The sequence below is a fragment of the Hyperoodon ampullatus genome (assembly GCF_949752795.1).
Source record: "Hyperoodon ampullatus genome assembly, chromosome: 14".
Taxonomy (NCBI): Eukaryota; Metazoa; Chordata; class Mammalia; order Artiodactyla; family Ziphiidae; genus Hyperoodon; species Hyperoodon ampullatus.
The window spans coordinates 49,363,045-49,435,133 of record NC_136927.1 but is presented as its reverse complement, the minus strand read 5'-3'; positions in this window follow the sequence as shown (position 1 = coordinate 49,435,133).

Here is a 72,089-nt window from a genome sequence, read left to right as displayed (position 1 = left end):
AAAAACACCACCATACACTCAGTTGTCCAAGACTGAAACCTTGAAGTCATCCTTAGTTCTCCCATCTCTTTCACCTTCCTCCACAAATCAGTAACTGTCTTGAATGAATAAATGAGTGAATGAATGAATGAGCTATACACTTCAGTTTAGATCTTGTTGAGGCCTTATCCACCCCTGGGGTGGATAAAATATTACTGTCTTGCTTCTTTCCATTCCCACTTCCAAATGAGAGACTAATTTAATAATTATACAGAGCTAAATAAATGTTTCAGGATGAGCTTGTATATTTACTTCATAAAATGCTTATAAACTTAAAAGTACTTTAATTACACTTGATAATGTATTGCAAGTTATTTAAAGATCAGGAATTCATGGGCAGCACATAATTCATTCTATGAGTACATTTGGGGGTGATTATACATCTGTTGGTGCTTCCTACTCAAAACACTACATACACATCTTAAATTTTAATTATTATAAAAATATACCAAAACATTGTTGATATAAATATGCATGATTAACCTGTACACGGTTAAGCAAATAACCTTCAGCAAACTAAATTGATAATCGTAGACTAATCATGAAATTGTAATTTGTCTGTTTATATTTTCTAATTCTTCCTGGTTCAGTCTTGGAAAATTGTACCTTTCCAAGAATTTGTCCATTTCTTCATGGTTGTCCATTATATTGACAAATAGTTGTTTGTAGTAGTCTCTTATAATCCTTTGTATTTCTGCAGTGTCAGTTGTGATTTCTCCTTTTTCATTTCTAATTTCATTGATTTGCATCCTCTCCCTTTTTTTCTTGATTAGTCTGGCTAAGGGTTTATCAATTTTGTTTATCTCCTCAAAGAACCAGCTTATAGTTTTATTGATCTTTGCTATCATTTTCTTTGTTTCTATTTCATTTATTTCTGCTCTGATTTTTATGATTTCTTTCCTTCTACTGATTTTGGGTTTTCTTTGTTCTTCTTTCTCTAGTTGTTTTAAGTGTAGGGTTCAATTGTTTATTTGAGATTTTTCTTGTTTCTTGAGGTGAGATTGAATTGCTATAAACTTCCCTCTTACAACTGCTTTTGCTGCATCCCATAGGTTTTGGGTCATTGTGTTTTTATTGTCATTTGTTTCTATGTATTTTTTTTATTTCTTCTTTGATTTCTTCAGTGATCTCTTGGTTATTTAGTAGCGCACTGTTTAGCCTCCATGTATTTGTGTTTTTTACAGTTTTTTTCATGTAATTGATTTCCAATCTCATAGTGTTCTGGTCAGAAAAGATGCTTTGATACGATTTCAATTTTCTTAAATTTTCCGAGACTTGATTTGTGACCCAAGATGTGATCTATCCTGGAGAATGTTCCATGTGCACTTGAGAAGAAAGTGTACTCTGCCACTTTTGGGTGGGATGTTCTATAAATATCAACTAGATCTATCTGGTCTATTGTGTCATTTAAAGCTTGTGTTTCCTTATTTATTTTCTGTTTGGATGATCTGTCCATTGGTGTAAGTGGGGTGTTAAAGTCCCCTACTATTATTGTGTTACTATCGATTTCTCCTTTCATGGTTGTTAGCATTTGCCTTATGTATTGGGGTGCTCCTATGTTGCGTGCATAAATATTTACAATTGTTATATCTTCTTGGATTGATCCTTTGATCATTATGTAGTGTCCCTCCTTATCTCTTGTAACAGTCTTTATTTTAAACTCTATTTTACCTGATATGAGTATTGCTACTCCAGCTTTCTTTTGATTTCCATTTGCATGGAATATCTTTTTCCATCCCTTCACTTTCAGTCTGTATGTGTCCCTAGGTCTGAAGTGGGTCTCTTGTAGACAGCATATATATGGGTCTTGTTTTTGTATCCATTCAGCCAGTCTGTGTCTTTTGGTTGGGGCGTTTAATCCATTTACATTCAAGGTTATTATCGATATGTATGTTCCTATTACCATTTTCTTAATTGTTTTGGGGTTTTTTTGTAGGTCTTTTTCTTCTCTTGTGTTTCCTGCTTAGAGAAGTTTCTTTAGCATTTGTTGTAAAGCTGGTTTGGTGGTGCTGAATTCTCTTAGCTTTTGTTTGTCTGAAAAGCTTTTGACTTATCCATTGAATCTGAATGAGATCCTTGCTGGGTAGAGTAATCTTGGTTGTAGGTTTTTCTCTTTTATCACTTTAAGTATATCCTGCCACTCCCTTCTGGCCTGTAGAGTTTCCACTGAAAAATTAGCTGATAACCTTATGGGGATTCCTTTGTATGTTATTTTTAGTTTTTCACTTGCTGCTTTTAATATTTTTTCTTTGACTTTAATTTTTGTTAGTTTGATTATATGTGTCTTCGTGTGTTTTTCCTAGGGTTTATCCCATATGGGACTCTCTGTGCTTCCTGGACTTGGGTGACTATTTCCTTTCCCATGTTAGGGAAGTTTTCCACTATAATCTCTTCAAATATTTTCTCAGACTCTTTCTTTTTCTCTTCTTCTTCTGGGACCCCTATAATTCGATTGTTGGTATGTTTAGTGTTGTCCCAGAGGTCTCTGAGATTGTCTTCAATTCTTTTCATTGTTTTTTCTTTATTCTGCCCCTTGGCAGTTATTTCCACTATTTTGTCTTCCAGCCCACGTATTCGTTCTTCTGCCTCTGTTATTCTGTTATTGATTCCTTCTAGTGTATTTTTCATTTCAGTTATTGTGCTGTTCATCTCTGTTTGTTTGTTCTTTAGTTCTTCTAGATCTTTGTTAAACATTTCTTGTATTTTCTCAATCCATGCTTCCATTCTATTTCTGAGATTCTGGATCACCTTTACTATCATTACTCTGAATTCTTTTTCAGGTAGGTTGCCTATTTCCTCTTCATTTATTTGGTCTTGTAGGTTTTTATGTTGCTCCTTCATCTGTGACATATTTTTTTGCCGTCTCATTTTTTTTTTTTTTTTTAATGAGTGGGATTGTGTTCTTGTTTTACTGGTTGTTTGGCCTGAGGCTTCCAACACTGGAGTTTGTAGGCTATTGGGTAGAGCTGGGTCTTGGTGCTGAGATGAGGAACTCTGTGAGACCTCAGTCCAATGAATATTCCCTGGGGTCTGAGGTTCTCTGTTAGTCCAGTGGTTTGGACTCAGAGCTCCCACTGAAGGAGCCTCCCCCTGACCCTGGGATCACAAATCAAGATCCCGCAAGCTGCGTGGGGTGGCAAAAAAAAAAAAAAAAAGAGAGAGAGAGAGAGAAAAATAACAAAGTAAAAAATAAAATTGGACTAGGAAACTAACATATGTTAGAAAGACTGTAAAAATAAAAATATAGATAAATCAACAACTAGAAGGTACATCAGTACCACAACAGTAAAAAAGAGGAGGAGGGAAAGAAAAAAAAAAGTGTGGGGGGGAAAGGCCTTGGCTGTGGAGAGTGGGGCCTAAGCACGGGCAAGGTTTTGGCAGTGGGCAGGGCCAATGCTCAGGACCCACAGGGCTGGATAAGGCTGTGGGGGCTGTGGGGGTGGGGCTTGGGCTCAAGGAACAGAACGGGCCCAGGCGTGCCCCCCACCCCAGTCTCAGAGGGCAGGGGACCTCACCTTGGAGCCTAGCTGGCTTTTTGGGCTCGAGTGGGCGGGGCAGATGCCCTCCTCTCCTCTCCTGCTCCTCAGGTCTGGGGTCTGGGAGGGCCCCTCCTGCCTGCCTCTCCTGATCTCCCCAGCCTCCCTCCTATGCCCACAAGGACCCATGTAGCCTGGAGGGGGCTTGGAGAGCAGGGGATCGGCCTGGGAGCTCAGCAGTCTCCTTGGGCCCGAGTGGGCGGGGCAATCGCCCTCAGTTCCTCTCCTGCTCCTCCCAGAGGGTGCCTCCTGCCTGCCTCTCCTGATCTCCCTGGCCTCAGAGACACTGATCTTGTCTGGCCTCCACTTCTCCTCCCCCCTCAGTCCCCCTACATCCTACCAGTTCACTGTGGGGTTCCTTCCATCTCCTTGGGGGTCAGAGTTCCCCACCAGCGGCCGGCAGGCACCTAGTTGTGGGGAGACGCTAACTTTGCATCTTCCCACACCACCGTCTTGACTCCTCCCCCTATTCTTTTTCCCCTTTAGTCTTAAAAATAGTTCATTTGGATGTAGAATTCTAGGCCAACAGTTATTTTCCCTCAAAATTAATAAAATACAATAAAATTATTATATATTAGTATATAATTATATACACATATTATACAATAATTTTATATAAAATAATTATAAATAAATATTCTAAAAATAATTATATACAAAATAGTTATAGATAAGTATTATAAAATATTATAAAATTATTATATTTTCCATCTCTATTTTGTAGGTGCCTTCTGGTGATTTCCCCAAATCTATCTTCCAGTTGACCAGTTAACCCTACTTTCTTTTTCTGATCCTATGTTTAACCAACCACATGAGTTTTAAGTGTTTATGATTTTTTATTTTCATTTCTAGAAGGTCTGTTATCTCCTTTCCAAATCTTCCTCTTCCTGTTCACACTGATCTATTCTTCATTATACTTTCTTCTTAAACTGTTAACTCTCTAGTCATTTTAAATATACCTGTTTCACATCCTCTTTCTTCTTCCATTATATGCAGTTCTTGGGAGCCAAATCTCTCTAAATACAGACCTGCTCACTCTTCCTCAGTGTAGTTCATTTTCTCATATTTTGGCAATTCTGTATTGTGGATTTATATCAATTTGGGATGATTTTATTTCTGTGGGAAGTCTTCATGCTCTTGGTTATAAATTTATCTCTTTGACGCAGTTATATATTTCTTTCTGTTGGTACCATTTAGGGGGTCCACTGACCTGCAAAGGTTTTTATGTTAAATATTTGGTTTGTAGTTCCTCTATATTTCAAATAATATAATTTAACTTTACGCCTTTAAGAGGAACTTGTCTGAAGTTTGGATATTTTATTTTATTTTATTTTATTTATTTATTTTTTGCGGTACGCGGGCCTCCCACTGCTGTGGCCTCTCCCGTTGCGGAGCACAGGCTCTGGACGTACAGGCCCAACGGCCATGGCTCACGGGCCCAGGTGCTCCGTGGCATATGGGATCCTCCCGGACCGGGGCACAAACCCGTGTCCCCTGCATCGGCAGGCGGACTCTCAACCACTGCGCCACCAGGGAAGCCCTGGATATTTTATAGGTAACTTTCTTGCCAAATGATTTGATAGACAGTAAACTTCCTTTAGCCTCCCTAGGAAGGTAGATGGAATTCATCTATATCCTCTTTAAGGATGAGGCAGTTTTTTGAATCTCTGGACTTCATACACATAGTACAGTTTTGACTCCCCACTTCTCTCAGCCCTGAACACCTATTCTCAGTCCCCTTGTAGGAATTAGAACCCAAGCCACTGGGACCTATACTCTGGGGAAGAAACCAGTGGTTCCCTATAGAGTCCTTGGTTTTCTATTCTATTTTTAATTTTTCTCAATGTTTTTGGCAGTTGAGTATTTCAATTTCTTAGTTTTGAACCCACCTCTGCATTATGTATTTTGTCATGATATTGCATGCAAAATTTCTGTTTGTTTTGGCAAGGGTGGGGCTGGCTTGTATCAGCTTAGCACGCATATTACCAAAAGCCATCCCTGCCATGTTTATATTTTCATTTTCATATTGGCAGTGCCACATTAATCACCAGCCAATTGGAAAGAAAGCCTGAAGCTTTCACAAAACTTAGAACCAACCAACCAAGAAAAAATGTTGAAGTCAGTTTGTTGGTTAAAATAATGGAGTTGATAGATTTTATCATCCTGGGTGATATACGATGCCACTGTTTTTGCATCAGACGTTTTTCCTGAATCCAAACCTTGGATTCAGCATAATCCTGGGAGTATCACTTCTCTGAAACTCACCTTCATAATCTATGGGATGAAGATAATACCTACTTCCTGTGTTTTCAGTGAGAGTTAAAAGAGTTTGTATGTGTAAAAGTTCCCAAAGAGTACTTTTATATTTATATTAAGTTTATATTTACTTAGCAAATGTTCCATTCATCTAATTTTTTTAACTAGGGTACCTTCCTTCTCTATCTCTACCTCTGTCTCTACCAAGTCTCCATCTCTTTCCCAGTGCACAGGGTGGTGGGTCCTCTTCTGTAACCAGTGCCTAGTAGCACGGGTTCTCCTGGTTGCAATAGTAAACATTGAAAAGGCACATGGAAGACCCACTCCTTGCCAGTGCCCACTGCATAGGATGCATCTTGTGTTCAACTTCACATCCTCTCAGCCTGCAGTTTGGCTTGACTGTTGCTGTGGTAACCAGCTGCCACGGGTGTAACTTGGCAGCACCTCTCCTCCTCTGTACCAGGTGTCTCTTGCCTGCTTCCCTGACACTTCCCTCACTTGGGATGCCTGCAGGAGCCATGCAGGCATCCTGACACATGCACCTGGGCAATCCTGGAAGCGTGAGATCAATGGAAATGACCATTGTGGGTTAAGAGCTGGCCCGTAAATACTACCCTTTTCCATCCTAGGAAAAACAATTCTGAGGTGCGTTCTACCTGGCTGTACTCTGGAGGTCAGAGCTCCAGTTTCTTGCAGTTCAATGGTTAACCAGCTTAATCTCACAGCCATGGATTAGCTTTGCTCCCCCCAGGTTCACTCTCTCCATATTATACTCCTGTTCTTCGGGATTACTTTTCAAAATAAAATACCTGGACATAAGCCCTTGCCTCTGGCTCTGCCTTTTAGGAGAGCACAGGCTAACTCACCTGGATAAGTTCACTGAGAGACTAGATTTTCCACATGAGGAGGTGAGAACTCAACTCAATTAAAGATTTAAATACTAAGATTTAAGTGTGAGGACGCTTGTATCAATGAGCTTGTGAAACCAAGGCCTTTTAGGTTGCAGAAATCTTTATAATTTACACCATATCCTTCCCCAAAGAGGGTATGAGATGCCTTTATAGATAGAGGACAGTTAAAAATCATTTAAATTTCAGAAGCTTACAACCAATGCCACATATAAAGCCTGGCATTTGCTATGCTGAGGGCATTGGGTGAGACAGCTACCGAATGATTGGAACTATGTAACCAGGGAACACTTGAGAAGAAAAGTTTTAAACAGACAATTGTGAGATGTCTCAGAAAATCATAAAAATTAAGGATGTATTTTCCCCTAAATCTCTCCTATTCTTGGGATGATAGACATGATTTCAACTCCATGGAATGACTCTAATTCCCGTCATTAGAAGGTCAATCTAAAATCCAGCCAGAGCTGACTTTTCATTCATCTCTTGCTTGCAAATAATTGGAGGAGAGATTGTGTATCACTTAGTTGGATGGCCAATGAGTAAGTGCTTAGGGCCTTCCCGATCACGAACCCCATAAAGAAGCTGGTTGTAATTGCCAGCATCAGAAATGGGGCATCTGGGTGATATTTCTCCAGCAGAGAACCAGCTTCTGACTTTTTTCCTGGCTGTGCTTTTGGAGATCAGATGCCAGATGTACAATGAATATGCAAGAGAGCTAGGACCCAGGCTGTTCCTGGAGTCTCTGCCAGTCGGCCCAGCTATGGCTGATTCATGCCTTACTCTTGAAACAGTCTGTACTTGGGGCCAAAAGTAATACCTCACCTCTTGTTTCAGTGGCAGGTGGGTGGAATTTACCTTTGGCAAAAAATATACGGAGGAAAAGTCAATCTACAAGAGCTGGAGGGGAGGAAATAAGTCAAATACTGACCGATTTGAATAAACCTCCCATTTAGAGGCCCCTGAATGGATGTAATCTTGAGCAGATGGTTTAGAAAAGGGCAAAGTGACCAGAAATAAGAACTTGGAGAGGTGAGGACAGCTCTAGGGAACAGACAACAGAGCCTCAGCATTTTGAAAACCCATGTCACTGAAAGAGAGATCAGAGCACAAGGAATAGGGGTGGCATTCAAAGAAATAACAGGATGAAACAGCTCTGAGAAAAACCTACATCTGCAGATCAAAAGTACCCACCAGGCCTCAGGTGAAAAGAATAAAAACAGATCAACACCTAGAAAATAGCCTGGTGAAATTCTTGAACTCCAAGGACAAAGAAACGATCACCCACGCAGACTCCAAGAGAGGAAGCTAATGACAAAGAGTCAAAGTCAGACTTACCTTCTGCAGCATTAAATAGGAGACAACATGGACAAATGAAGCCAGAGTTCTAAAGGAGAAACGAGTCATGGTACATGTTGTTGCTCCTGTGTGAAGTCCCAAAAGAGGCATCTTCAGATAGGCAGCAACTCAGGGACACTGACGCCCACCTCCCTGTGCTCAGAAAGCTAACACAGATGCTACCAGCCACCTAAAGCACGTGTCATGATAAAGGATCCACAGAGCACTGAGTTGGGCACAGAGAAAATGACAGCCAGCCTTGAAGTCATTCAAATACAGAATTAAGTTTGAATCACTGCTATAAATATGTTTTGAAAGCTGAATGCAAATGTCATTGTGCGTTCTGGAAAGAGATGATGTTAAAAATAAGCTGGGTCAAAAGTTTCAGATTGTGCCTATAAAAAACATGAGGTAGGGACATAGCGCTTATTTCCCCAGATGAAGGAGAGTTCCCCATGGCTCCGGCTGATGGGGATATCTCCACTGCTTCCACTGGGTTCTCCTTGGTTAGTGGCCAAGGGTCTTTCTCTTTGCCCCCATCCCCACATAGCGATCCCAAGTGCCTTCCCTTCTGTTGAGGGGCATTGCTGGGTCTTCCTACAAGAGTCTTGGATTGTTGCAGGCAGGGTGTCTTCTGTGGGTGCTTGAGCTTGTTTGTGTGAGTCATGTGTGTAGGGAGGGCCACTCTTCAAGGGCAGTCTGGACCCCTCTATTCTGCATCTTGGACTTCTGCTAAGAAAGGTCCCACACTCCATCTCCTTCTGCCATCTTCCTCCTATTCTCAGATACTTCTTCCCCTACCCTACTCAAGGTCCTCTTTTGTCTAGTCTCTGGAAGGGGAGAAACTGAGCTTATAAGCCATCTTCTTCCTCTGGCCCTTCAAATCTATGTTCTCCCTTTATGACTGGCTTTGGAGGATGCCCTCCTGGGTAAAAGCAAGAGAAGGGAGGGAGCATATTTATAGAGAACAAACATATTTACAATTTGGAGCATGACCCAGTCACACTGGTTGCTATAACCTTTTTTTAAATTTTTTTTTATTTTTATTTTTTTATTAGTTTCTGCTTTATAACAAAGTGAATCAGTCATATATATACATCTGTTCCCACATCCCTTCCCTCATGCATCTCCCTCCCTCCCACCCTCCCCAGCCCACCCCTCCAGGCGGTCACAAAGCACCGAGCTGATCTCCCTGTGCTCTGCGGCTGCTTCCCACTATCTATCTACCTTAAGTTTGGTACTGTATATATGTCCATGCCTCTCTTTCGCTTTGTCACAGCTTACCCTTCGCCCTCCCCATATCCTCAAGTCCATTCTCAAGTAGGTCTGTGTCTTTATTCCCGTTTTACCCCTAGGTTCTCCATGACATTTTTTTTTTTAATTCCATATATATGTGTTAGCATACGGTATTTGTCTTTCTCTTTCTGACTTACTTCACTCTGTATGACAGACTCTAGGTCTATCCACCTCATTACAAATAGCTCAGTTTCATTTCTTTTTATGGCTGAGTAATATTCCATTGTATATATGTGCCACATCTTCTTTATCCATTCATCCGATGATGGACACTTAGGTTGTTTCCAGCTCCGGGCTATTGTGAATAGAGCTGCAATGAACATTTTGGTACATGTCTCTTTTTGAATTATGGTTTTCTCAGGGTATATGCCTAGTAGTGGGATTGCTGGGTCATATGGTAGTTCTATTTTTAGTTTTTTAAGGAACCTCCATACTGTTCTCCATAGTGGCTGTACCAATTCACATTCCCACCAGCAGTGCAAGAGTGTTCCCTTTTCTCCACACCCTCTCCAGCATTTATTGTTTCTAGATTTCTTGATGATGGCCATTCTGACTGGTGTGAGATGATATCTCATTGTAGTTTTGACTTGCATTTCTCTAATGATTAATGATGTTGAGCATTCTTTCATGTGTTTGTTGGCAGTCTATATATCTTCTGTGGAGAAATGTCTATTTAGGTCTTCTGCCCATTTTTGGATTGGGTTGTTTGTTTTTTTGCTATTGAGCTGCATGAGCTGTTTATAAATTTTGGAGATTAATCCTTTGTCAGTTGCTTCATTTGCAAATATTTTCTCCCATTCTGAGGGTTGTCTTTTGGTCTTGTTTATGGTTTCCTTTGCTGTGCAAAAGCTTTGAAGTTTCATTAGGTTCCATTTGTTTATCTTTGTTTTTAGGTCCATTTCTCTAGGAGGTGGGTCCAAAAGGATCTTGCTGTGATTTATGTCATAGAGTGTTCTACCTATGTTTTCCTCTAAGAGTTTGATAGTTTCTGGCCTTACATTTAGGTCTTTAATCCATTTTGAGCTTATTTTTGTGTATGGTGTTAGGGAATGATCTAATCTCAAACTTTTACATATCCCTGTCCAGTTTTCCCAGCACCACTTATTGAAGAGGCTGTCCTTTCTCCACTGTACATTCCTGCCTCCTTTATCAAAGATAAGTTGGCCATATGTGCGTGGGTTTATCTCTGGGCTTTCTATCCTGATCCACTGATCTATCTTTCTGTTTTTATGCCACTACCACACTGTCTTAATTACTGTAGCTTTGTAGTATAGTCTGAAGTCAGGCAGCCTGATTCCTCCAGCTCCGTTTTTCATTCTCAAGATTGCTTTGGCTATTCGGGGTCTTTTGTTTTTCCAAACAAATTTTGACATTTTTTGTTCTAGTTCTGTGAAAAATGCCAGTGGTAGTTTGATAGGGATTGCATTGAATCTGTAGATTGCTTTGGGTAGTAGAGTCATTTTCACAACATTGATTCTTCCAATCCAGGAGCATGGTATATCTCTCCATCTATTTGTATCATCTTTAATTTCTTTCATCAGTGTCTTATAATTTTCTGCATACAGGTCTTTTGTCTCCTTAGGTAGGTTTATTCCTAGATATTTTATTCTTTTTGTTGCAGTGGTAAATGGGAGTGTTTTCTTGATTTCATTTTCAGATTTTTCATCATTAGTGTACAGGAATGTCAGAGATTTCTGTACATTAATTTTGTATCCTGCTACTTTACCAAATTCATTGATTAGCTCTAGTAGTTTTTCGGTAGCATCTTTAGGATTCTCTATGTATAGTATCATGTCATCTGCAAACAGTGACAGCTTTACTTCTTCTTTTCCAATTTGGATTCCTTTTATTTCCTTTTCTTCTCTGATGGCTGTGGCTAAAACTTCCAAAACTATGTTGAATAAGAGTGGTGAGAGTGGGCAGCCTTGTCTTGTTCCTGATCTTAGTGGAAATGGTTTCAGTTTTTCACCATTGAGGACAATGTTGGCTGTGGGTTTGTCATATATGGCCTTTATTATGTTGAGGAAAGTTCCCTCTATGCCTACTTTCTGCAGGGTTTTTATCATAAATGGGTGTTGAATTTTGTCGAAAGCTTTCTCTGCATCTATTGAGATGATCATATGGTTTTTCTCCTTCAACTTGTTAATATGGTGTATCACATTGATTGATTTGCGTATATTGAAGAATCCTTGCATTCCTGGAATAAACCCCACTTGATCATGGTGTATGATCCTTTTAATGTGCTGTTGGATTCTGTTTGCTAGTATTTCGTTGAGGATTTTTGCATCTTTGTTCATCAGTGATATTGGCCTGTAGTTTTCTTTCTTTGTGACATCCTTGTCTGGTTTTGGTATCAAGGTGATGGTGGCCTCGTAGAATGAATTTGGGAGTGTTCCTTCCTCTGAAATTGTTTGGAAGAGTTTGAGAAGGATGGGTGTTAGCTCTTCTCTAAATGTTTGATAGAATTCGCCTGTGAAGCCATCTGGTCCTGGGCTTTTGTTTGATGGAAGATTTTTAATCACAGTTTCAATTTCAGTGCTTGTGATTGGTCTATTCATATTTTCTATTTCTTCCTGATTCAGTCTTGGCAGGTTGTGCATTTCTAAGAATTTGTCCATTTCTTCCAGGTTGTCCATTTTATTGGAATAGAGTTGCTTGTAGTAATCTCTCATGATCCTTTGTATTTCTGCAGTGTCAGTTGTTACTTCGCCTTTTTCATTTCTAATTCTATTGATTTGAGTCTTCTCCCTTCTTTTCTTGATGAGTCTGGCTAATGGTTTGTCAATTTTGTTTATCTTCTCAAAGAACCAGCTTTTAGTTTGGTTGATCTTTGCTATCGTTTCCTTCATTTCTTTTTCATTTATTTCTGATCTGATCTTTATGATTTCTTTCCTTCTGCTAACTTTGGGTTTTTTTTTTCTTCTTTCTCTAATTGCTTTAGGTGCAGGGTCAGGTTGTTTACTCGAAATGTTTCCTGTTTCTTAAGGTGGGATTGTATTGCTATAAACTTCCCCCTTAGAACTGCTTTTGCTGCGTCCCATAGGTTTTGGGTCGTCGTGTCTCCATTGTCATTTGTTTCTAGATATTTCTTAATTTCCTCTTTGATTTCTTCAGTGATCACTTCGTTATTAAGTAGTGTATTGTTTAGCCTCCATGTGTTTGTATTTTTTACAGCTCTTTTCCTGTAATTGATGTCTAGTCTCATAACATTGCGTTCGGAAAAGATACTTGATACAATTTCAATTTTCTCAAATTTACCAAGGCTTGATTTGTGACCCAAGATATGATCTATCCTGGAGAATGTTCCATGAGCACTTGAGAAAAATGTGTATTCTGTTGTTTTTGGATGGAATGTCCTATAAATATCAACTAAGTCCATCTTGTTTAATGTATCATTTAAAGCTTGTGTTTCCTTATTTATTTTCATTTTGGATGATCTGTCCATTGGTGAAAGTGGGGTGTTAAAGTCCCCTACTATGATTGTGTTACTGTCGATTTCCCCTTTTATGGCTGTTAGTATTTGCCTTATGTATTGAGGTGCTCCTATGTTGGGTGCATAAATCTTTACAATTGTTATATCTTCTTCTTGGATCGATCCCTTGATCGTTATGTAGTGTCCATCTTTGTCTCTTCTAATACTCTTTATTTTAAAGTCTATTTTGTCTGATATGAGAATTGCTACTCCAGCTTTCTTTTGATTTCCATTTGCATGGAATATCTTTTTCCATCCCCTTACTTTCAATCTGTATGTGTCTCTAGGTCTGAAGTGGGTCTCTTGTAGACAGCATATAGATGGGTCTTGTTTTTGTATCCATTCAGCCACTCTGTGTCTTTTGGTGGGAGCATTTAGTCCATTTACATTTAAGGTAATTATTGATATGTATGTTCCTTTTCCCATTTCCTTAATTGCTTTGAGTTCGTTATTGTAGGTATATTCCTTCTGTTGTGTTTCTTGCCTAGAGAAGTTCCTTTAGCATTTGTTGTAAAGCTGGTTTGGTGGTGCTGAACTCTCTCAGCTTTTGCTTGTCTGTAAAGGTTTTAATTTCTCCATCAAATCTGAATGAGATCCTTGCTGGGTAGAGTAATCTTGGTTGCAGGTTTCTCTCCTTCATCACTTTAATTATGTCCTGCCACTCCCTTCTGGCTTGTAGAGTTTCTGCTGAGAGATCAGCTGTTAACCTGATGGGGATTCCCTTGTGTGTTATTTGTTGTTTTTGCCTTGCTGCTTTTAATATGATTTCTTTGTGTTTAATTTTTGACAGTTTGATTAATATGTGTCTTGGCGTATTTCTCCTTGGATTTATTCTTTATGGGATTCTCTGTGCCTCCTGGACTTGATTAACTATTTCCTTTCCCATATTAGGGAAGTTTTCAACTATAATCTCTTCAAATATTTTCTCAGTCCCTTTCTTTTTCTCTTCTTCTTCTGGAACCCCTATAATTCGAATGTTGGTGCGTTTAATGTTGTCCCAGAGGTCTCTGAGACTGTCCTCTGTTCTTTTCATTCTTTTTTCTTTATTTTTCTCTGCAGCAGTTATTTCCACTATTTTATCTTCCACCTCACTTATCCGTTCTTCTGCCTCAGTTATTCTGCTATTGATCCCATCTAGAGTATTTTTCATTTCATTTATTGTGTTTTTAATTGATGCTTGATCCATCTTTAGTTCTTCTAGGTCCTTGTTAACTGTTTCTTGCATTTTGTCTATTCTATTTCCAAGATTATGGATCTTGGAAATAGAATCTTGGATCAGCTTTACTATCATTATTCTGAATTCTTTTTCAGGTAGACTGCCTATTACCTCTTCATTTGTTAGGTCTGGTAGGTTTTTATCTTGCTCCTTCACCTGCTGTGTGTTTTTCTTTTTTTTTTTTTTTTTTTAATTTTTAATTTTTTGCTTTATCACAAATTTAATCAGTTATATGTATACATATGTTCCCATATCCCCTCCCTTTTGCGTCTCCCTCCCACCCTCCCTATCCCACCCCTCCAGGCGGTCACAAAGCACTGAGCTGATCTCCCTGTGCTATGCACCTCCATCAAACAAAGACATCCGGAAATTCTCTCACGCACATTCAGATGTGGTAAATCACTTGACAATCGGGCTTTCCGGGACAGGGTGGTCAAACAAATCCCTCTCTTCAGCCAAGGTGGCCCCTGGGGTCATCTTTTTCACGTACTGGTGATCCCACACAGGTCTGTGTAGCTTGATACCATACCTTAAGCACAACCCTTGGACTTGGAAGCACCAACCCCTCTCCTTGCCTGCCCTTGACCTTGTTCCAAGGTTGTTGCCAGCTGTCTGCTCCTCAGCAGGGTAAGCATATCGGAAACCTAAGATGAGCAGAGGTTGGGAAGGAGATGGGGTATAGAGATAATTAGAGCTGGTCAGATCCTAAAGGGGAAGGGACTTTTAAATTTTAATCTAGATATTAATATTTGGTTTAAATTTTATCTTACTTTAAATTTTTATCTAAATATTAATTTATATCCCACACTGATGCCGAAATGATGTGGGGCAACCAAGATTTGGTGATGGAAATGAGGTCTCTCATTACATAGGCTCTCCATGTGGCCCAGGTTTCCCCAGCCATGTTCATTAATAACCAGAGCAAGTGAGTATAAAGGAAATGGCCAGTGAGGAAGCCATAGGTTTGTGGAAGTCCCCACCAGGACCCTCTGTTAGCTTTTGGTCTGGACATGCTCTCCATGTATCTCAGACGTACTGCTCTGGAATGTGACCCTAGCTGTGAAATCAGCATCCTTGCCCAGGGCTGTGTTGCCAACAAGATGCTTGGCATTTCCCCATAAGTGTTTGCTTTGAGCCTTTCCCCATCAGAGCTGAACCTAGAGAAAGGTAAAGCAGAAAATGCCTTAGACCCTGGCCTTTGAGATACTCATCCAGATTGTTCTACCAGGAGTGTCAAAACTTGAGTTCAAATCCTAAAGCTGGCAGTACTAGAATTTTGACCTTTCTGAAAGGAAAGGAGATAGTGGGGTTTGGAGGTATCCAGGCTCTAACATCCCGTGATGAGAGATTTAGCTAAGAAACCTCTGAAGCTTACACATCAGTATCCAAGGAAAGTGATATTCTGTCCATGCCCCCTCCCCTCCCACCACCAAGCTGTACGTCTACTTTTTAGGTCTCCCTTTCCCCTTCGAAGATGTTTTAAATATTCATTTCCCCTCTTTCATCAGAGTCCCTTACCTGGGGTGGGGAGGGAGCACATAGTTTACATCTGCCAAGGCCCCACCTCTCTTGCTCCGGGAGTCCAGGGCTGCCATCTTGGATGGCCCCACCTTCCAGTTGGTTGGTTGCCAGAAGACTTGGCCTTTGACTGGATGAACAGCCCAACCACATGTCCTAGGGCTGACTACCTGGAGCCATCTCAACTACGGATGGCGGGGGAGCTTTGGCAAAGCATTTGTCTCCGGCCCCAGTTCTTTTTCATCTTTATGCTCCTGTGAATTTAAAGGGAAATGAGAACCAGATACTTCTGATAACTCATCAGAAAACACTTAACTCATCAGAAAACTGTCTAGGGGAAGGTGTTTGAGAGCCTGCAAACCATTTTTAAGACCCTTTGTTTGGGAAGTAAAAATTGCAATGTTTTCCAGAAACCTGGGATTCATATCATATCCTTTATTCATCTTTGTACCATCTGCCCCTGCACCTCTGAATCTGGAGGCTCCATTTAGCTGGACCAACTGTATCTGAAATAATCAGGATAATTTATCATATTTGTGTCATTCTCCACTGTTTTCCATGATATCAGTTATCCCATTGGATTCTTATGAAAACCTGGTGAGGGAGGCAGGCTAAGGACAATTATATTTGCCATTGGAAGCATCAAAGGGGTTAAATGGTCAAATCTGCTTGTAATTCACACAGCTTAGAACAGACACCAGGCTCCTAATTCCAAGACCAGTGGTTCTCAAACTTGAGCCTCGAATCAAAGTCCCCCTGGACTGGAAGCCTGGTTAAAATAGAAGTTGCTGGGCCCCCCACACCAGGGTAGGTTTGGAGTGGGTCTTGAGAATTTACATTTCTAAGAAATTCCCAGATGAGGTTCATGCTGATGGTCTTGGGATCGCATTTGACGCCACTGTCTGAAAGGTACCCCCAGGGGATGCCATTGGATCCTCCGTGAATGTGTCGAGTTGCCTTCCTCAGTATCATCCAAGCTAACAGAGGAAAAAGGAGTCTTTTTTTTTTTTACATCTTTATTGGAGTATAATTGCTTTACAATGGTGTGTTAGTTTCTGCTTTATAACAAAGTGAATCAGTTATATATATACATATGTTCCCATATCTCTTCCCTCTTGCATCTCCCTCCCTCCCACCCTCCCTATCCCACCCCTCTAGGTGGTCACAAAGCACGGAGCTGATCCCCCTGTGCTAGGCGGCTGCTTCCCACTAGCTATCTATTTTACGTTTGGTAGTGTATATATGTCCATGCCACTCTCTCGCTTTGTCACAGCTTACCTTTCCCCCTCCTAGAGAAATGGAAATAAAAACAAAAATAAACAAATGGGACCTAATGAAACTTCAAAGCTTTAGCACAGCAAAGGAAACCATAAACAAGGAGTCTTCTTTCACCAAAGCAGAATGTCACATATTTGCAAAGACTGGTCGGCAACAAGAGGCCATTTTTTTTTGCCTGGGACTTGTTGCCTACTGCAAGCAAAACATCCCCCACTCAGCCTCTCCCTGTTTCCTTCGCTCTGCTTCCCCCACTAGGGCTTTCTTAACCTGTTTGTTTTGTCTCCTAACATCTAATGACATTTTCCTGCTATTACATATGACACGTTGGAGGTAATGGGACTGAATATCACTCATAATTCTTAGTTTGCTCTCAATGACTATTGCCCTCCTTAATGTTATCTCCATATGCGGAATCCCCACTGGAGCAATATTGTCTTTTTGGCATCGTCAGTTAATTTGTTCCTTTCCATGTACCTTACTGAAAGCTCTCCGAGTCTTAATTAGTCCTCTTTAGCTGCTTTTCCCCGCAGCCCCGTGTCACAGAACCAAAGGCACCGAAGCACGGTGAGGAACAGGCCTAATTAACAGGCCCATGACTGAAACAGAAAGGATGGAATCTGCAGGAGACAGAGATGATTCATGTACAAAATAGGGGAAGCTGATGCAGTGGCGGGGGAGGTGGGCATAGTCCGGAAGAGCAGTTAGGATTTGTTGTCAAAGATATTTTGTTGTTTAGGACTGCCGGGCATCCTCTTTCCTTCCAGAAACTTCCTCTCACCCTCCCCACCCCCAATTCCAAATGGCTCTGGAGGGGCTGTCGATCGCAGAGTCGTGATTCCATCCTCTATTGAAGTGTGGGTTCTTGACAAGGTCTGGCTGTTTGGAGGGCTCCATCCTTCTGGCCATGGTTCTAGTTGGGTCAGTCAGAACTCCTTCCCAGGATTTTTCTGCTGCGTATAGTTGGAAGGACTGCCTTTAGCCTTTGGGATCATGAGGTTGGAAGGGTGTGACTCTGGCAGCCAGGAGTCATCTTCCCCACAGCATGGAAGGAGCCCATACGTAGCAAAAGAATGAGGCCAAACTCTAGAAAGAAGAGGCAGGAAGTAGAGAGAGGTCAGAAGGCCCCCAAAGCCGGAGTTTGAGCCCGGCATTTTGATGCCAACGCTACTTTCACCCTCATAAGTACATCAGACAAGAACTTCCTTGTGTTGATCATGTGCAAATAAGACTTCAGCATACTCCTGGGACCAGGTTTGCCTGCCTCCCGTCAGCCCAGTTATGGTCATGGGGACCTGACTTTGAGTTGGTCCCAACCAGGGCAAGGAAGTAGAAATGAAGACACTTTTGTCTCCTACTCCAAGGAATTAAGGGTGCTTCTACCGCATTTGATCCTACAAGACCAGTTTCCTGGGGCCTGTTCCCATATATACTAGGATGTGAGCCATGGATTGTGACATCCCTTGGATGCTGTGCTTTGCAGGGTGGGCCACCTACTTGGGGGGCATCCCTGCATAGTCACTGTGAACCCTGTTCCTGCTCTGAACCAGCCGCAGTCCCTTTACCTTGACTCATTCCACAGGAAATATTTATGGAGCACCCGTTATGTGTTTGACACATCTGGGGATAGAATAGACGTGCTTCCTGCCTCAGAGACCTCACAGTCCAGCAAATGAAGATGGTTCTTCTTGTCTTCTCTCCATAGGTCAATGCACGTACTCAACATCCAGACCACAGGCCCTTGGTGGCCCCAAAGGGTAAGGCACAGAGCTTCCCATCCCCAGTACTCCTCATGGTAAAATATAATTTAGCTTTTGTCTCACAAAGAGGCGATTCACACTGGAGTTGGGTGTGGAGTAGGGGATTAGAGCCCTTTTGACTCTGAGATTCCAGGATTCTAAGATACTGTTTTCATTAGGACACAAAACCACCTCCATTCACAGATACACGAGGAATTCTATTACTTCTTGTTTTTTTTTTTTTTTTTTTAACTTTTGTAAAATATCCTTGTTAGGCACCCTGGAGATTTTTGCTTTGTCTTGTTTTGTCTTGTGGAGTTGTATTTAAAATTTCTTCTTGATTAGAAAAGTAAGTTATATTCATTATAGATCATTCAGAAAATAAAAACATTACAAGAAACAAAAGAAATTTAACCCATAGTCTTGGTGCCCAGAGATAACTAGTTTTGGCATTTTGGTACACATATATCATATGTGTACACTGATGTATTTTTATGAAACAAATATCATATTTTATATAAAATTTAGGGTCCTGCTTTCCTTATTTTACCTTGAGTAAGTTTTTCCCTACTTCAACTATTTTTTTAGGTTGTATGACATTGCATCACAAGAATGTATTAATTTACTTAACAAGTCCCATATTGTTGGACATTTAGGTTGTTTCTATTATTTGCTATTATTACTAGTACTGTAATGAACATCTTTGAGCACAGGTACCTTCCCTCGAAATAGTTTAATGATGGAATCGCCGGTCAAATAACATAAACATTTTCAGACTTTCAAAACACACTTTCAAAGTAGTACAGTATAATGAAAATTATACTAATTGTATCAATTTCCTGTTGCTCTTATAATAAATTACTGCAAAACGTGGCTTAAAACAACACGATTCCCATTTTACAGTTCAGTAGGAGGGTGAGAAATCCAAAATGGGCCTCACTGGGCTAAAATCAAGGTGTCAACAGGGCTCTATTCTTCCCAGAAGGTTCAGGGGACAATCCATTTCCTTGCCCTTTGCAGCTTTTGGTTGCCACCTGCATCCCTTCCTACATCATCAAAACCAAAAATGGTGGGTTGAGTCCTTGTCCCATGTCATCACTCTGACCTTCTCTTCTGCCTCCCTCTTCTACATCTAAGAGCCCTTGTGAGTCTGTTAAGCCTGCCCAAATAATCCAGGATAACCTTCTTATTTTAAGGACAGTTTATTAGCAACCAAATTCCCTCTTCAACCTTGGTACACTCATGCCATGTACCTTAACATATCCACAGGCTCTGAGATTAGGAAATGGACCTCTGTGGGGGGCATTATTCTGCCTCCCATACTTATTTAGACCACAATAAGTGGTAGATAAGACACTTATATCATTGCATTCTCTTCTGCATTAGGCATTTATACTTTTTTTTTTTTTTTGGCCGTGCCTTGAGGCTTGCAGGATCTTAGTTCCCCTACAGGGGATTGAATCCAGGCCCCTGGTAGTTAAAGCGCCAGGTCCTAACCACTGGACTGCCAGGGAATTCTCAGGCATTTATACATTTTTAATCTTTGCCAAATTAGTGGGTGAAAAACAAGTTCTACTAGTTGTTATTATTATAACTGACAGTTTTTCACCATTTATATTTTTTTCTCTGTAGAACACACCTGTTCTCTTCTATTATTTTATCTGTCTTTCCCACCTTTACTTTTTAACTGAGATCTAGGAAAAGCCACCTTAAGGGTGTCTGAGAATAATCCATGACCCAAACCTAAGAGACTAAATACCTGTCACCTCATTTATTTGGCAAGAGGCTCGTCTCAAATCCCAAAGTCCTTCCCTTTCCAGCCCCTAGGTTCGCCCAAACCCCCATTCAACCTCCTGGAAAGACTAGCAGATGTCCTTTAGGAAGCCTGACTCCTGATAATATGTTAACACATAATATAACACAGGCTTATTCAGGGAACCAGTGGACTCAACCCAAGTGCCACATAGAAAAACCCTTGGAACAATGCTGGCACCACCTTTCTGGAACCTTCCAGACCTGATTAGAGAAAATCCATTATTGAAAAACCATCATCTCTGCTATAATCTGAATGTGTCTCCCCAAAACTCATAGGTTGAAACCCTAACTCCCAAAGGTGATAGATGGTATTAGTAGGTGGGGCTTAAGTCATGAGGGTGGAACTCTTGTGAATGGGATTAGTGTCCTTATAAAAGAGGATCCAGAGAGCTGCCTAGTTACTTCCACCATGTGAGGTTGCAAGAAGTCTATGATCCAGAAGAGGGCCCTCACCCGACCATGCTCCACTCTGGTCTTGTGCTTCCAGGCTCCAGAAGCATGAGAAATATATTTCTGTTGTTTATAAACCACCCATTCTTTTTTTTTTAATTGAAGTATAGTTGATTTATAACATTGTGTTAGTTTTAGGTGTAGAGCAAAATGATTCAGATATATATATATATATATATATATGTATGTATATGTATATACACACACTCACATACACACACACACACACATATACATACATACATATTCTTTTTCAGACTCTTTTTCCTTACAGGTTATCACAAAATATTAAGTAGAGTTCCCTGTGCTATACAGTAGGTTCTTGTTGGTTATCTATTTTATACATAGTAGTGGGTATATGTTAATCCAAATTCCTAATTTCCCCCCTCCCACCCCCTTTTCCCTTGGTAACCATTAGTTTGTTTTCTATGTCTGTGGGTCTATTTCTGTTTTGTACATAAGTTCATCTGTATCTTTTTTTTTCTTAGATTCCACACATAAGTGATATCATGTGATATTTGTCTTTCTCTGTCTGACTTACTTCACTTAGTATGATAATCTCTAGGTCCACCCATCTTGCTGCAAATGGCATTATTTCATTCTTTTTTAAGGCTGAATAGTATTCCATTGTATATCTATATACCACATCTTTTTTATGCATTCATCTTTCAATGGACATTTAGTATAAACCACCCAGACTATGGTATTTTGTTATAGCAGTCTGAACAGACTAAGGCAGAAATGGGTATTGAGACGTGGGGTCCTGATATAACAAATGCTTAAAAATGTGGAAGCAGCTTTGGAACTGGGTAATGGGTGCAGGCTGAAAGAGTGTGGGAGTGATGCTAGAAAAAGCCTCCATGGCCATGAATGGACTGTGGAAAGCAATTCTGGTGAGAGCTCAGAAGGAGAAGACAAGAGTTGTAGAGAGCCTCCATCTTCTTAGAGAATATCCAAGTGATCCTGAACAGGATATCCCTAGAAGTATAGGTGGTAAAGGCAGCTCAAACAGACTAAGTTGGGGAGAGAGAGAGAATATAAGAGACTACAGGGATTTCTGGGAGCTAGGCCCCAGGCGGCCAGGGCACTGCATCAAGCTCCCCCTGTCTCTGGGGCATCTCAGAAGCCAAGGGGACCTGTGGTTGGGCTCTTGCTTGCTTTTTGGAGTTCCTCCTTGAGGGCTGAGGAAGAGACGCCTGCCAGGGGCCTGGGGGAGCTGTCACCGACTTCGCACCCTCCTGCTGAGGCTCTCTCCAAATCTGCTCAGCGCTATTTAGGACAGAGGGTGAGGGAGGGCAGCCCAGGGCCCCTCCTTCAGAGGTAGATTATGGCCCAGCTGCAGCAATTTGAACATATCCTCTGGGGTCTTATCAGCCACTCCCATCCCAGGTGACATCTCAAAGTGTGTTCATCGTACTTTGGAAGTAATAACTGCTGTTTCCCCCCAAATCATATTTCCTGTGCCCCTCGGCCCTTCCCTCTTCCATCCTCCCACAGCAGCTGGAGATGCTGGCCCCGTGCTTTGTGCAGGAGGAAGATCTGAGTAGGATGGACAGAAGGAGTCCCATTTTTTCTAGAGCTTGTTTAGGAAAATGGAAAGAGCATGAAGACAACTAACTGGGACCAGAGGGAAGGGGTGCGTGGTGGGAAGGGGGCTCCAACTGCAGGTGCCTGGGTCTAATGGGGCTCTGAGAATGGACAGAGGACCGGTTTGGGGGCTTACGTCTAGGGAGGTCTGTGGTCATGGCCGTGATGCTTTCGCCAGGCTGGGATCTGCTGTAGGACAATGGCTACCCCTCAAGTTTGTGGCAGGAGACCTTCTCCGGCCCCCAGTCATCCTCCTGCAGAGGGAGGTCTCCTGAGGAAGGACTGGGGCGGAGACACCGCCGGGGATAAGTCTGGTTAAATGCTTGAGTGGGGTCAAGCTGGCTTTCCTCAGAGGTGACACGAAATGACCCTCTGAGAACCAGAGTCTGTAGAAATGGCTGAGATGGATGAGAAGCATCCTTGAGACCACTCAGTCCTCCGTGGTGATCAACCAGGTGTGCACACAGGTGGCAGGTGGAGAACGGACTCTAGGAAGCATCACAGGGTCTTCATTTCTAAGAGTTCTCATATCCTTAATGGTCCCTACCTCCATGACTGTGACAATCCCTCTTTAACTGATGCATTTTTCAATAATTGCTGTAATAATAACACCATTTATGCTTCCCGGATTTGTAACAATCCCTGATTACTAATGAAATTGCTGCTTTGTTCACTTGCGTTGTAGAGAACCGATGGAAGTGCCATGCCTTTGGAGTCCTCAGCTCCATAAATGACAGCTACTGCAGAATATTTGTAAACATGTTAATTTCCTCCTCAGGAAAATGTAGGTTTTTGGGTTTCACTTGATTTGAGACCTGGCTTCTTTGATGGAGTAGTGGGCGGTATATAGCATGTGAGATGTTGAAAACCACTGAGGAATTTCCATCTGCCTGCTCACCGCTTGCGAAGGCTGAGGGCTGCTGGGCTGGGACCAGGTCTCTTCAAGGTGGATGCCTGGCTCGTGGCAGGCACACAGTTGAAGTTGTTTAAACTGTAGGACTCAGCCCCTGACCCCTGACTTCCAGCTCCCGTCCTTCCTCAGGAGGGAGGTAATGCTGTGTGCACACCTGGTTGGTCACCACGGAGGACTGAGTGGTCTCAAGGATGCTTCTCATCCATCTCAGCCATTTCTACAGACACTGGTTCTCAGAGGGTCATTTCGTGTCACCTCTGAGGAAAGCCAGCTTGACCCCACTCGAGCATTTAACCAGACTTATCCCCGGTGGTGTCTCTGCCCCAGTCTTTCCTCAGGAGATCTCCCTCTGCAGGAGGATGACTGGGGGCCGGAGAAGGTCTCCTGCCACAAACTTGGGAGGTAGCCATTGTCCTACAGCAGACCCCAGCCTGACGAAAGCATCACGGCCATGACCACAGACCTCCCTAGACGTAAGCCCCCAAGCTGGTCCTCTGTCCATTCTCAGAGCCCCATTAGACCCAGGGGAAGATCTTTGGAAGATCCCAGAGAGAAAATGGCCACTGCTCCTGAGGGACTACCTACACCGGATGTGATTGTGGATGTACCCAGGGACCTGAGCACCCAGCTCTCCTAGCTTGTGCAGCAGAGATCCCACTGCCTCTGTCTTCTCAGGCATCAGACTCTATCTTAGCCTGTTCAGGCTGCTGTAACAAAAATATCACATACTGTGTGGTTTAAATTACAAACACTTGTTTCTCATGGTTCTCGAGGCTGGGAAGTCCAAGATCGAGGTGCTGGAAGATTTGGTGTCTGTTGAGGATCTGTTTCCTGGTTCATAGATGGCCGTCTTCTGGCTGTGTCCTCACATGGTGGAAAGGGTGAGGGAGCTCTCTGAGTCCTTTTTAATAAAGACGCTAACTTCATTCATGAGGGCACCACCCTTGTGACCTAGTCACCTCCTAAAACTACCACCACCTCATACCATCACCTAGGGGGTTAAGTTTCAATAAATGCATTTTGGGGTGACACAGACGTTTCAGTCCATAGCAGATTCCATTGCCTCCCTTTCCAGCTCCTCTTTCCCAAAGTCCCCCTCTGCACATCAGGATGAGGTCCAGCCTGCCCCTGTTCTGGTCCATCCCAGGGTTCACTTTCTCCTACATCCTGGGGATCTATTCTGATTTTGGGGTCATATGAGTGATACAGGTGACTTGGAGGCTTTTCAACCTGGAGACTAGCTTGCAGGTATCAGCAGAGCAATGGTGAAGAGGGAAAGCCTAGATGTGGCAGAGGGGAAACCTCATGCAACTGCTGGAAAGTTATTTTACGAAAATATTTCCTTGCTATTAAAAAAAATATGGAACCCATTTGAAAGGCATTCACCTGGAGATTCTTGATAGCCTCTTCTCTTGCTTCGTGGTCCATTTGGAGAGATCTCTCATTGCCATGGCCAAAGGTATGCTCTTAACCAGTGTGTCCTGGACCTGGCTCTTATGGGTCACAGCAGCTGATTGTACACATCTCTGCATTCAGGGATGTCACATTGAGAGTATTAACACCATAGACATCTGCAAACACCATAAATCTGCCCCCGCACCCAGAGCCAGCACACCATGCTTCTAACTGACCTCCACTTACCCGTCTTGCTGTGCTAACCAGTGGTCTTCCTTTCCTCTGTAAAACCCGCTGACCAATGCCCTCGTCCCTCCGAGGCTCACAGCTGTTCCAATCAGGGAAACTGGATGCTTACCAAGAGTCAATTACCCTTGTCCCAAACTTGTTCATGCAAAAATTATTTGTTATAGCAATTACAAAATTAGGTAAATATTGCAGTACTGATGGAATATGAGTAGGAAGGTAATAGAGTTGTCATTTCCATGGAAATTAAGTCGAGTGCTTGGGAAAGACTTAATAAAGGCAAATTGCTTATAAACTGCTGTCAAATTGAGTGCAGGCAAAGCAACTGTGAAATTTGGGGAAGGATTATACAAATGGGGAAGAATTCTGGGTCCCGGTTGCTTCAAAGTGTCTTCAGTTCTTGTTCTACTTCAAGTGAATAGAACAGGAGATTTGGAAATCAAGTGGAACTCCAAGTAGTGAGGATGTACCCAAAGAATGGATGCATATTTATACATGTTTAAGTTAAAATAGGATATTGCAGGTGTGCTTGTATCATTTTTTTGTGATTCCATATTTTAACCCAGTTTTTGGTGATGCTGAGCCATCAGTCCCGATCTTGCTGGCTAAGAGGCTTCTATTGTGACCTGTGCCACCCAATCATCTCAGCCACACTGTGGCTTTATTTTAGGCAAAGATTCAGCCTTTTATTCTTAGCTCTGCCATCTTGAGGGTTTCTCCTTGTCAATTACAAGGTTCAACCTGAGACTGCTTTGTTTGTCTTCCATCCACGGCTTCTCTACTTCAGCCAGTTCATTCTTCCCTTGTGAACTGATCACCCTCTTGTTCTGCCCTCCCGCCCACCCCCTGCCCCGACCCCCGTCTCTGCTCAGGGAACTTCTGCTGTACAGCCCTTCCCCCATGCTCCAAGCATGTTGGCGTCTTACTCATTCTTCCAAACTCAGCTCTAGCATCATTTTCTCCAACTTGTTCTGATACACTGACTGGAAGTAGTCTCACCATTCTCGACATTCTCAGATAATTTTATCCATGTCTTGCTCATGATTTGGATGACTGCTTATGGAAAATTAGCTATTTACACCCTAAGACTGGGGATCTGAAGGGGACTTTAGAGATCCTGGAATCCACCACCCTAATCTTGTAGATGAGAAAACAGGGCCAGAGCCCTGACATGAGTGGTTCTAAGTGGTCCATGCAGTTAATAATAATAGAGAGTGACACTGAATATGTGAATGTCCCACCTAGAGCGTGGTGTGCACTGACCTCTATTCAATGTGCTTTGCCCATTGTAGGTGTTCTTACATGTTTTTTCTTCAAGATTAGATTTATTTGATTAAAGTCCCCCTTATTAAATATGTCCAGATTGGAAAGAACTATATATTTATTGGAGAGAATTTGGAAAATACAAAATGATGTGAAGAAGATAAATACCACCCTTGGTCTTGCTATACAGAGATGAGGATTTTTAACATTTAGGGTCATTTCCTTCAGATTGGGTGGAAAGAAAAAGAAAGCAAACAAACCAGTATTATGCTTGGAAAAAATGCTTGAAGGAAGAAGTGCTTTTTGGGTGAGCAAAAGAAGTGAAGCATTACAAATGGTATCTCTGATGCCTATCCAACCACCCATCAACTCACAAAACAAGAATCTGGTGGGGCAGACCCTCTGTTCGACACAACGGGTTCAGAGATGAATTACATATTGTGGGTTCCTGCCCTTGAACATTTCAGAATCTAGTGGAGGAACCAGACATATAAACAGATAATCACAACGCAGGCTGACAATGGAGAGATGAGTGATTTTAATGCAGGATGTAATTACATGCAACATTACGTGACATGGATTTTATGGCCTGTAATATTGGGCTGTGGTGGTTTATAATTTCTGTTATCAAACTGAAAGCCACATAACAATGACCAGGGAAACTTTCTTTAAAGGTGATTGTTCATAAAGAGGAAATAATTGGAATTTCACAAACCAGTAATTACAAAAGCAGGAAAGGTTACTATGGTGTATTTTATAACTGTAATCAAAAAAAAATTACAGGGGGATTTAAAAAATGTTCCATTAATTAACTCCATTAAAGGTTACTGTCTGAGATGAAAGATAGATCAACTAAAAATCACACTTAATGAGAAGTTTAAGGGATTTAAAATTGGCAAGTCAGGCAGGCTCTGGAATCAAGCCCTTCTTGTCTCTGTTGGTGTTTACATTGTTTGACTACATAATGACAGTTACTTTGGTCATTATTGTTATCATAATATGCTACGGCCTCTTGTTGTTAAGAAGGATATTTTGCATTATTGAACTATTCTAAAATAGTCGCAAGATTTCGGCTCTTGTTCCATTAGTCTTGTTTTTTTTTTAATATATATACATTTATTAATTAATTTATCTATTTTTGGCTGCGTTGGGTCTTCGTTGCTGCGCATGGGCTTTCTCTAGTTGTGGCGAGCGGGGGCTACTCTTCATTGCAGTGCATGGGCTTCTCATTGCGGGGGCTTCTCTTGTTGCGGAGTGCAGGCTCTAGGCACGCGGGCTTCAGTAGCTCAGTAGTTGTGGTGCACGGGCTTAGTTGCTCCACAGCATGTGGGAATCTTCCTGGACCAAGGCTCGAACCCGTGTGCCCTGTATTGGCAGACGGATTCTTAACCACTGTGCCACCAGGGAAGTCCCCATTAGTCTTGTTTTCATTTTAACCCGTCGGGTCAGATTTTTCCTGAGCTTGATGTCTTTTGCCGTGTGGATTAGTTGGGGCGCTGTCTGAGGGAGGCTGTCAGCGTGATGGAAGTGGATGGAGGCAAGAAACGTGAGAGAAAGCAGCCAGCGGGGGAGCGTGGTCTCCCAAGATGGTGCAGTTTCAAATGCCACCTGGCTTCTGAGGATGGTAAGTGAGTAATCGGTCTCACTGTGTATCCCCCAGGCACCACGAGTGTGTTTCTGTTTCAGCAGAGGTGGCCTGGGATTGCTCTTGCTCTGTACATGAAGGTCTCCCCCTTTTTTGGAGAACAGCAGTGGTTTGTTCCTGGGTGGGGAATGCAACTCTGCCCAGCAAGATGGCTGGCCAATGAACTGTGTTTCTGGTGCCTTGACCGTGGGCATGTACTTTCTGATTCCGGGCCTCAGTTTTCTCTTCTGTAAAATGGCAGGATTGGATAAGGTGACATTTCTGGCTTTTTCCAGCTCTAACACCCTGTGAAACCACTCTGGGCTTGGCCATGTCTTAGAAGGGGTGATCTGGGGCATGGTGGGACCCCCCCCCCCAGCCTCTCGGTCCTGAGGAGTGCCCACTGTTCACTCTCTTACCCCGTTGCCCACCCAAATCCATCTCCTGCCCCTCCCTGTGGCCCCCGTGCCGCTTGTCCACAGCGCTCCACATTTCACACCATTAATGGCTTCAGGCCTTTCTGCAGAAACGTGGGTATCTTCACCAAACCCTGATTCATTTTCCTCTTTCCCCACACGCAGGATGAGAACACTTTCCCTCCTTCCTGGAGTGTAGTTTGTGGTCATGTGACTGATTTCTGGCTAAACAGGATTCAGGAGGAAGTCAAGCATGGCCTGACTTATAAAAGCCTGTGCAACCCTCCAGCCCTTTCTGCCCCTGCTCTGGAGAATCTGGAGCCACAGGCTAATTGATAGGATCTGACACTTCCCACCCAAAGGCGGAAAGATTGGGGGAAATTTCTAGACGTCCTCCAATAAATCAGGGCAAGTCTTGGTTTTCTTTCCAAGATCCAGATGCTGCCCTTAAACCAGCCTATGGAAGGGGGATCTTCTGGAATAGATAGGGTGGGAAAGACTTTACTTATAATTTATCCACAAAACAAGTTTGGTGTTTCCTCAATAAGTTAAACGTAAAGTTACCGTGTGACCCAGCAATTCTGCTTCTAGGTATACACCTGAAAGGATTGAACATAGGTATTGGAACAAAAACCTATGCATGAATGTTCACAACAGAAATATTCACACCCAAAGTAGAAACAATCCAATGCCCATCAAGTGATAAGTGGATAAATAAGATACATGCTACAGTATGGGTGAACATTGAAAACATTATGGTAGCTGAGAGAAAGCAATCACAAAGGACCACATATTATATGATTTCATTAATATGAAACATTAATCCATAGAGACAGAAAGTGGATCAGTAGTCGCCAGGGTCTGGGGGAGTGGGAGTGACGATTTAATGGGCACCAGGTTTCCATTTGAGGTGATGAAAAAGTTCTGGAACAAGATAGTAAGGATGGTTGTGCAACACTGCAGATGTACTTAGTGCCACTGAATTGTTCACCTTAAAATGATGAAAATAGTAAGTTTTATGTTATGTGTATTTAATCTCGATTAAAAAAAAGAAAAAAAAAGGTATGCACACACGTTTTGAGTCAAGGAGTAGAAAGAAAAAGAAAAAAACCCCGCAAAAAACAAAAACAACAAAACTATATAGCTGGAAGGAAAGTCAAGGCAAAAAGAAGGCATGAGGCTTAAAGGTCAAGGTGCAATGAACAGTAGCCAAGCAATGGGAGAAAGAGAAAGACGGGGGCGTGGAGCCTGTTGGGACGTGGCAGGTGCATGCTGGGTCCGAGGTGGAGTGATTCTTTTAGTGGGGAGGTAGGAGAGCAGCTGCCCCGGTGTGTGTGGAGAGGGTAGGGGACGCTGTGAAAACATTGAAGTGCTTTGGATGCCGTGATTTAAGTGCATTTGAGGTCGTGGCTTCTGACTCTACCAGAGAAAAAGAGTTAGCAGAATGCTGTTCTTTCGGAGATATCTCTAGCATAATCCTTGAAAGGTTTCTTTAGAGGAAGCTCTGCCTGTGCTGGGGTCCTGTTTCATCCTCTTCTGCCTAACCTGGCCACCCCTCTATCTCTGTTCTGCCTCCTGTATCTCCTGCCACCTCCATTTCTGTTGATAAACACGGTGTAGGCCCTCTTAGCTACATGCAACCTTCTGGGGAGATGCCACAGAGGAGATGGCATCTAAGCTGGGTCTTGGAGGATGAATATAATTTCACTTAGTGGGGAGGGGAAAGGACCTTTCAAGCAGAGGGAACACAGGCTTGGAAGAGTGGGGATTGTCTAGGAACAGCTGGCTGGAGCAAGGGAAGTGGGTAGAATAGATCTGGCTGTAAAGCAGCAATGGTGTTACAAAGGGCTGGCTGCCGGACATGGATAGAAGACAATACTATGGCACCAGCTTTTGAGAAAACAAAAGGCTTTATTGCAAGGTCAACCAGCAAGAAGACAGGAGGGAGGGCTCAAATCTGTTTCTCTAATCTGGGGTTTGGTCAAACTTTTTGAGTTTGGGAAGGACAGTTGGTATGCAGAAGCACTGGCAGGGCAGGTTTCAACTGGAGGGCTTTGGAACTTAGCCATTTATGGTAAAGTAGGGTAAAGGGGGCGTCAGCACTGGATCTTCTTGGGCAACAGACCCTTCACTTCTGAAAGTGTTCCGGCATTCAAGTTCCGGTCATCTTTTATTTCCATGGTGGGGGAGAAACTTTGGTTCTTGGTATTATTTGAGGTCAAAATAGTCTCTTCTGTGCATGCTTCGACTGCATGATTTACAGTTTTGCTCTGTTGGCTCAGAAAAACAACTCAGTATCTGGTTAGATACAGGATAGGGCCAGTTTGGGCTGATTCTGCAGTTGCAATGGAACATGGAGTAAAAAGGCTTGCTATGTCATGTTCATGCGATGATGGTGTCCATTCTTCCAGCTCTGTGTTTACCAGCATGTTCTAGAACATTCCAAAAGTACAGAGCTTAAGGCCCAGCTCCCAGCTTAAGGAGCAACCAGGGAAATCAGTGCACAGTGTCTCTGAAGTGTGCAGTCACCTGAAACGCTGATTCACGTGGTGGCCAGGAAGTTTACTGGGTGTTAGCTGCTTCTGAAGGAACCCTGATGGGAGCATGGGGTCCCACTAACGCAAGCCATGCCCATGAGCACAGAGTTGGGTTTCCTCTTTGATTCTGACCCTCCTCTGGGCCTGAGCACATTGCTACTTAACATATTATTCTCTCCTTTAAATGTAGGCCCCCTGGTTCTTCCAGGGCCACTGACAGACGATACAGTGCCGGATCTGCCACCCTAACAAGCCCTGGTCTCCATCACCTCCCCCCACCAACCACTCTCCTTCCTCATCTCAGGTTCTTTATCAAACAAAAGAGCTTGGTTGCCTCTGGGGGGCCACCTAGACCGTCAAAACATAAAGGCATGTTTGCACACATTATCGCTGGAGGAGAGGGCATACCTAGAGGACAGCTTCTCATTTCTGATTTTTAAATCAAAAGCTGTTTCTTCCTCCTTCATTGGACAATAGTGCTTGATTGTCCCCAAGGGACCCAGACTTGACTGATACGCAAGAGGCTTTGCTCCTTCTTCTTACTGGGTTCATCCCAATGGCAACCCACGGGGTTCTCTGCTACCCTTCTTACTGAAGTAGAGGTAGAAGCTCAGTTTCAACTGTCAACGGGAATTCTGCTGTCCTAAGGAGTTTAAATCCTATCCTGTGATAAGTGGGAAACCATTGAAGGCTTTAAACGAGAGGAGTGACATGACCAGAATTGTATAATGGAAGGAATCCTGATAGCCACTTAGAGCAAGAGTTAAGGATCAACAAATATTTTCTGTAAAGACCCAGATTGTAAATATTTCCAGCTGTCTTGAATAATTTCGGGGGTCCGAACGATCCTTTGCTCAAGGAAAACCATCAACCTTTAGCTTTAGGTTAGGAGCATCAACCCTCTTCGGGAATGAATTTGCTTGAGACAGAGTGACTTTCTGGACCTAAACTGCTCTGTTTGATTTGAAAAGCTTTGTCTGTGTCATAGGCAGAGGGGCCCTCCTCCAGATTTTCTCCCGCAGAGAACTGTTGCATTGGTAATTAAAGTTTGAGCCACATTTATGATTAGATAACCTTGCTTACTTGTAAGAAGATGTGGACCCTTTTAGGGGTATGTATGGGGCAGAGAGCAATGGGAGAGGCTTGATCCATGGTTATCCATGAGATTGCAGACACTCTCTCCAGAAGCCGAGGCCAGATTCCATGAGGAACTGTGTGAGATTCTGGGTGAACCGTGCTGCTTCAGGACCCAGATGACAAAGTGAGACTTATGGTCATTGGGGCAGTTGTTCTTCCAGATCCTAGTGTTTGGGAGAACGGGAGCTGGTGTCTGGGGCCCTCTCAAGGGGGACTTCCTCGTAGAGGCAGTGGAGGGGAGGACTGATGCAGACATCAGGTACAAGAACCGGAACTGACTCTCCCCAGACATCAAGTGTAACAGCCCAGGTCTCAAAAAACTCAAGGGACGTGCACAAGAAGCCCTTGAGACCTGCAGGGACAGGTAGGGCTCCACATCATTATTTGGGCATTAATGGAAGTGTGACCTCAACTTGCAATCACAGGTTTTGGAGATCGAAACAAATCCATGGACTTGGAAGAAATGACCCCAGGATAGGACATATTCCATATCACAAATATTGAATACAGGAAGATAAAAAACTGCACCTATAGCTTGGGGTGCTCCCTGTGTTGTTCCCCCACCCCCTGCCCCCAAAAGGCTCATTTCTTTAAGACTCTTGCAAAATAGCTGGCAATGCAAATTGGGAAAATGCCTGCACTCTACAGGTCAAAGAGAATCTGATCATTCCAAGGGGATGAAGAGAAGGGAGAAGCGCATCCTTTTCTGATGGTAGCGAGCCACTTCCAGGGGCCTTTTCTTTCTCCCTCCAGCACGGATCAACAGGTCTTCCACCGCATCATCGCAGCTGAGATCTTGGCTCAGAGGCCTTCATAATTTGATCACATAATTACCAGGAGAGAAGGATCGGTGCTTGATCGTTGTCTGCTTCGTGGGCCTCCTTTCAATTACTGTGTAGAGCTGGGTCATAATGGAAAATGGGCACCATGCCATCCGTTTGAGAGATCTTTAGAGATGAGGCTCTCTGGGCAGCTTTCCTGATTGATTTTTTGGGTAATGTTATCACACTAGCCTTTGAGGCCCTCACATTCCTCTAGATTTACCTCCTTGGAGAGTAAATGAACTTCAAAGGATGCCTGGTTCTGGTTGATGCATCAGTCCAGCCTTTTGGTTTGGGCTCTTCCCCCATCCAAACCAAGGCCTTCCAGGGTGAGAGGGGCTGCAGGGCTCAACGGATCTGGGTGAGGGTGCCTAGGCAGTGCCCTTTTCCACACCGTGACTGGTGGGGTTCCCTCCTTTGGCTGGATCTACAGGCTCCCTTTCCTCCTCCCAGCTTCCTGCGTGCAGCTCCTGCCACTGCCAGTTCAGTGGAAGAAAAAGTGCTCCGGGATGCAGGAGGTCTGCTCTTCCACTCTGGGTGCTCCAGGGCGGCAGACCCTGTGAGAACTTCCAAACCTGCTCAGAAGGCCCTTCGGAGAGGCACCTGGATTCAGTGTCTGCAGAGAAAGGCCAGCAGGCTCCACGTCTAGCCCCCTTCTCGCTGCTTGCACCACCTGGAGTATGCTTGCTCTCTTTTAACCCACGTGGATACTCCAATCAAGTATTCATTTCTGGGTCCAGCCTGGAGCTCTGGTTGTGAAAGATGCAGCCTGCTGCTGCTGCTGCTGCTGCTTTGCTTCTGAACATTCTCTCTCTCTCAGGCCATGGCAACAGCCTCCTGATTTCTCTCTGCTCCAGTCTTGTCCCCTCCAGGGCACACTTGTCGCCGCTGTCTGCAGAGCTGCTAAGTTCCCTGACTCCAGGGGCCTGTTCACATTATGAGCTGTGGAGTTTTGGGGGCACCTCTGATGCAATGTGATAGGTGCTCTCTGGAGCCAGAACTCCTCCATTAAGTCCTTACAAGGGCTCCCCGATGTTTGCAAGACTCAACCCAAGATCCTTAGCTTGTGACATGAAGTATCCCAGACCTGGCTCTTGCTGCCTCTCCAGCATCTCCCACTTTCCCAGCACCCTCAAGCTGTATCCTTCAACCATCCCAAATTCTTTGTAACTTCCACATACCGACAGCCCGGGTTGCTCTCTTCCGCCCTGTGCATTTGCAACCATCCCTCCATCCCTCAAGACCCAGTATCACCTCCTCCTCCTTTCCTTACTGTCCTCCAAGCCTTCACTCTGAGCCCTGTGCCTCTAAAGCTGGACTGCCAGCACATGCTTACAGCCTGTTCTTTATTGGACCCTGACGTCCTTGTGGGAGAAGACTGTCTTATTCATCACTGTATCCTCTGTGTCTAGCACCATATATGACCCAGAGTCAGCACAGAATGGATATCTGAGGAGGAAATGAATGAAATACACAACAGCCCAAGGCCTTCAGGACCTTAGAGTCCACCTGGGGAGACATCACACACCTGGAGAGACATTACTCACCTGGGGAGATACTGTGATAGGACGGTTGCTGGCCGTGCTGTGAGCTGTGGGCACTGAGGTTACTCACAAAGGGAAGGGTGTAGACAGGAGTATTCAGGGATTATTTCTAGAGCTTAAAGGAGCCTCAGGGATCACTTATCTCTATTGCCTCATCCACAGATGAAGAACCTGACGTTCAGAGAGAGAAAGAGACTGCCTGAGGTTATTTTGAGCTGTTGGCTGCCAAGCGAGTAATAACATCTAAGCCCCTTGATTCCCAGTACAGGATTTATACAGAAAAACTCATCAAGCTGGAGCTAGCAGGCATTTTGATGTTTTCTTGTAAATAATTTAGGGGGAGGGGTATAAAACAAAACAGAATTTCATTACTAAATATTGATGCTGTAGCTGCTACTTAGAGAAGATTGCCTATGATGTTTTCAATTAGATTCTCTTTATCTGCCTTGAGAAGCCTTTTTTTTTTTTTTTAAAGGACAGGATTGTAGTGCGTTATTAACACTGACAGCTCCAGTATTCACATTGTGCTTCTGAAGGCATCAGGGGGAGATACTGATCTATCAACATAATCCCCGCAAGGAGCATTGTGCAGATTTCAGATGAGACCAGCAGGAATTGCTGTCTTGGCATTCCAGCACAAACATCCTCATGTGTTTCCAAAAGGGTGTTCCATCCACTGGTGCTTCCTGGGCATTCATGCTGCCAGAACATGGCGGAATGGGGTTGGAGGGTGGTGGGTGGAGAGCCCAGCTCTGATAAGGGGAGAGGGTGAATTTCAGCTGGAGGGGCCAGCAAAGGCTGTCTCTGAAAAGGAACTCCAGGGATCAGGACATCTTGGACTCACAAGGCTGCCAAGAAAAGCAACATCTAATACATCGAATGCTTGAGACATGATCAGCCCTGCGCTCCGGGCTCAGCTGGCATTATCTTATTTCTCACCACAATCCTGCAAACTAAGTGTTATTATGATTCCCTGGTACTGGCAGAGTTCTAAGATGGCCCCAAGATCCCTATTTCCTGGTGTACCCACCCTGTGTAATCCCTGGGACTGTGAATGTGATGGATTTCATTCTCCTGATTAGATATGTTATATCAGGGTGGGGCAGATTTAATCACATGAGCACATTAAAAGTTTGAAAAAAAAACCTGGGTCTAGAGGTTAGAGACAGAGGAATGTAGAGATACAGAGTGTGAGAGGGTGCCGATGTGGGGAAACTTCTGTTGCCTTTGAAGATGGAAGGACCACACGGTAGGAATCTGAACACATCCTCTAATAGCTGAGAGGGACCCCTGGCTGGGAGCTGAAAGGATGATGGGGACTTCAGTCCTGGAGCAGTAAAGAACTGAATTTGCCAACAATCTGAATGAGTTTGGAGGTTGACCTTGAGCTCAAAAATGAAGACGTAGCTGCTGACCCCTTAATTTTGGTTTTGTGACACCTGGAGCAGAGATGCCAGCCATGCCATGCCTTGACTTCCCACCTACAGAGCTGTGAGACAATGGGTCTGTCTTCAGCCACTAAGTGTGGCAGCCAGAGAAAACCAGTTTACAGATGAAGAACTGAGGCTGGAAAGATTCGGTTGCCCAGGCTTACAAACCTGGGGTGTGAAAGAGCTGGGATTTGAACTCAGGACAACTGACTTCTAAGTGAATGTTCTTAAACACTTCCAAGTGATTCCCAACCCAACATGTGGGGAGCTTGTTCAAATGAGATTTGGCATAGCCTCTGGGTGTAGTGGCTGCCTTCCTTCCCTTGGTTTATGAACCGCGGTCTTAGAGGGCTCCTGAAACTAACGATGGTGTGTGTGCTAGGTGGAAACCTCACCTTCCTACATAGCGATGGGCTTCGTTGTGCTGTCCAACATTGTACTGAAAAGATAAGGCTGGTGGAAACAGCCCAACAGAGAAGAGCTTCCGCACAGAGACTGTGTTCCTGTAGCAGCTGTGACAGGGGATGGATTAAGCAGTGGGCCACGAGAGAGCTGTGTCTCAGAAAAGCCTGGAAACATCCCACAGCCAGCGGTTCTCAAGCTTGATCCTACATTAGGACGACCTGGAGAGCTTAAAAAAATCCTCATGCCCAGACCACACTCCAGATCAATTCACTTCAAATCTCTGTGAGTAGTGCCAGGACAGCAATACCTTTAAAATTTCCCCAGGTGATTGCAGTGTGTAGCCAGGGTTAAGTATGACTGACTCACAAGGTCAACCTGGGGGTCAGAGGGCAGGACATGAAGGAGAGACATGGGTGTTCTTTAGGACTTGTGTTGTTCCTATGCTGGTCTGCTGGCTCTGATGTTATTTCCCAAACCTTTAATCATTGCGCTCACTTTGTTATTCCAGGTGAATTGTGTTTAAAATTCTGGGTGTGGTCAGAGCAGTGACTCCAAAGGCCCACAGTGCTGCCAGCGTTGGGCTGTCAGGACCCACACTCTAGGTAGATCCCCGTGGTTCAGGGATGCAGAGAGTGGGGATTCTCAGGCTTGAGCACATCACAGACACCTGGGAGCCTTGTTGAAACACGGACTCCTGGCCCCATCTCTACGGTGTCTGAGGCATCCAGTGCGGATGCGACCCAAGGGTTTGTGTTTTGAACAAATTTCTAAGTGACAGGTGACACTGCTGCTGGTCTGGGGACCATGTGCTATTTGGAATTCGAGGATGTGGGCTTGAAACCAGACGTCTACTAGCGTGAGGTCATGGAGACATCCTTTATCTCTGTGTGTTTCCATCCATCTTCTGCTGAATGAGTCTGATGGTGGCATGTATGGCAAGAGAGCCCTGCAGGCGCCTGGCATGAATGAACCCCCAATACACGTTAACTGTTCCTTTGGTTGGTGCTTCTGGTGGCAGGTTTTTCAGAGACTCACTCATAACACTTTGAGAAAACAATAAAGAAAAAATAAAGAAATGTATGGGCTAACTGAGCTGGCCATGGACCGTATCTGATTTGGCTACTGGACTCTTTGACTCCAGCTACGTCAGGCATCTCTCTCTCTCTCATCTCCATCTTTCTGCTTTACTTTCAGGGAGGGTCTCCTTGCTTGGTGACAAAGATGTCCTGGCAGTTCCAGCTTGCTCTCCTCTTTACAGCCATGGCCCCAGACTTTTACACACATATTGCTTCTCTGCTAGGCTGTGTCCATTCTGCATTCTAAGAAACAGAGCCGTTTCTTCCTGGAATCCATGTGAAGCTGGCTTTTTCTAGAGTTTGGAGAGTCTGCTTGCTAGTTTTTGAAAATGAGCACTGCAGGTACCCACCTTCAGGCACCTGAAGCCTCCCCTGTTATTACTGCCATTTGCAATAATGATAGACGCCATGTGAGGGGCATTTGCCACGTGCTTCACATCGGCTTGTCTTTCACATACACCACCTGCCTGGATCCTCCATCATTATCCTTTTCTTAGAAAAAGACACATTTTCTGAGAACATTTGAGCAGTAGATAACCAAGTAACATTCCCAATAATTAAGTAACATGCTCACTTTCGTGAATAAGCAAATGCTCAAAGTGTCAATTGTTACAGAGTTCCAACAGGTTGGGAACTAGTGAAGAACTAGTGAAGTCATTTGGATTTTGCAGGGTGTCCTTGGCTGCCTTTAAGAGAGCATTTCAAAATAGTGTTTGGAAAGAAGGTCTGTTATAGGGAGTTAGGAAGTGGGTAGAAGCTAAAGGTAGAGGAATAGACAACATGCTTGAAGTATGTTGTAACGCGTGAAGAAAGGTGATTGGCTGAGAACCAGAAGGGTGAAGGGAAAGATGATTTTCCAAAAGTTCGTGTGAGGTAAGGTCTAATCAAGCCTCTTTTGCCATGCCTGGCACAAAGTATGTTTTAATTCATGTGACTTCCTTGAACGTGGGGGAGAATCGATCATATTGGAAAGCAGAAGAGGATCCTTGTTGAAAGGAAAGGAATCAAGGTATTGAAAAAGGAAATAACTGAGGAAGAATAGATCACAATAGGATAGGATGGATGCACTTTTGAGTACTGGTAGAGAAGGCAACTTTAAAGCACAAAGAAAATTCTCTGAACTGGATGGAAGAAAGAAAGGGAAGGGAAGGAAGGTAATGTTTTTGAGGACTTCTTTCATGCTAAGTGTTTTATAGACATCATCTTCAGAGCAATACAATGAGGGGGACTGCATACATTTTCCAGGTAGAAAAACTGTAGTTCAGAAGGATCAGGAAATGTGCATAAGAACAAAGGACACAGCCAGGGTCTGAACCCTTGTGTGCCAGGCCAGTGAAACCCAAGGTCTTTTCACTGTACCACAGTGTATGAGAAGTTTGCCATAGAACAGTCCCTTGCCACATGAGCATGGAGGACCAGGAGAGGTCCGATGGCTACACACTTTATCATTCAAACCTTTGAGAGTGAAAGTGGGGGAGCAGTAATATTAATGATGCTGGCACTGTGGATTACTACCCTGGGCAGTCTGGGATGAACGATGAGCCAGTGATAGGATTCTTTATGTTGGCTGCGTTCTCCCTTTTCAAGATGTCTCTTAAGACAGAGGAGTTTTTAGGAAGAACAGTGTTTGGGTAGTAAGCTGAGAAGACGAAGAAGGCTAAGTGTGATGGTTAATTTTATGTGTCAGCTTGACTTGGCTAAGGGATGCCCAGATGGCTGATAAAACATTATCTGTAGGTATATCTGTGAGGCTGTTTCAGGAAGAGATTAGCATTTAAGTTGGTAGACATCAGATGGTGGTACTTCTCAGCCTCCATGATTGCATGAGCCAATTCCTTATAATACATCCCCTTCAATATAACTCTCTAGATCCTACTGGTTCTATTTCTCTAGAGAACACTGACTATACAGTAAATTAAGAATAGAGTCCATCCCACTGCCTTGCCCCATAGCATGTAAATAGAGCTGTGGTGAGGGCTGGCGGGATACATATTCAAACTGCAGCCAGTCCTGGGTCGGGCAGAAGCTTTGATGCTATTAACCATTGCGTCTAGAAAGGGGATTGAATGAAGGTCTTAGGGCAGGGAAGGGGTAGGAGGGTGAAGGGGTGGCTGAGGAGGCAGCTGAGCCAAAGATGACATGATCTACCATTTCTCCCATGAAATGCCTTTTTCTGCCTCCATTTTTCTGTAAGTAGTGTTACTGGATGACACTCTGTAATGCTTTGTATACAATAAAACTTCCATTAACCAATTGCTCAGGGGACTGGGAGTGTTGTTAATTGAATCATCTGATTAACTGAGAGTTAATTAACCAGAAACCCTTTGTAATTCCAAGCCATGCTGCAAATATTCCAACACATCTAAGTCTTCTACCAGGGCTCAGAAGGGAAAGAAAGTCAAGGAAGAAGGGAAATGAAACCAGCTTTAACGGAGGATCCAATGTGCATCTGGTACTTTACAGAAATACTATTACCTGGTTGAATCCTTGTAACTATTGTACGAAGCCAACATTACTATCCCATTTCATAGACGAGAAAATCTGAAAGTATCTTAACCATCACTGAACGTTGCTTTGCTGACTGAGAACACAGACGGGTCTCAGAGGCATCTCTGGGATATCAGTGCTAGAAGCAGATCTAGTGTGGGTTCTGGAGATTGTCAGCCCCACTTATAAACCCTGGTCCTGACCCCAACTAGCTGTGTGACCTTGACTAAGTGGAGGGAACCGCAGGCATGTGTTCTGAGAAAATCAAACTGGGTTCAGATTGTTACTCCACCTTTTTCCAGGTGGTGTGATCTTCAGCCAACAACTTGCCCCCTTTGCTTCTCAGCTTCTTCATCTGCAAAATGTGCCATCACCTAGCTTGCAGGGCTGCTGGGGGCCAGAGATGGGTCCTACATGAACTGTAGCTGTGCTTACTATCATCCACATGGCCCATGGTCACGGTCGCATTAGGGGAGCAGAGATGGACGAAGAGAAAGATGCAGTAGAGAGACCTCCATCTCAGGATGATCCCTGATGCTTCCTTTATATTCAGTCTCTGAGGCTAATCTTTTTTTTTTTTTTTTTTGTGGTACATGGGCCTCTCACTGCTGTGGCCTCTCCTGTTGTGGAGCACAGGCTCCGGACTCACAGGCTCAGTGGCCATGGCTCACGGGCCCAGCCGCTCCGCAGCATGTGGGATCCTCCCGGACTGGGGCACGAACCCGTGTCCCCTGCATCGGCAGGCGGACTCTCAACCACTGCGCCACCAGGGAAGCCCTCTGAGGCTAATCTTACTCTCTTGTTCTTTCTTTCTTGCTCCTCAAAATACGATGTGAAAAACCCATTCCCGAAGGTGAATATTTGCTAACTCAGATTTTACTGCCTTGGCACCTCCGGGAAAAGAGAACACAGTGGGGCCAGCAGGCATTGTTACCTACTAAACCAAGCATTAGTCTGGTGAAGTCACCAGCCTCTGTTGCCATCGTATTTTTAGGGAATGAAAAGAACAGTTCTTTTCGCTCAGAATGCTAGATTTACATTGCTTTCATTTAGCAAGTGAATAATTGATAAGCTGGGGCATATTAACATTGAACAAAAGAGCCCAATGTTACAAGGGTCCTGGGAAGGCTGTCTAAATCAATATACACTCATGAATTTTGAGTGCAAAAGGTTGAACTGAGAAAGAACACAGATTTAGACCCGCATGAATATTTGAAATACACTCTACTCACGAGAGGCTCACAAGAGCCCAAATGTTAACTGAAGGGGCTTCAGAGAAATGGCTTCTAAACAAATTTGAAAGCAAGAGATTTTCTCCTCCAAAGATTTCACGAGAAAAATCAATCATCTGTGTTGTTTCTGCTGTCAGAAGGCATCTATTAAAAATCTAATTAGAGTATTTTTACCAATTAAACATACCAATGCAACACTTGTCTGACTCAATGTCTGTAATTGCTAGAAAAGCAAATGTATCGCCCTCTGTGATCAACCCAGATACGGTAAAATGTTCCAGCCACTCCTGCAAGCTCCATCTTCCCCAGGCAGGAGCCAGCCTTAAAATTTGGTTAATCTAAACATTTTGTAAGTTGTCAAAAGAGTTTACTTGCCTGATGGCTCATGGTCACCCAAAGTGCCGGCCTGACCGAGGCCAAAATAACATCATCATTCACAATTTGCTTTTGAAATGCCTCCTGCTAGGCCCCAATTTTAGCGATCAAAGCTGGAAATTTTAAACCAAGTAGGAAAATGCTTCCAATCTCAATGATTCCTTGAACCCAGCGTCCTGCTGGAAAGTCATCTGTAGTCTCTGAAACCATGGGCATGCTGCTATGACCATTGAAGATGTTTGAATATTCTAATATATTCTGATATTTTAATGACAGTCAAGGAAACCATTCTCTGTGGGTAAGGGAATCACTTTTTAGAAGTCATGAAATAGAGTCTCACAACTGGAAGGGGCCTGCCTGAGTGATCATTTCATCTAGGCTCCCACAGAAAATAGCAATTCCTCCAGCCAGACTCAGGCTCTGCTTGCATACCCCTCATGCTGGTGGACTCACCACCCTGCGAGGCAGCGCACTCCATCCCGAGACACCTCTGACTTTCAGAAGGAGACTTCTTAGGTTGAGCTGTGTATAACTTGCCTTCTTAAAACTTAGGTCCAAGAAGATGACTCCTAAGCCTCATGGATGCAATTTTCTGAGCACCGTTTGACACAGAGCTGGATTGCCAATACCACTCTACTCCCATGAAGCAGTTAATTTGGAGGATAATTCAGAGCATGTGCTCATTACTGCGTCTTAAAGGCTAAAAGAAAAATTTGGCCCCTCCACAGTACAGATGGTATTTGCTCTTTTCCCTGGAATTCTCGTGGTATATATCTTAATTAATGAGTTAATGAAATTTTTCAGCTGAGTGGCCCTAAGGACAACTTATCTTTGAAAACTCCCCTTCTGCCTGTACACATGGTTTCTCTGTTTTCCCTCCAATACCCTAATTAACAAGCAAAGGAAGGTCAAGGCTACAGCTCCTAGACTTGCTGGAAAGGTCTGAGATTCTTGATGGGAAGTCACACTGAAAGATTAAAAAACGCCTGTCCCCAAATTCTGAGAAGCTTTTTTAACGAGGGCCAGGAATGTTAGAGTATGATTTGTCCCATCGTGAGAGCAATCACCATGGCTTGGGCCTCTGTAATCCCCCTTTTAAGTAACCATCTGCTATTCTTACCTGGAGAAAAGAGAGAAGTTGCTGCAGTAGAAAAAATACAATCTACTGAGTCAAGCAGATCAGAGGTTTATTTATGGCTGTTCCCATTTCTAGCTGTGACAACTTGGGTAAGTCGCTAAAGCTTTTTGAAGGGGAGTTTCCTGTTCTGTACAATTGGGATAAAAATTCCTAGCTCACAGGGTTATTATTATAAAGATAAAGTGAGATAGTCAAATGATTTACCGTGGTGTATCAGTTAGCTAACACTATGCAACAAAGTACCCCAAACTCAGGAGCTTAAAAAAAAAAAAGCATATATTATTGCTCATAAGTCTGTATGTCAGCTGAGAAACCTGTCAGTTTGGGGCCAGGCCTGGCTGATCTTGGCTGGGTTGGCTCATGTGTCTGTGCTGAGCTGGTAGATGGGCTGAGGATTGGCTATCTCAGATGGTCTCATTTACATGCTGGCAGTTGGCTGGGGGGCAGCTGGAGTTATTGGATGTCTCAGGACCCAGCAGGCTAGCTTGGGCTTATTCACATGGCCAGGGCCCAAAAGAACAGCAGAAGCAAGCCTAGCTTTTGAAACTAGAACCATGTCACATTCTATTGGCCAATAGAGTCCACCTCTTGATAGGAGGAGCTTTAAAGTGACACTGCAAAGAGCAGCCATAAATCTTGCAATTTGTCTGTCCCATATAGTATCTGGTGCGAGTACTCTGAGCACGGCAGCTATTCAGGACAGATTTCCCAGACTGCACATCGCAAGGACTGATCTTGTCTGCAGCCTCTTAATGGAAGCATTTAAAAACTGTCCATTAGCAATCTCGCATCTTAATCATTTTGTTGTTAACATTAGTAATATCTCATAGTTATAATTTTACTAGAATCCATGAAGTTGGGGGAGGGGCGTGGTTCCTGCTGGATCAAAGCCACTCATGGTAGAAGCTGGACAAGTTTGTAGGTCACCCTGAGTGCAGAGTGGGGAGACCTCCTGGTCAGATCTGCACCAGCTCTTGCAAAGTAGAAATCCTGGGGTTCAGAACCCTGCTGCTCTTGAACTGGGAAGAACCCACTGTCATCTTCACCCAAGCAAGAGGAAGGGCATGCACGGCTGAGCGTTCCTGTGCTCCGGACATGGTGTCAGGCTCCTTCTGTTGAATCCTTACCTGCACTCTGCAGCTTCTCCATCATTCTCCTCATTTACCATTGCTGAAGCTGAGGCTTGGAAAACTAGGGTGATTTATAAAGGACAGAGCTGGAGCTGAACTCAGGGAAACGCAGCTTGGAGCCCTGACTTGTTCTTTCACACCTCACTGCCCCTGAGGTCAGTGGCAACAAAAACATGACAAAGAAGGAAGAGAAGCAATTTTTGTGAATGGTCACCACGGTTGGGCACAGGTACCTTGCACCATTATCACTTATCATCCTGACTGTCCTACTTCTTTTAACCCTGTTTTACAGGTGAAGACAAACAGGTTCAGAGAGGTTATGTAGGCTGCCCAAGGTTGTACAGCCAGGAAGTGGCAGGGCTGAGGTGAACGAATAGGGCTGATTCCTCACCACTTTGCTGCAAGACCATCTTTGAACAGCAAGAGAAAGAGGAAGCTCTCTGTTTATGAACCCATCACCCCTTAGAATACAGGCTAATCCCTCTCTTAGGAAAAAGTCCCTGTAACAGTCTAATAATCCCTGGGAAATGGCAGGCGCGCTGGGGTGTGGGAATTGGCTGATTAACAGGATGCTGCCATCAGTGGAGACTCAGGGACCCCCTGGGCTGATTTTCAGTTGCCCCGAGATGGGGCAGACTGGATGAAACCAGTCACCCTGCATCTTTAATCCAGGAGGACTCAGAGAGAAAGCACCAGGGATAGACGAACCGGGCCTGCAGAATTGTTCTTGGCCCTGCAATGCCCTCTGATTCCCAGGCAGAGGCTGGGGTGGGGGGTGGTGGTGAGGGCAGGCAGGCACACCAGGGGCTCAGTAGGAGCTGTCGGGGGAAGAACGGATTAATCCTGGGGATGCAGTCATGTGGATAGGGTGGCAGTGACAACCTCAAAGAGAGACTGGCTGCCTCAGTCCCTACCAGCTTAATCACAGACCTCGGGCTCCTGCCGCAAGCCCCTTCTATCCCCCATGGAGTTCCCAGGTGGCCTCCCTGCCCACCCGGCTCATAGCAGCTGCTTCCTTTCCTCTCTGCCCACTCAGCCCCTCTGTGGTGGCCACTGGTGCTCTCAGAACTGCTTCCCTGATACCTGGGAAGCACTGTACCTACACCTCTCTCCCTCTTCAGCTGGCGACGCTGCCCTGGATATTGGAAAGCCGAGGATGCAGGCCAGGGAGGGGGGCCTCATCTCTGTCCCTGCCGGCATGCTGCCTGGGGCTCTGCCTAGGGTGTGCTTCTGACCTGGGTCTGGGAACCTGGGGAGGGCCCCCAAAGTCATTCAGTCCGCTTCACCTGCCCTCGGAGGCCTTCCTCCTACCCCTCCCCTGTCGCAGAGCTCCTGAGGACCCCACACCACCCTACTTCAGAGCCTGGTCCCTGTCTGTGCCCAGGACACCACACCCATCCTCTGTCTCTCCTGCCAGCCTGTTCATCCCTGAGCGCAGGGACCTGGGCTGCTCTGTGTACTCAGCCTGGTGTCCAAACCCCAGTGAATGGAGTGGAAGAGAATCCCCTCCCCCAGCCACTTTCCCCAGCTCCAGCCAACAATTAGTGTGCCTCCTTGGGTCGCTCAGTTTATACACTCCATGTCACTTTTGCTATGGCTGTCTAAAATGACATTGCATGAGATTTTGGAAGAAAGACATCACAGGGCCCCGGCAGTGAGCAGTTAACGTGGAGCGGTAACTTCTTGGAGAAGGAAACCCAGGGCAAGGCAGGGTGGGGCAGGGGTTTCACCAGAAGGATGAGGAGAGGGCCCTGGGTGGGCAAAGGCCTGGAGGGGATGAGCTTGCCTGGAATGGAGGAGCTGCGGTGTGCGTGTGTGTGTGTGTGTGCGTGTGCACATATTGTACGTGTGCAAGTGCACGTGTGTACATGTGTGTGGGGGCATGTGCACACACGTGTGTGTGCATGCATGACTGTGCGTGTGTATGTGTGCATGTTATGTGTGTGTGCATGAGTGTGTGTAGCGGCATCAGCATTGAGAAGCCAGGTTGCTAGGCAGCCAGTTGCCGGATCTCGAGTGCCCGTCTGAGCCGTCTTGAGTGTCAGCGATGAGCCTGGGGAGAAGCTAAGTGAGCAGAAGCCTCCCTCTGCGTTCTGGCTGCAGGCTGGCTGTCCCAACAGCCTGGCTGCCTCCGTGTGCAGGGCTGGGGCATAAACCCCCGAAGTCAGCTGCTCTGTCCCCACCTGGCCCCAGCATGACCACCAAATAGACCTGATGACTCAGCCTCTGAGTTTCCTCTTGGATTCTGGGCCTCTTCTCCGTGCCTGTCCTGGCCAGGGGTCCCCCTGCCTGGAGCCTCTCTCACCACCGCTCCATCCACCCTCCACTCTGCTCTCTGCTGTCTGGTTGGCTGCTCTCAATACGACTCCCCTGCCAATGCCCTTTGCAGGCGGAAGACACGTCCCCACTTCTTTGTGTGGCATTTGCTGCCTCCTTCTTGGGCCTTCCAAGACTCCCTACCCTCTGCTCTCCCACTCACTACCAGCCTCAGCTGCAACCCCGCTTCCCTGAACACCCGAGTCCATGTCTTTGCAACTTTGTTCCTTCCTTCTTTTCTGCTAGAAGTGCTCTTTATTGCCTGGTGAAATCCTATTATTGGCTCAAAAATCACCTTCGCTCTGTAGCCTCTCTGACCCTGGCAGGCAGAAGCAGTTTCTCCTCCTGGGAGCATCCCGAGTCCCCAGCTCATTCAGTCGGCAGCCACTTTTCTGCCTGTGCTCTGGACTGGTCTACCTGGGCCTGCCTTCTCCTGGCAGCCTGCTGGCTCCCTGGGGGAGGGGCCCTGCCTGATGCCCCCACAGTGCCTGGCACGGGGCGGTGCACAGCAGGCGCCTGGGTGGTGTTGGCAGGAAGGAGGGACCAGTCAGCCAGGAAGGGCCTCCTCCAGGGCACCGTCCTCCCCAGTGACTCACGGACATCCTAGGGGTGGCTCTTGCTCTTGACCGACATTCCCCTTCTGGGTCTTATTATATTCTGATGCTGGGTTTGGTTCACTGCAGTTATTTTCAGTCCTTGAGGGCTGCTTGGGACTTGCACATGCAGCTTTTCTGAAGTCTTGCTAACCACAGTCTCTAGGGGGTGTCTTCTCTCCTGACTAAAGTTTCTCTCCTATCAAATTTCAGGACCACATTGTAATTCCAGCTGGAGGTATTCGAATACAATGGGTTCTGTGCTGGTGCCAGGATGCAGGGAGCCATATGCTGGGATGGTCTAGAGGGAAAGGGACTGTTGGACCCAAGACTAAGGCAGTGTGGGGTGGTGGGTAAGGCTCATGGGCAGAGAGGCAGCATCCACGACTATGGGAACTTGGCAGGTGTCCATTTCTTACCTCTAAAATGGTGTCAACACAGTGCCTGCCTCTCTGGGTCACATGGGACTGCATGAAGTCAGACATGCCATGTGTTCAGTGTCCGAAACAGAATAGCCCTGAACGTTAGCTGTTGTTGTCACCAGCGCCGTCAATGTTGCTTTTCATTGTGCCCTTGATTCATAGCATCTCTGAGCTGGATCTCGTTCACATCCCCATCTCTGTCATTGAGGAAACCCATTCACAGAGGGGAAGACTTTGACGACATCACAAAGCCGGCATGGGAGAAAGGGGGACAGAACCCAGGCGTGCTGGTGTCCAGGCTAGGGTTCTTTCTTTCCACACAGTGCTGGCATCTGGGACACAGGGCTCTCTGAGATTAAAGCAGGTGGGAGATGGGTGTCAGCTGTGCATCTCCCTGACCTTGCCAGATCTGGGGCTGCATAGCCCTGCTGCCTGTCTGCATAAGACACCCTCGATGCAGAGTGGTCAGAGGTGAACCTGGACCCCAGGGAGTCTCCACTCTGTTCCAAATCTTTGTTCTCCTGTGTGAACATCACCAAAATCTTAATTGGGCTCAGGAATTTTTTTTATTTTTTAAAAAATTGTTGATTTACAATGTGTTACTTTTTGCTGTACAGCAAAGTGAATCAGTTATACATATACATATGTCCACTTTTTAAAAGATTCTTTTCCCATATAAGTCATTACAGAGTACTGAGTAGAGTTCCCTGTGCTATACAGTAGGTCCTTATTAGTTATCTATTTTATATATAGTAGTGTGTTTATGTCAATCCCAATCTTCCATTTATCCTTCCCCCCTTCCCCCCGGTAACCACAGGATTGTTTTCTACATCTTGAACTCCATTTCTGTTTTGTAAATAAGTTCATTTGTACCATTTTTTTTATATTCCACATATAAGCGCTATCATGCGATATTTGTCCTTCTCTGCCTGATTTACTTCACTCAGTATGACAATCTCTAGGTCCATCCATGTTGCTGCAAATGGCATTATTTCATTCTTTTTTATGGCTGAGTAATATTCCATTGAATATATGTACCACATCTTATCTGTTCCTCTGTCGATGGACATTGAAGTTTGCTTCCATGTCCTGGGCTCAGGAAATTTTAATCTAAAAATGACCTTTAGAAGGGAAGGAAACATGTTAAGTATCTTGCTCAAAGCTGTGCAGCTGTTGAATAAGGAATCCTGCCCCTCAGATGGGGCTCTCCCTCCCCCCTCACAGGCTTACTGCCCATCTGACCTGGCACTAGTCATCATATAGGCTGAATCGACCCCTGTGGCGCTCTGGCCACTGGGGAGAGGTCAGCCCTGGTTCCATCTTGGCCCAGGGCGATACTGTTGGCTCAGCCTTCTCAAGGGCTAGGACAGACACATCGAGAAAGGACACGATGGTCCAGACAAATGGGTCATGGTCAGTAGGCCACAACCTCAGTGGTAAATCAGGGGTTTAGGCAGAGATGGAACCCAGAAACTGGTTACCTGGTATGGCTTGCTCAGTGGGTGTGAGAGCAGGGGGAAAAGATGGGTATCTTGAATCTTTGCCATCACCCGGATAGATTCATCATCAGAGTGACTCCTTACTTGACCAGAAGGTGCCCTCCATGCTCTACTAGGATGGGCTTCGGGGTTGGTGGGCTTGGGGGTTATGGCCATGGTGACTCCCAAGGTGTGATGAGGAAGTCAGAATCTGATGAAGGTGGTCTATGTCTTCAAATACAAGTTATTTTCAAGCCTGAGAAGTCTGAGTAGTGTTTTGGGGATTCCACGTGTATACATATGATCTCATCTTAGCCACTGTTCCTGGGTGTGATTGAAATCCATTTACCTGCTTTGCCAAAGAGCATCTCCCGGGCCTGGAGCTGCACCATGGTTGCCATTTTCTTTGGACTCTTTGAGAGGAATCTGGGAAATGTCAGGGCCAGGCTACCAGCTCAGTGGTTCTTGGGTGTGAGTATTGCTATCCAGCGCTGCTTTGTTTTGTGACTGTCTAGAGTTCTCAGCCCAGCCACGAAGTGTCAGTTTTCCCCAATGTTCCCCCATGAAGGAAGTTAGACAAGCATTTCTTCCCATTTTACAGATGAGGAAACTAAGTAGAAAAATTACTGGCCCATTGGCCAAAGGGGAACAGGGATCTAGGTGACCTGATTCCCAATTCAGAGCTTCTTCAGTTACACAACTTCATCTTGTTGTGAGAAGTCTTCCAACCTTGCCCTGCTTTAATACATTCCTGTGGCTAGAATGTTCTTCGGGGCAAAGTCTCAACTCTTTACGATGGCCTACAAGGTTCTCCCTGATCCCAGTCAGCCTCTCCGGCCTCATCACACCTACAGCTCGTTTATCTCCAGCCACTCTAGATTCTCATTTGCTAAAGACTCCTTTTTGCTTTCAGCACTTTTCACATCTCTTTTACTCTGTGTGGGATGCCTTTATCTCCTTTGTCTGGTGAACCCCTATTCTTACTCCTGGCATTAGCCAGACTCAACATGCCCCCATGGAGGCTTCATGTCCCTGAATTTCTGAGGTTGTTGAGGTCAGTGCCCTCTGGAAGAGTCTCTATTGGAGTCACAGCGAATGGCCCATAACAAGATGATGTTCAATTCTGAGCAGAGATGGGAACACAGGGAAGAACCCACCAGGCTCTGCCAGCTCCATGGACTTGGATTGGACATACTGTAGGACACAGCTGGGAAGGAGGGGTTGGCTCCTTCCATCCTGGGAGGTTGGGATTCCTGGGAGGTGGGTGAGATGAGGAGTGGGTCCACCAAGGACCGGTGTACTATAGACCAGTTCTTCAACCTCAGCATCCCAGCGAGCTCACAGCCTTGGCTGGACCTGTTCAGACACCCTTAAGTAATACCTTGAAAAGGCTCTGTGCACTTTTAAGCGGTGGTTTTATTTAATTTCAACAAAGTTGTAGTTGCAATTAGATCTGTCCAGATAATTAACTCCAATTAACCGGTTTGCACTAGTAATTAATTGCTAAAGTCTCTTGAGTGAGCCTTGGGGAGGAAAGTTATTCCTCTGAGGATGGAGGCTTTATTCTGAAGGCTCGGAAACATGTCCACCTTTGGGAACTTGTCTTTTCTGTGACTCATCCTGGCTCTGGCTCATACACAGGTGACTTTGGGCAAGTCCTCAACCTGCCCAACTCTCAGTTTTCTCTCTAGGGAAAGGGGAGCAGTTCCTGCCTCATTTAGCTCATAAGAACCAATGATCAGGAGGAACAAGATTCACGGGTTGGGATGCAGCCCTTTCCCTTCCCACAGAGCTGCCTAGCTGTTCCTGGGCACAGCTGAAGAGCGTTCATTCACCTGCTTTACCCTGACCATCTCCCGGCTCTGGAGCTGGTGCCATGGTCACTGTTTTCTTCAAGATTCAGGGCTGAGCTCTGAGCTCAGTCATTTTGGGTGCTGCTACTGCTGTCCAAATTCTGCTTTGTTGTGTGGATGTTTAGATTTCTCAACTCAGCCGTGAAGCGTCAATTTTTCCTAAACATACACACAAAGATATTGGCAGGTTTTCCATTCCAAAAGTCTACATCTCCTTACTGTTTGCTTCATCCTTGAGGACTTCTTATTTTTCTATGATCTTGAGCAGTAAATCTCAACCATGGAAGCATACTAAAATCAGATTTCCTACCATGAACGTTTAATGAAATACTGATTGACACTATAACAGGGTGGGGAAAGTTGGTCTTTTTAATAACTGGGTCAATTAGGCATCTCTCTGGGAAAAAAAAAAAAGAACCGTGACCCCTGCCTTACACAATAGCCCCAAGTCAACTCCGACTGGATCATAGACCTAAACAAGAAAGGAGAAACACGTAGCTTATGGAAGATAATGTAAGAGCATCTTTATGACTTTGGGGTGGGCAAAATTTATATAAGACCCATAAAGAAAATTTATATAACTCCTAGGTATAAACAGGAGTTCACTAAAATTAAGAGGTTCTGTTCATCAAGAGACATGACTTAAGGGAGTGAAAAAGTAAATTGCTGAATGGGAGAAGATATATTATGCAATACGTGTTTCCCAGAGGACTCTTATAATAAATATTTAAAGAATTACAAATCTATAGAAAAATACTGACACCCCAATTTAAAAGTTGGACAAAAGAGCCACCTGACAAAAGAGTATATCCAAATACCAGTAAGCACAAAAAACTCTTTCACGTCATAAGTCATCAGGAAAATGCAAGTTAAAATAAAAATGCGATACCACTATACACCAACATTTATAACATTGACAACTAGACTTTCATACACTGCTGGTTCAATTCCTTTGGAAAAGGGTGTGGTATTTTCTACTAAAGATGAACCTATGTAGGCTTCCCTGGTGGCACAATGGTTGAGAGTCTGCCTGCCGATGCAGGGGACACGAGTTCGTGCTCCAGCCTGGGAAGATCCCACATACCACAGAGCGGCTAGGCCCGTGAGCCATGGCCACTGAGCCTGTGCGTCCAGAGCCTGTGCTCCGCAACGGGAGAGCCCACAACGGTGAGAGGCCCGCGTACCGCAAAAAAAAAAAAAAAAAAAGATGAACCTACGTAGATGCTATGACCCAGCAATTCCAGTCCTGGATATATACCCAAGAAAAATGCCTCTCCCTGGGCACCAAGTGACATGTACCAGAATGTTCATTGCAACATTATTCATAAAAGTTCCAAAGTGAAAACAACCCAAAAGTTCATCATCAAGGGAATGGATGAATTGTGGAATACAGAATGGAATACACTATAGCAATTATTGCAATACCTAATGATTTGGAGGAATTTCATAGACATAGTGCTGAGCAAAAGAAGTCAGACCAAAAGAAGAAAGAAAAAGAAAAAGAAAGAACAAAAGAAGGAAGGATGGAAGGAAGGAAGGAAGAAAGGAAGAAACTGTATGATTCCATTTATACAAAGTTTGACATCAGGGAATTTTATGGTGATGAAGTCAGAACAGTGGTTACCTGCAGGGTGGTGATCAAATATTGGGAAAATGCAGAAGGGAAGCTTTTGGAATGCCGGTAATGTTTTATATCTTATTGGGGGCAGTAGTTCCACGTGTAGGCTCAGTTTCTAAAAATTTTTATTGTGGTGTACATCAAAGATTTGTGTCATTTATTATATCATGTATTCTTCAATATAAAAATTTACTAAAAAAGAAACAAATTCTGGCCCTTGGACCTCACCCTACACTAACTGAAGAAGAACATGGACACTGTACCAGGGCTTGAGTGCTGGTGCCTATCAGCCTCCAGGTGATTCTTACATGCAACCAGGGTTGAGCATCCCTACCTTAGACTAAGAACCAATGTACTTTACAAAGTCAACCCTCATTACTTTGCCCCAAGTGTAACAGGTTTGGGGGCCTAGTTCAGTGGTTGGTCCCCTGAAGGTACATCATTGAACTGGACACTGATCCATCGCAGGTAATCCAGGCTTTGCTCTGGTGGCCATTTAACATGACCAGCTCTATCACTGGTGCCTACCTGCCTGGTTCACCATTTAGACATGATTTAATGGTTGTTAGTCATCCTAAGTGTCTCACCTAAAGTCCTCTAACTGAGAAACAGAAGAACTAGGGCTTGAACCTAGGCTCTTGACTGTTCTGAACCAAAAGATGACAGACCCAAAGCCTGACGCAGAGGAAGAAATGAAAAAATCTTCGAATAATTTTGATAATTTATAGGAAGCGGGCAGTAGATAAGATGGGAATCAAACTTGCCTTTCTAACTTATATCTGATGCAAGACCTCCCTGTCACTGTTTATTGGCTTTTTTTTTTTCTGAATAGAGAGATTTTGAATTTATAATCAGTATTGCTCTTTATTTGCTTCTCACCTCAAGTAGGGTCCCAGATCAAGCCTGTCTCCTAACAGTAATACACCGGAGGATGTACTGTCTTGCTCTGACACTCTCTACCACTGTTCTTGATCTACAGCCCTGTAGGAAGACTCCAGACTGGGGATCTTCCTCAGAAAGGTGTTATGAGTAGAGATTAGTTAGGCAAGTGGCAGAGTGAATGCATAAGCAGTGATTTTGCATAACGAGGCGTGTGAATTCCCACTGGAGGTTGTTAAAACAGCAGACAGGCTGTGGTAAACAAGGAGAAAGGTAGGCTTTGAAAACAGATGGCTTTGAAAACCTGGCAAAGCCATGTTTCAGACTTTTAAAAATTGGTTTCGTTAGTGCAGGTTATTTTTTAAAATTCTACATGCATATTTTAAAGTTCTGGTTTAATGAAAACGTTCCGTTGGTAATTGAACATCACTTTACACCCTGCTGTAAACAAGCTAACAGCCAGATGTGATGGACAGCTTGCCCAGAGCCCAGAACTGTTCTTGTATATTTGGATTCTAATACATGATTTTGGTTTCAGGCTGGGGCAGCTTTGCTGAGTGGGTGCATGGCGGTGTCTGCCCCTCCTGGCTAAGTACACCCCCTGGGAGCTCCCTGCCAGTAACCAGAGCTGCTCTGGAAGCTCTCTCCCACACCTGTCCTCATTTCCCCCAGGAAATGGGTCTGACCCCCCTACTTACCTTTCTGGCCTCACCTGTATCACTTCTAACTTCATGTCTCTTCCCTCCCAACTTATTTTCAACCATTTTTCAACTGGTGTGATTCCTTGAGTCCTCTGCCTTAGTGTGGGCTGAACCCTTTGCCTGGAGTGCCCTTTTTTGATAGTCCCCCAATTCTTAATAGAGTCACCCACCCATCAGAGCCCCACTTCTAGATGTTTTGACCTCTCCCAAAGGATGATGATGATGGGCCCCTCCCAGTCTTTGTTGATAAAATTAACTTACCTCCCAATTCAAAGCTGCCTCACCATTTTTATATATTTATTTCCAGACACTATAGATATTTGGGGGCCACATATAGTAAAAGCTCCTTCATCCAAACGCCACTTAACCAGTTCACAAAACATTCGTTCTGGTCAATAATGATGATCATAATGATAATAGCAAAGCCTCCCATAGTACTTGCTGTGTTCCAGGCATATTGTAAAGCACTTTACTTCTATTAAGTCATTTAATCCTCACAACAACTCTATGAGGTAGATGCTATTGGAGACCCATCTTACAGATGGGGAAACTGGGGCACAGAGAGGTTAAGTACTTGCCCAAGTTCATACAGCTGATAAGTGGCAGAGCTGGGACTTAACTCAGCCACCATCCATGGTTTAACCACTATGCTTTACTGCCTCTCACCTCTGGGAAACATACTAACTCGTATTTTAATGATCTCTTAAAGCTACTAGGCTCCAGTCTGCTGTATCAGGCACCACTGCCCTCAATTGAGTAGAGCGCTTATCAAGAGTCAGTTATATCTATGCCAATTGCACTTGTTATTGTGATGATATAATTTAATTATTATATAGATGGATGTAGTATTACTGCAAAAAGAAAGAGAGCTTGTATATGAAAACTAAATGCAATCTATGAGCAAGTCTTCATATAGACACATGGCTGAAAATATTGCTGACAAATTAGGATGGATGCAATAACTGTGAAAGATTGGGGAAGGGATGGATCTATCTTCTCAGATTGCTTCTGAAGTGTCTGAACAAATGAACTGAAATCACAGATGATTCACTATGACCATATGATATGGTGACCATCTTGGTTTTTTCTGTGGTTCTACTAAATTATTAATAGTGCCTTTTTCATGCTCTCAAGTGTCCCATATATTATAAAATATGTGGTCACCCTCATCATGGGTATAGTCTAAAGCAAGATAGAGAAGCAAAAACCTAAGCAGCAGATTTGCTTTCAAAGAAAAGCCCATGACTATTCATTAAAACCCCTGCTGTCACAGAGCTCATACCAGCCTCTGAAAGCAAAGCATGGAACCCTCCCAGCCCACTGAGAATCTGGGCTTCAGAGAAGGTCCTGGAAAAGATTGTTCTTGCATTCAGAAGGTAACTGTTTAGGAAGTTCCCTACTGGTGTGAGATATGGAGTGAGAGTCTTAAACTTTATCACACACCAGAGAAAATCAGATTCCTGCACTTGAAGCAGCTTCAGGATCAAAGAACCCTGCCCTGGGCTCCAACACGCTGCCATGATGTACACCCCTCCATTAACCTGCATCCTAGGACCAACCCGGACAAACATTAATTTGGCTTAGTGGATACTCTGGCTTTTGTTTAGGTGTAATGAATAATACGATGGTATTCATTTAGGGTCTGGACAGGGCAAATACTATTATTTTGAATTTTTGGTTTGAGTTGTTATCGAATCATTCGGTACATCTCCTCATCTGGGTCACATCTGGGGGCTGTCACATTTGTTCATTTTGCTGCTTTTTTTAGTGCACTTTAATTCAGAAAAGCAGTTGCTTGCTTAGGTCACTTTCTGTCAAGAAAAAAGATTCTCAAGGACGAACATTGGTTGAGTGTTTATGATTTCCAGAAATGATGCCAGGTAAGTCAAGTCAATTATCTCATTTAATCATCAACAGAATCCAGGAGATGGGTTTTTTGGTCTCTAATTTACCGATGAGGCTGAAGTACAGAGATGTGAAGTGACTTAACTATAGTCACATAGTTAGTAGGTCAAAGAGCTATGGTTGCATCCAGGTCTTTCTACTTTCAAACCTTTATGCTCTTGCTTCTCTTGCAAGGTTTTCTCCATGCCAAGCTGTATGGCCCTAAAAAAATGCGATTGATCAATAACAAAACAGCTTTGGCATAATTATGCTGCCAGTCGGATCTGTGGGATCTGACATCCCAACATCCCCAAACGCTGTTCCCTTCTGCCCGGGCTGGCGTGTGATCTAGCACCCCATGGTGTACGTCCTCTTTCCTGAAACACACTCTAAGTGCCTTGGGAGCCAGGACCATCTTGCCTTCCTTCAGTTCTCTTCTGCTAAGTGGTGTATCCAGGGGCTGATGAGCATCAGACCTTCATCCATCTCTGATTGGGCAGTAGGGGGCTTTGAACGAAGGTCTTTGTCTAGTGTGTGGTCAGACCAGCTAGGAGACTTGGTGACTGTCGTACAGATGAGACTGGGATGGAGGAGGGCAGGGACTTAGTCTTCCACAGCAAGAAAGCGTCACCCCAAACCTGCTCTCTGGGCACTGCTGCAGACCCCTGCCCTGAGACGTGTGGTTCCCTGGATTTGAGGCCTGGAATCCTGTTCTATGTGTCTTTAGCTTTCAGTATCTGAAGCCGGAGCTAGAGTCACACCCATCAGAGGCAGGATTCTGGGATGTGCTCTCAGTCATGGCTTCTCCCCTCGTGGGGCCAGTCTTCATGGCACCCCGGGATAATGACAATTTTCTGAGTCCAAAATTCATTCCCTGCTCGCCTTATGCTTTTTCATGCTCTGATTTTCCAGCCAGGTTAATACTAGTTTCTCTTGCTAGATGAAGGTTTTTCATGGAACCTCAGAATTCCACCCCAAAATCCAGCACAGGAACTTCGGTGACTCTTTTTCTGGAGGTGGCCTCGAACAGAACCATAGGTCCCAAGCACAAAACCCTAGGCCAGTCTTCCCATTCTATAGGGATGTTATAAGCATCTGGAGCCCTGATTCATTCTTGGAGAGAGATTCAGATCAGCTTGCTTTCAGTAAATAGAACTTAGACCAAGTTGCTTCTGTATAATTGTTTGCTAACTGTATTACTCACCACCTGTGGGCAAAATACAAAAATCCCCCCGTTGTAGCAAAGGAAACTTGATAATCTGAGTTCTTGGGCAAACCCAATGCATGTGGCAGATGGAAACCCTGGGAAAAAGGAAGCCCCCACAAAGGGTACTTGGGGAGGAGGGGTAGGATGATCTCTGATACTTTCCAGCTTGGATGTCCTAGAATCCTGTCATTACACTTTTTGTATATATATATATATATATATATATATATATATATATATATATATATATATATATATATATCTGGTACATGTGTACTGCCATCCATTCTGATTGAGCCAGTGTTTGTTCTATTTGGTGGGATATTCTGAATATCCCCTCAGTCTCTGGCCTTTATGGTTAATTGTACTGATAACGCCTCTGAATAAATCACTCAAGAGACATCATCTTCCAGGAAATATGTGAATTGACTTGAAGATTCCACTCAAGTGTTTTCTGAAGTACTTCCATCATACAGTTAATGACAGTATAAGGTCCCCGTTGCAGCTAGTGTTCGTTCTCTCTGGCTGGTGTTACGCCGATCTGGGTAGGGTCACTAGAATCCCCCAGTTCATGGACCATTTCAACTTCCCCAGACATCTTGAATCCTCCTCTTAATGGCATCTTTTGCCTGTATCCTGTAACACATGTTTCTCAGAATGTTCTTCTCTCCATGAGGGCAGGGCCCCCCTCCTCCGTATCCCACAAAGCCAGGCTCATCATTGGTGACTCACAGTTACTAGGGGATTGACTTATTTCGGAGGAATAGATTAAAACAAAAACTTGAGGGAAACATTTGTTTGGGATGTTTGTTTTCAGAATTACATTATAAATCTGGGTGGTATGGTCTCTCCGCAGCCTGTTCTGTCCTACTTTTTAATTTTTAAATTTACACCCTGCTACATGAAGCATCACGTAAGAGAGAGATTCTCCTGCTCTTACTAGTCAGACTCTTGATTCTGCACAACTCACACCTCTGTGGCTGGCACTGCCCTCCATGATGTCTGTTATTCTCTATGCTCCTGACTTCTGATTTTGAAGTTCACTCTCTCGTTGTTGGCCATGCCCTTTCCCCGAGGCTTTATGCTTAGCACAGACTTTGTGGCCATGGCCTTGAACCCTCCATAAACCATGGTCTCTCTCTTCTCTCCAGCCAGGATGCTTCAGTCTGCTTAAGGAAGACACTTCTCCCAGCTCAGTCCAGTTCCTGCATCTTTTATCTCTTTTTCCTTCCCAGACCTGCCATGTGGGTAGCCCTCCCACTGGGCTAACATAGCCCTCCATGCCTGACCTGAATATTAAGAACACATTTTGGAAACATTCCTGGTGCAAACTCTTCGAGTAAGGGTCAAAGGAGATTTGACGCAGAAGAGAGGTCTGTGGCAATTTCCATGAAGAACCTTGGAATCAAACACCAGTTCCAGGGTTGTGTACGTGTTGGATTTGTCCTAAATAGCACTTGGGACCTCTCTGATGAACCATCACTTTCTTGGAAGGGCAGCCATTTACAATGGCTTCTTGTGCTGCCTTTGACTCACACTGTAATCGAAGAGAAATCACACAGAGCTGTGTTCTGTCAATGGTCAGGCAAAGGGATATCAGGAGAGACAAAATGATAGGTGAGAATGTTAGCATCATCACTTGGAGACTCTTGGTGTTGATAACTTAGGATGGTGAAAGTGGACAAAGCTTTTTTCTTATAGTAGGTAAGAATGTACTTAAAACCCCCAGACCTCCTTATTGAAATATAATACACATAAAGTACATTTAAGTGTATAGCTCTCTATATTCTTACAAACTGAACATATGTAATCAGTACTCAGGTCAAGATAAAAAGTGGTCCCAGCTCCCCAGAAAACTCTCTTCATTGGCCCTTCCAGTCATTACTAACCCTCATCCCCAGGGCAACCACTATTCTGGTTTCTAACAGCAGAGATTACTTTTACCTGTGTTACTGCTTTATCTTAATAGATAAAGATATGGTACATGTACCATATGGTTCATGTATCTATGGTTCTATGACATGTACCATATGTTGTAGAACCATAGATACATATTCTTGTATCTACTTTTGCTCAACATGTATATGGGATCCATCCATGTTGTTAAGAGTAATTGTAAATGACTCAATTTTTAAAAAAATAATTCACAATATTTATTCTTTTTTTCTTTTTAAAATAACAGCTTTATTGAGACATAACTCACGTATCATAAAATTCCCCCATTTTAAAGTGTACAAGTCAGTGATTTTTTTTTCCCTAGGATTGTACTACATTTTTTTTTTCAGTTATACATTTTCAAATTCTTTTCCCATTTAGGTCGTTATGTAATATTGAGCAGAGTTCCCTGTGCTATACAGTAAGTCCTTGTTGGTTATCCATTTTCAATAATTGACTCCATTTTTAAACCACTTGAACAGTGGGATTTTTAAAACTATGAGAGAAAAATTATGTAATTTTTATCGTTTATTGACACCCAGTGGATAACATTCTTTAATGCATATAAGCACTTTAATATCTGAAAGCTACTGTTCTCTTGGTTGCACAAACCTTATTGTTAGGAGACATTAGGAGAAACACTTGAGTGTTCTCAATTGTTGTATGTTGGTTAAAGTAGCAGGGATCAGCCGTAACACCCAAACACAAACCGCATTCCTTCTGGATGTGGTCTTATGCAATGTAGTCGTTTTATACTCAGGAGTGAGAGGAGGTGGGCAGGGCTCCCTGTCTTGATCTCCATAAATCTCCACTTGGATGAAAACAATCAAGCCACCTGCTCAGTGCTTTCGCTTATATGACCTCATTCATTCCTCAGAGTTGCCCCATGGGAAAGCCCTCGGCCATCCCATTGGACGAGGGAACTGAGGCTCTGAGAGGTGAAATGGCTTGTCCAGATTGCACAAAAATTATTAGGATTTAACTCTTCCCACTTCCTCATTTTGTCTCCCTGTAGATGATACCTCTGAGCGCCCCATGTAACAGAGAGCTGATAAAACCCAGGGACTCTGAATAGGAAGCTTGCGTTTTCTGTAGAGTTATCAGCTGTTAAAACCCAGAGAAGGGGCAGGCATCTGAGCCCAAGCCCAGGGAGAGCCAGCTGCTGTCATGCTGGGAGGCCTCACAATTTCTGCCTCTGAGCCACCCAGCAGTCTTGAGCTGGTCAAATCCTCCCCCGCTACAGGACTTGTCACTTCCACCTCTCTGGCAGGGGTGCAGGTGGTCAGAGGGACAGGCAAATTGGCCAGAGGAGAGACAGAAGGCTTGGTGACCTGGCCTGCGTGGTGAGAAGTGCAACAAGGCAGCAGCCGGGACAATTTTTTTGACGATTGGGAACCAGACAAGGGCAGAGTGAAAGTGTTAGTTCTTTGTTAGTTCTTTGTTCATGAGGGGCTATTAGGGAAGAGAATGTGTTTGGCTATACAAACCCCGAGACCTAATGCTTTTCTTTGTAATAATTCTCCAATCATGTCTTCTGATCTTGAATTGCAACTTGGTCTTTTTGGCCTTGACTGCTGGAACAGACTTCCAGTAGGTGGCTTCCGCTTTGGACCTCCTTTGTCCAGCTGACCTTGTCGCCCTGGTGAAAGGCAGACTTCCCTGCTCTCCTCCATGACACCTTGTGGCCATTCCTTCAGCCCATGTCTTTAGTTTGGCACGCGCTGGCCTCCAGAATCACCTCTGTAAACTTCCCATTTGCCGAAACCACCCCTATGTTCCAAACATGCTGAACTACACTCCATTTCTCCAACGTTCTGTGCCCCTTCACACTTCGACACTGTTTGCAACAGGTAGGTTCTGCCCATGACTCCCATCTACCTACTCCTTCGTGGGATAATGCATTTCCGCTTCTAAGATTCAGCCTGGTCACCCTTCTTCCGGTAGGCGGTTCCCGATTCCCGTTAGATTGGCCCTTCTCTTCCTCCCTGTGATACCCATGCTTCCTAATGTCTAGTTCCTGGGCACTGTGTCAGTCTGCCCCTCCATTAGTTTCTCCTTCTAGATTATCTGCTCCCAGCAGGGTTATGAGCCACTATTCAGTAAATGTTTTTTGACCTAAATGGCACAAAGACCCATGGTGCCGGCTTGAGGCAGGCAGAGGACATACAAGGTGCCTTGTGGGGAAAGAACTCAGGCCAACTAAACAACTGTACCCCAGAGACTCTTCTGGGCAGAGGCCATGAATCCTGGAGGTCTCCCCACGTCAGGCCTCAAAGCTTGCGTTTGGGGCACGTGTGAGCCCTGCACTCTATTAGGAGAATTTTCTCTATCCCTGGGGTTAATGGATCCATTCCCTGTAAATGGAGCCTGGTGTCCAATACACACGGGTGGGGGGGCAGAGAAAGACAGCAGCAAGGGGAGGAAGGAAAGGATGTGCCATTGGAGTTGGTTAAACAGCCGACAGCTGCACTGACTTAATTGGGTTTTATTCTATTTGATCTTGGATAAAGAGGATTTTTGAGAGTCCATTTTCTCTTCTTAAGTGTTCCTGCTAAAAAAAAAAAAAAACCCATCCTAATGTCTGCTCAGTTCCCAGATCCTTGCTAGCTAAGTTCGCTACACTTGGGGGCAGTAGTACACCACCAACCTGCTCAGAGGCACCCACGCGAGCTGGTTTATGAATCTGGAACATTCACCGGGAATTTTAACGCTAGTTAAAAATTTTTCCATTTCATGTTCATCAGCAAGAAATATCACTTAAGACAAAGTTGGAAATAAATTAAGCAGGGAACCACATAAAGAGGTTTTTATTTGCTTTTCTGCCATACTCTGTGAATCTTTATACTTTGAATGTTTTCAGACTGGATCCCAAACCCCCAGTTTGCATCCAGTTGGGCCCTAAGGCTATTCTCATCAACTTGATGATGTTTCCAGGAATTCCAGATCAAGATGGAAAATCTCTCCGTGTCAGCTAATGGCTTTTGAATGCTTAGAATGTGCCCGGCCCAGTCCCATGGATGGTCCCATGTGTTATTTCAGGAAGTTCACATCATTAGCCTTCTATACTGGAAGAGGAATCAGGCTCAGAGGGGTGAAGTGCATTGGTCAAGGTCACACAGCTGAAAGATGTAAAGGAACTTTAGTGCTTGTTCTGTGAAGGCCGGGAAGGATGCTTGTCTTGTTCACTAATGTATTCCTAACACTCAGGGCAGTGCCAGGCCACATGATTGACACTTAATAAATATTTGTCAAGTGAGTCAATGGCTGAAGAGTTTGTTGACTCTGAGCACAGTTCTCTTTGGACTGTGCTGTGCTTAAGAAAGGGGTCAGCGAGCCTGAAACCATCTCTAGTGGATGCACTCTTGCTGTGGCAGCCCTTGGACTTGGGAAGAAAGCCCCTTCCTCTAGGAATTTCTGCAGACCCACATTCCAGAATCAGGAAGCTGGGGAGAGAGATCAATGCATCCTAAAGAGCCATTTCTTGCTGAACAAATTCCTTGTGAGGCGAAAGAAAGAAAACAGCGCAGTATGGATTTGGAGCATCAGATTTCATCCTAAGTAAATTGTGTGGAACTGGGTGATAAGGAGCCGTTTGCTACAGAGAGGAGAGTGTTTTGATTCCAACCATCCAAACTACGGAAATATTCAGCGATGGGCAGGAAGAGGCTATACCCCAAGGGCACATTCCTGTGTGGGGCAGAGGCTCAGAATGGGGGAGTCACTGAAACTTGAATGATCTGCTTGGAACCGGGGTCTACCAGTGGCCCCTGGTTCACACACTCTGTTCCGTCCTACCTGCCTCTCTGCCCTGTGCTGGGATAAGACAACTTGGTGGTGGAGGATGGAGAGCTTGGGTGGCCAAGAGAGTGGCAGGGATCTGAGGGGCTGAGAAGCTTGCTGAGCTCTACTTTGAAGAGTGATCCAGGATCCCTGAGAGCCCCGGAGATTATGGGAATATCTCAGAAAGGGGAGATGGTGTGAACCAGGGTCCGTGACTGATAGACCTTTGTGCTCTTAAAAAAGTTTGTAAATTCAACATGCTCTTTGTGGTACCCATTTACTGAGAGGCACTACAAGTTTTAATAGGAATGGGCCAGTGTGCTTGTCTTGAGGGAGCTGGGCAGACTCACTCCACAGGCAGGCTTGGGAAGGATAGGATCCCATAGAGGAGACCCCATGGAGGTAGATACGTGAGTTGGCCCAGAATATAGAAGAAAGGGAATGAATCCTTGGTCCTATCAGCAGGAGAACAGAGGGCTCAGCTACCCAGCCCCAGTTGGAGAAGGGGCTGTGCAGGGCTCCTTGATTCCCTGATGGGCATGCACTGTGACTCCAGTCTCAAGGTGGTCTCACAGGTGTCTGGTGGTCTGTTATCAGTCATTAGGTGACACTGGAGCCTTATAAAGCAGCAGGTATCTGGGCCTCTTGGTGGATGGAGCCAGGTTGGTTTCCGGCCAGCTTCTTTTGTTTGCCCCCCAAAATGGATCCTTATTAAAGCTTCTTGTAAAGTGGGTGTGGGTAGGTTGGTAAGATCTATGGGAACCAGCCCTGGTCCTGCAACAGAGATGGAGGAGATGACTGCTCCCTCCATCTTTCTGGTCCTTTCTATTGCTATAGGTTTCCTACTGCAAAGACTCAGTCTTTGATCTCCAGAACCTTTGCTCTTGATTCTAAGTTTCGTTAATTCCACCGAGATAGTTAATCTTTTGTGACTGGGCCACAGAGTGCTCAGATATTTGGTCAAACAAATATTCTGTGTGTGTCTGCGAGGGTGTCTTTGGATGAGATTAGCATTTGAATTGGCGGCCCAAGGAAAGCAGATGGCCCTCCCTGATGTGGGCGGGCTTCATCCAATCTGTTGAAGGCCTGGATAGAACAGAAAGGGTGGCTTGACTCTCCTGCCAGTAAGAGGGACTGTCTCCTGCCTGACTGCTGAGCTGAGACATTGGTCTTTTCCTGCCTTTGGACTTGAACTGAACCGCTGGCTTCTCTTGGATCTCGAGTTGGCCAGCTTTTGGACTGGAACTTATACCATCACCTCTCCTGGTTCTCAGGCCTCTGGACTCAGACTGAGTCAAGTCTGCTTGGGTCTCTAGCTGGCCAACTGAAGATCTTGGGACTTCTCAGCTTCCATAATTGTGTGGGCCATTCCCTTCAATTCTTTATAATAAACCTCTTTATGTGTATATCCTGTTGGGTCTGTTTCTCTGGAGAAGCTTGACTAATGCATCTACTTTGGAAATGCTTTGTGATTCTGTGTTTTCTTTCCCATTCTCACAACCATGTCCACTGAACTCATGTGAGCCAAATTGCTTTGACTGAAGTGGGGTGAAGAACTCAGGACTCTGCTTGCTGTCCTTCCTGCCAGCCCTTTCTCCCTTGCTAAAGATTCTTTGACTTCATGAAATATGATTTGAAACTACTGGTCTACAATGTCAAGACCAACTTTTATCCTGATATTCAAGTCAAGCAGGATCTGGCCCCTGGGGACTCTCCAGCACACTGTCTGCCATGCATACCCTGTGTCGGGTAGACAAATCTCTAAACATACCATATTCTGCTCTTCCGCACATGCTACTTCCTCTACCAAGAAGGCCCTCTTGTACCCACACTATGTTGCATCCAGCAAGTTCTTTCCCATCCTTCAAGATGAGCTCAAATGTCACCTTTTTTGTGAAATCCATTCTGACTGCAGGCAGAACTTGTCACCCTCTCCTCTGGTTCCCATGCCAGTGATCCCACTGGAGTGTCATCATCAGTGTGCTTTGCCTCCCACCTGCCTCCCTCTACTACAAGTTCCCGGAAAGCCAGAGCTATTTCTCTGGTGCTCTGAAGAGTTCTCGAACACTTAGTAAGAGCAGGTTCCAATCTGCCGAATGAATGAACAATGACTATACTGTCTGTGTCTGACTATAACTAGATTTTCAAAATATTCGTCAGTGAGACAACCGCAGATCCTTTAATCCTAAAGGTTTATCCAGATTCTTTGACCTAATTCTTTAATACCGCATCATCAGATAATTCCTTGTGAGCGGACCACGGTAATGTCAGCAAATACTGTGCTGAATTTCACCTCCACCACAGCGTGGGGAGCTTGGAGTCCTTTCATGAATGCACAGAGAAAGAGAGAGATCTGAAAATTAGCATTCTTATAATGAGCAGGAGAGAAACAGTCATCAAAACTGCTCAAGTGCTATCAGTAGAACATCTCTAAGCAGAGACATCTGCTTAAACGGCAGTGAGAGATGGCAGGTTTCACAGGTTGGTCATGGGGCAGTTTGTTAATTTCACAGTTTATAAAAGATTAATGGTAAAGGAAATAAGTTACAGCTACAGTTACCTAATTGCAGGAAATGCTTTGTCTACGACACAACCCAGAAGAAAATAGTAAGGAGGATAGAACACTTTCTTTGGAAATAGGGCTTGACTTTATTTACATCTGACTTCAGAAACAATGGGGATTCCTAGCCAGGGAGATTTTGCCCAAGTCTGGAGTGTGGGTCAGAAGACAAGTGATTCCCTATTTTAACAGGAATCCAGGTTGGGAGATCCTGCTCTTGAGATCTATGTGAATGAGGAGGATACAAGTTGACTTCAGTTCTCTGAAATCTGAGAGATGCCTTGGATCACCTCTGCAGGTGGTTTCTGAGTCCTGAGATCATGGATCTCAGGAAGGGTCTAGAGTCCAAGGTCTAAGGTCTGACCTGAAAGAGTTCTGCGTGCCATTTTCTAACAAATATTGAAATGCTTACTCAGTGGGGTATGTTTACTTCCCTTTCTGCCTCTTTTTATTCTCTGCCCTCTCACATTCTATGCCCAGGAAGCTCATAAAAGACCAGTCATGGCCAGTAGGCCCCATCTCTAGAATTCTCTCAGAACACCCTTGAACTTGACCACTTAGACCTGCCTTTACCTATTAATCTATCACTTGTGTAACCTTTTAGGCAAGCTGCTTATTCTTTCTGTGCCTCAGTTTTCTGAAGTATAAACTGGGGGTAAGGATCAGCCTTTCAGGGTCTGCCCTGAGGATAATATGAGACTATGGATGTCAAGTTTTTGCAACTGTGCCTGGCATTAGGTACAGGTTGTTTCTACAATTTACTGCACAGGGCCTGGAACATAGTAAGTGCTCAACAAACATTGGATCAGTGACTGAATGGCTGAATGAATGATTTGGGTTCAGGGTTCATGTCAGTAAGGGAAGGAAAGCCTAGTTCTTACTGGTGACAGACAGAAGCCGTTCTGATGCCATTGACTGTGAATCAACCCCATATCAGTAGATTGCTCTCAGCTGGGCACAAGGCAGGCACTGCCTCTGTGTCCTGGTGGAGCCTGCAGATGACTGGGCAGGTCTGTCTGCCCTGGAGACCACCAGGGAAGGAGGGGAGGCTAGTGGCTGAGAGAGGCATGAAATCCCATTTCACACCTTGACTGGGACTGAATCCCAAGACAATACCAAGCCCTGTACTTTCCCTTTAGAATTGATTAATGCTTCCCTGAATGAGGCAGAGAATCCTAGCCTTTCCTCATATTAGGGGCTGAATTGTGTCCCTTCAAAATTCATATGTGGAAGCCCTAACACCCAGTACCTCAGAGAGGGACTAAATTAGGGGATAGGACTTTTAAAAGTGATTAATTAAAATGAGGCTGTTAGAATGGGCTCTTAATCTGACTGGTGTCCATATAAGAAGAGGACATTTGGATGTAAAAAGGGACACAGGGGCGCAGGTATGCAGAGGAAAGACCATGTAAAGACACAGAGAGAAGACAGCCGTCTGCAAGCCAATGGACCTGGCTCCCCATCCCCTGCTGGGGGCCCCCCACTCTTCACATCTGGAGAGTGTATCACACACCTTTAGTGTCCCAGTTCACACACTCTTGTCCCCCATTCATTTTTAGCCACAGCTATAGTGGAAAGTTCCTGAGTGGGCTTCCAGCTGCTCACCCCAAGTGCCCACGATGGCCTTTCATTTCTACCCCTAGTGCTTCTACACCCCCGAGGCTGGTGGGAGCTCACTCATCAAGCGTATATGCTCAGCATGGACGTGAGGCAACACTCAACCAAGGGTTTAGGAGCCAATAGATACATGCTTCCATCTTGACCTTGGGTGGACCGTTCTGGGAGGTGCTCTGTATACTCCTCTGTAGGTCCCAGGTGGGACTGAGCCCCAGATGCACATGCCAGTGACCTCAATAATACACCCGTGGATGGGTTTTTCCTCTTTCGCTCACATCCCAGCCCTTTGCTGCTGCTCCCTGAGATTCTCTCACAAATAAGCTACCCACACCCCAGCCTCTGTTTTGGGAGGAACCTAAGCTAAGACAAGCAGTGACAAAAATGTTCCACTCTGACCTCACATCTCAGCTGTGTCTCAAGTTCAACTTTGCCGTGTTCTTTGGCACTTATTGAGCACTTTAATAAAACTGATTGTTTGCTCCCGGTTCTCATCTCCTTGAGTCCCTTCTGCCTATATTAGACTCTGGTGTAGACGAGGTGGAGTCTTGCACTCCTAGTAATCTCGATAAGATAGTAAGACTGGGAAGATTCATAGTGATCAAAAAGGATAGCACCCCCTAAAGAATTCGGGCTCAATTATATTTATTTCAGTCAAAGGATTTATGTTATACGTTATATGTGGTCCCAAAAGGTATTCCATGGCAATGAAACACCACACTGGACTTGAAATACCAAGTTTTAACACGTTAATATACAAAAAGATTTCATTTCACTTAGGCTTATGGAAAATGGAGTCGTGATGTCATATTGTGCAACTACAGAGCCTGTCAATCTAGGTCTTTAGGATCCATATGGTGAATGTGCATTCCTTTATTATTTTTAAAAATGTATTTACTTATTTATCTTATTTATTTTTGGCTGTGTGGGGTGTTTGTTGCTGCGCGCGGGCTTTCTCTAGTTGTGGCGAGTGGGGGCTACTCTTCGTTGAGGTGCGCAGGCTTCTCATTGCGGTGGCTTCTTTTGTTGTGGAGCACGGGCTCTAAGCGCGTAGGCTTCAGTAGTTGCAGCAAGCGAGCTCAGTAGTTGTGGCTCGCGGGCTCTACAGCGCAGTGTGGTGCTCGGGCTTAGTTGCTCTGTGGCATGTGGGATCTTCATGGCCAGGGCTCGAACCCTAGACCCCTGCATTGGCAGGCAGATTCTTAACCACTGCGTCACCAGGGAAGTACCGTTCCTTTATTTTTAAAAATCCTCTTTTGTAATTAATTACAGTGAGAAATGAACTTTTACCCTGTTATTGTCCATCATGTGCCTCTTGCATATTAGCATGGTTGCACTTCATGGCTTATTTTAGTTATCAATCGTGAAACTTGAAGAAAGACTACACCATCTTTAAATATTAATTCAAATGCATTTCCCTGGGGCACTAAACCTTCTGACATCTGGACTCTTTCTACTTGGGAGACAGTTTTCGGATTTTCAATTCAAATGAAGCTTAGCTCATATATATACAATCTTCCCTTTTTATGCTGGAAAAGAATCCCTGTTCTCATATTAGCCCATTTCCTGCTGAGGAAAAGAGAGGCTGCCAAATCTTTAGGAGATAAAGATTCCAGACCAGCACAATAGCTCTTTGGTATTCCTTTCCAAATCATGCTTCCTGAGATTTCACTGAAGGTGAACTAACACGTTTTAGGAACTCATCATCACAGGAAGGGCTTTTTGAGATTTAGCCCTTAGTACTGTGCATGGTACCTGACAGAGGCTCAATAAGTCTCTCTTTGGATATTAAGGGAATTATACTCTATAATCACCAGACCAGGCATCTTTGAGTGAATCTCTGAGAAGTGCTGATGTGTGTGTGGCTTGAGAGCTTGCTTGGTGCTGGTTGATGGGATTCCCCCACCACTGTGCCTCCTGGGGGGACCCTGAGCATCTCCAATGTTCTTCTGTGATCAGAGCCAAGGGACTCCCAGTGTGCCCAGGAAAGAGCTACGCATTTCCTAGGAGATCTGACAGTTCATGCACACGCAGTTTGCTCAGCAGGGAAATGCATCCCCTCAACAAGAATCCCAGCATCTCTCAGAGCAGGAGATGCTACCCTTCAGCAAGTCCCCTCCACGGGGTTGCAAGAAGCCCAGCTCTCTTTTCCTCATTGGCAATTGCTGTTTCTTGCCCATTGGGACCTCCTGAAATATGTCTCCTGGACACAGTTCAGGTTTGGTTTGGTTCACCCTTTTTGATTCATTTCATGCACAGCTTGAGCCAAACGTGGTTGGTAATTTTTCTGTATTCCCTCAAGCCATGTCCCCAGCCAGCATCTGTAGTAATTGCTTGATCTGGAGGCAGGAGTCTACACTCTGGCCTGTTTCTTTCCACCAGTTCTTTATAAACACCTTAGTCAACAGTTAGTCCATTTACTGGGAAAAGTAAACCCTTGCAGGCACGCCATGTGCCCCCCTCGGCCTAGCTTTCAGTTTATACCTGAGATTCTATTTCCAGCTTACCTGCCTGTGGATCCCTCAGTTTCTCCCACAATCCCTTCTCCCACAAGAATTAATTTGCTCGTTCGTTTGTTCATCAGACATTTATGGGTCACTGAACTTTGTGAAGCCTGAGATGAATCAGACAAATGCCATGCCCTCGAGAAGTTCACAGTCCAGGGAATAAGAGAGACACAAATACTGAAAATTATAATCAGTGTGATGGACCTATAAAAGTGGGAAGGCCAAGAGTCATGGAGCAGACAAGGAGCTCTGAACAAGGGTGCTGGAAAGATCCTCTTGAGGAAGTGGGATATTTAAGGGTGGAGAGTGAGCCGGAGTTAACTGTCTAGAATGGTAGGGTGGGGGAGAGTTACTAGAACATTTCAAGTTTGTGAGATGTAGCTTGGGGAGATGATGACAGTTAAGGTCTGGAAGGCTTGAACTCCATGAAAGAAGACTGTATTCCACAAAGAACTTGGATTGTACTCCAGGCAGTGGAACCACTGGAAAGCTCCATAGCAGGGGAACAATTATCTGGTCTCTGGTTTGGAGGCTGGGTTGGAGGGGCTGAGACTGGATGTGGGTAGGCAGGTCTCCTGATGGTGAAAGCATGAACGAAGCACAAGCTGTGAGCAGAGCAGGGGATGGGAGTGTGGAGAGAAGGTGTTGATTGAGAGGGCTTATTGGACAGTTGGATCCCTGGGGGCGTGGAGATCAGGTGGCTGGGGATTGGGGGTGGTGGTGAAAACAATGGCAGACTCTTCAGTGTCTCTGAATTCCTATCAGTGTCTGGACTTCAGAAGTCTCCCAGATAGCCACAATGACTGCCACATCCAGTTCTTCCACAGACTCCCTCGAGGACCGTTCTCCTCATCTCTGTCTTTAGCCCCTCCCAAAAGCAAGCCCACATTCTCCTTGGGCCAGTCTCAGGACTTCTCCCGACATCCACCAATGATGGTGTGTCCCTTCTCTTAGACTCTGGAGCTCACTTTCTGTACCAATATTGATCTTTGGCAGGGTTGATATTGCTTTTTATATTAACAATGAACTTGGTCACCAAAAAATAATTAGCATAAGAAGACTGAATATTATTAGGGGCCTCATTAATTTCACCAAGTTTATTTAAATTGCAGCAGGATGTCAAATCAATAATGATGACTAATTAAGAAAAACACATCTGATTATGTTAAAGCACATGGAGGGCGTGACACAAAGGCTGCAGTGGGGAGGAGGGTGGGCAGTTGCTGGTAAGCAGAGGTGGTACCTCCTCTCTTAAATGGAGGACACCAAAGGTGAGGACCTCACGGTCTGATGTGGTAGGTAGGTAGGTGGCCTTGCTGAATTAGGGAAATGGTTGGCTACAGCCAATTTGGAGTTTGAAGTGATAATTCCAGAATAACCAGTGGCCTGAGACCCCCAACTCATCATGAGACGTCCCCCTACCCTCTCTGAGACTGGATTAGGGGACGTGGACTAGGGTGAAAAATAAGGGATCAGACCCAGCTGGGTTTGAATTCTGGTCCCTCCACTTATATCTATGCAACTATGGGCAATTCACATAAGTAGAGAACATAAAATTTACCTTCTAGGATGCTGTGAATTTTGTTTTTATTTATTTTTATTTTTTTAAAAAATTATTTATTTATTTATTTGTTTTGGTTGCGTTGGGTCTTTGTTGCTGCGCACGGGCTTTCTCTAGTTGCGGCGAGCGGGGGCTACTCTTCGTTGCGGTGCACAGGCTTCTCATTGCAGTGGCTTCTCTTGTTGTGGAGCACGGGCTCTAGGCATGCGGGCTTCAGTAGTTGTGGTTCGCGGGCTCTAGAGTGCAGTCTCAGTAGTGGCGGCGCACGGGTTTAGTTGCTCTGCGGCAGGTGGGATCTTCCCGGACCAGGGCTCGAACCTGTGTCCCCTGCATTGGCAGGTGGATTCTTTTTTTTTTTCGGTACGTGGACCTCTCACTGTTGTGGCCTCTCTTGTTGCGGAGCACAGGCTCCGGACGCGCAGGCTCAGTGGCCATGGCTCACGGGCCCAGCCGCTCCACGGCATGTGGGATCTTCCCGGACCGGGGCACGAACCCGTGTCCCCTGCATCGGCAGGCGGACTCTCAACCACTGCGCCACCAGGGAAGCCTAGGCAGATTCTTAACCACTGCACCACCAGGGAAGGCCTGGGATGCTGTGAATTTTAAATGAGGTGCCTTGGTTGCCTGAGGTAGAGAGGTACTGAGGAACTGTCCTCTCTTCCTTTCCCTCTTTATTACATCCCTCTCCTGGAGAGAGACCAAGTGTCCCTTTGCTGGGTTTGCTCAGCAGGGGCATGGCCATGTCCCTGCTTCAGAGGCACTCCAAGTCTTCCCTTCATGTGTTTCTGCCTGTAGAAGCTTCAGTCAGGAGCCCTGGGAATCGATAATTACCTATTAGAGGTGATTTTATTTCTTCAACCTCTGCCCCGCTCCCTGCTCAGAAATAGCTGCAAGCTTTGGGAGTTCCTGTCATCAGGATGTTTAGGCAGAGCCCACCAGCTTCAAACAGAGCAATCTGTTTTGAGCAATGGGAGGGGAAAGAGTGGGAAGCTCGGTCAACAAGGGGCGGCCTTTCTTCTGCTCTCCACCAGGGAGGGAGCCGGCTGGGCAGCTGAGAGCTGCGTTAGCGATCCACCTGAGGAGGAAAAGGTAGCGTGACTTTTGGGTCCAGCTTGTGTGTTTTGTTTGTTTTGTTTTCAGGGAAATTGTTCTTTTGGATAGTTGAACTGATTCCTTGGAAAGCCACGTGCAAAACCGAGAAACCCTTAGGGGATCATTTTGAAGCAAATTAGAGAGTTTTCCCCTAGGTGTCAGGAACTTGCATCGCCTTTGTAAATTGAGAGCACTCCCACTTTAAAGATGGGTAAACTGAGACTCAGGAGGTTATTACCGAGGACTAGTAAGCAGCAGAGGCAGGTGAGACCCAGAGGGAACACTGGTGGGGTTTGGGGCTGCTGACATGTGCTTCTATTATAGCCCCTCATTGCTATTTCTATGTTGGTCTCCCCCTGCTGGGAGGGTGCGCTAAAAATTAGGTGTGTGTCCTGCTCATTTCCATGATGCTGACACCTAAGTGCACACTTGGCACATGTGAGGGGCCCAGCCACTGTTTGTTGACTGAATGAGGGGA